Below are 64,621 nucleotides of genomic sequence, written 5' to 3' on the forward strand. Positions count from 1 at the left end.
CCTTCTCTTTATTTCAGGGCCATTTATTGAGCGCTTACTGTATACCAGGCATGCTTCCAAGTGGTCTCTGAGATGAATTCCTTTTATCCCTGCAACCCCGGGAGACAGGTATAAATGGGGGACCAGGCCCGTCCCAGTACAGACCCAAGGTTGTGCGGCCCAGTGGGTCGGCTCACCCACCACCCTCCTTGGCTAGTGTTCAGGATGTGGGTCCAGCTGCGGCCAGACAAGGGCCCGGGTGCCGCCTCCATGCAGACAGCAGAAAGTAGGGGAATGCTCCCATTCCATGGTTTTGTCCAGGAGTTTGCAGTCAGAAAAGCTAGATAGAAAGAAACTATGTCCAGGGTGCCTAGGGGTGGGTCAGTTGGATAGGTGACCGACTTCGGCTCAGGTCATGATCTCGCAGTTTGTGAATTCGAGCCCCACGTTGGGCTCTGTGCTGACAGCTCAGAGCTTGGAGCCTGCTTCAGATCCTGTCTCTCTCTCTCTCTCTCTCTCTCTGCCCCTCCCCTGCTCACGCGCTGTCTCTCAAAGATGAATAAACGTTAAAAAAATGTTTTTTAAGGAAGAAACTATTTCCATCTATGTATATTTATTTTTTCCATTTAATGGCTTCATAGGATTATTGCTTTAAGCAGCCTATTGGGGGCGGAGCGGGGGTGCAGAGCATCCTATATTCTGTGCCAAGCACAGAGCTGGTGCTCAGAATTCTTGGTGGGCGGGAAGGAGGGAAGAAGAGGGAAGGATCTGGCCTATGGCTTGCCCCCAGGACCCACACTGTCTTCTGTCAGCCTCGCTGTCACCATCACGTTTGCTTGGGCACCCACGATTTCCTTACCAGGAACACCTACAGCATGGCGGCTTTAGCGACTCAACGATCTCATGGGCGTAAAATGCTACTGTGCTCTTCCGACAGTGAATCAAGCTTTGATGTCAACCACAGCCCTGGCCGGCGCACCAGGCGGTGTCACTTTACAGAGGCCGCGACGGGAAAGTAGCCAGACTGAGGTCACGTAGCAAGAGGACTTTGCACCCCGGGGGGGCGGGGGGGCTGGGCAAACGGCCGCCAGAGCCAAGGACGGTGGTGGTGACCGTACCTCGTTTTCCCGTTTTCTCGGGGCGCCCCGAGTGCAAGTGACCACGGGCAGGTGGGGGGGCTCGGGCTGCCGTGGAGTAAGCCCCGCCCCTGGAAAACGTGGGATACCCAACCTCCCGGCTCAGCTCCGCCGTGACCCTCATGTGTGACTTATGAAGAGCATGGAAGGGGAGGAACAGACACGGGCCCTGCCTTCGATCTTGGGGGATCGACGCAGTAAACTAAGCTCGTTTTCAGCGGACCTGGTTTCCGGTCCCCCAGCTGCCAGTGCTACCTTCCCTTTCTGAGCCTTGTTCCTTTGTCCCCCCCGGAGGGGATACGTCTTTCCGGTTGTGTTGGGAGCCCACCCCCACGCCACTGGGGTTCAGAGACGCGAGAGCCAGGGTCTGCCCTCGGGGAGCTCATGTCCCAGCCAGGAGACAGCTGGGTAAAGAGATGAGTTACAGTACAGCCGGGCAGGCGCCGTGACAGAGAATGAGGATAAAGCGCCTTTGCAGGGGGGCGGGGGGGGGGGGGGGGGAGGGCGCCGGTGGACAGAGCAGCTGACGGCCGGCCGCGTGCGGAGGAGGTGGCTTCTAAGCTGGGCCCTGGAGGATGGACAGGGATTTGCTGACAAGAGAAGATGGGGAGGGCAGGGGCCGCAGCAGGCACGGAATCTCAAAGGCAGGACAGGCTCCTTGTGTCTGTGATGCTGAGTGGGATGGGCGGGCAAGGTTGTCTACGTGTGATTTGCGGGGGCAGCTGGGGCGCAGGGAGGTGAGGCTGAGAGGGTGACGAGGGGTGTGGCGGTGGCGGATGGGAGATATTGTACCGCAAGGGTCAAGGGCTTGAGTTCCGGAGTACCGTTGATCAGACTGTACCTACTGGCTTATTAGCTGTGTGACCTTGGGCAAGCTACCTAATCTCTCTGAGCCTTCAGTTTCCAAATCTGTAAAGTGAGTATGCGAAGGGTACCTGCCTGGCACAGAGTCTGCTAATTGCCTGCCCAATGTCCATTTTCTCCTTCTTCCTTGGTAACAGAACACTGGTTGTATTTGCAGTGGCAACAGGCCACATTTCCCAGCTTTCCATGCAGATGGGTGTGGTCTTGTAACTAACTTCTGGCCAACGAGATGCAAAGGAAACTGTTGGGTGGGATTTCTGCGACTCCTTAAGAGAGAGAGCTTTCCTCTCTTCTTCCTGCTTCCTGTTGGGAACGTGGACCAGATGGCTGGAGCTCTAGCAGCCATCTTGGACCATGAGTCAACTTTGAGGACTCATGCCAACATTGGCATGAAAGAGGTTGCATGCTCGGTGACTGTGGGGCCCCCACACCAGCTCTGGACTCCCTAGCTCTGAACTTCCTTTGCATCAGAGAAAAAGAGGACACTGAATGCGTTCAATCTCAGGGAGATTTCGAGAATTCCACGCAGTGATCCAGGCGAATGCCCATCCTAACTGGTAGCTGTCACCGCTATCTTTATCCTCATCGCTACATCAGCCTGCCTGCTGCTCCCATCCTGAGGGATTGCACCTATCCCGAAGGCCCTTTATCCCCCAGATCTCACTGCTCCCTCTTGCCACACCCCTCCTCCCACTGGTTATAAAGGCAGTTCAGGCTCTCCCCTGCCCACCCAACTCCTCAGCCCCTTACAGGAGGTTCAAACCAACTTCTCTTGCCTGGGACACCCGAGGCCTCTCCTTCTTCATCTGTAAAGATGCTGGAAACCTGTATCACCAGCCTGTTGGCCATCCCCAGCCCAGGATCGAGCCCCCGCCCCTGTACTCCTGCCTCACGACTCCTGCACACATCAGGCTCCAGATGGCACAGGGGTTAGGCGCCGAGGGCCTGGGGGGAGTAGAGCCCTCGTTTGAATCCTGTGGGCAGCTATTGCCCTCCCTGTGCCTCAGTTTTCTCATCTGCCCGGTGGGTGTGATAACGGTACCTCCCCGTGGTGGGGGGAGTGCAAGTGGTGCCCCCAACATCCAATCTCCCTTACTTCCCCGGACGACATACCGATCTAGGGGAGAAATGGGTTTCCTCTCAGTGACCGCAGGGGTGACAGCTCGTTTTACAGAGGAGGAAGCTGGGGCTCAAAGAGGAATGACGTGGGTCACCCACAAGTCAGTGGCTGAGCCGGGACTCGAACCCCAAATCCCAGCCCTTCGAGGCCTCCCCTTCCACCCTCCCACGCGCCCCTGCCCTGCCTCCCACCTCCAGGTACTTGACGGGGATCTTGTGCTTGGTGGCATGTGACTGGGCCAGGGGCTTCAGCTCCGCCTCGTGCTGGCCCTTCTTCTTGAGGATGCCCCCCAGGGCGGTGAGCACCGTGTTGCCATGCTTCTTCAGGTCCTCGGAGCCCTTCATTTCATCCTCTGTCTTCAGGTGCTTGAACTTTTCGAACTTCTCCAGGGTCTCCGGGTGGCCCTTGAAGAGGCTGCGGGCACAAGGGGGGCTGGAGTCAGACACAGGGGCTGGAGGTGGTGAGACACACGAGTTCCAGTCCCGGCTCTGCTATTTCCCAGCTGCGTGACGTCGGGCCATTCGCTTTACCTCTCTCTGTGCTTCTGCTTCCTCACCCAAGCGTAGGGGATAACCGGTGCCTACCTAGAGCAGCGCTGTGGGGGCTCGGTGGGCTGTGTAAAGGCTTGCCTTGCTTATTTCGGGTCAGTAGCATCTGCCTCTTCATTGCTACTCGAGAGGTAGGAAGGAAAGATGTGCCTGCCTCGCTCCCTGGCTCCACCCGATTTTCTCTGAGTCGCCTGGAGAGTAGGTGATTAAATCGCATCACGGGTACGAGGCAGAAGGGCCAAGTGGAAGCAGGTCTGCGTGACTCAAGACATCGACCGCGCAGGGGACCGTCTCTGCAAGCTTCCTGCCTACGGATCATCCTTTGGCTGCTTAAATACTTGCAGCTACAGGAGACTCACTACGTCCTGTGTTAGCTCTCAGGCTCAGGAAGTCCTTGCTTATTTTGCTCAGACGCCCTGTACCTCCCAGGCCCCTCAGATGGTGAGGCCCAGGGAGGGAGCCACCTGCCAAAGACCAGGTCTCCGCTCCTGCCAGGGAGCCAGGGAGCTTAGCCGCAGAGGGACTCTGCCCTGAGCCACACCTGTAGCCCTGGAGCTCGGTCTTTCCTGTTCTGGAAAGTTGGGTGTCGGTTAAAGGGAGCCATACCTGCCGCCTCGGTGGGAGGTGGCTGTCCCCGTTCCACTGTGGGCCAATGGAGCACAGAGGCAAGTGACATGGGTCGGTGGCAAAGCCCGAACCAGAGATCGGATGGTTCTATAAGTCATGCGCCCTCTCTCTCTCTCTCTCTCTCCCTGTCATACCCTGAAATGTTTGCAGGAGTGGCCCTGTCTCCCCAGCCTTCCTCTCCTCCTGTCTAATGGCTTCGGGTCCCTGCAAGGTTCCTCTTTTTGTAGCTTCCTGGCTCAGCCACTCACTTCTTCAGCCCTGCGGTGGACACACTCCGGTGTGTGAAAGCATCTCACAGCACACACCCATACTCACGTGCATGCACACACGTGTGCGCCAAGTAGCACAAACAGGGAGCACACCCTTCTCCCGGGAGCTCATCCCTCCTGCAGCCCCCAGAACACCCAGGGCGATCCACAACCATGCCCCACGTCCCCATCTCACCCCCCGTCCTGGCCCGGCCAAGCCTGTGTGGCCGGGACAGCTCATCCCTGGCACTTTTCACCCAAGGGTCCTATTATTATCTGGTGACAATGATCCTTGAACTCCTGCCTGGCAGAGGTGAGACCTAGCACCCACAGGTGAAGGTCGGAGGTCGGGACGCTGGAGGGAGCCTATCTGGGGCAGAAGAGGGCCAAGGACCTGGTACCCAAGGCAACCAGGGATCTCAGATATTTGGGGAGCCCCCCAGATGTCTGGGAGAAAGAACGCGGGGATGAGAATTACGAAAGCTGAGTTCTGGTCCCAGGTCCACCTCCAACGGGCTGTGTGACATTGAAAAAGTCACTCAGCTTCTCTGGGTCCTGGTCCAGCCATCCATAAACCAAAAGGGTTGGTCTGGCTGATATTTCAGCCTCCAGCTGTAAGGCTGGACCCCTGCCTCACCTTCCACTCTGTGCCAGTCAGCCCGCGGGCGAGCCCAGATTTACCTTCAACGGTGCAGGAAAACCAGGCCAATGAGTGCCCACCAGATCATTCTGGCATCACTCAGCCGCTTCCCTCCCTTGGCCCAAAGTCCTGCAGCTGGGAGCCCCAGGCAGCCACAGAAGGCCATACCTGGATCTGCCTAAGGGCAGCACCCCGGAAAATGGACAGACGAAGCCCGTCGGCCCGCGGAAAAGGATGGACAGACTTTCCCTCCTGTTTCAGGAGCCCTCAGTTGCCTTGCGTCTTCAGCTTCAATCCTACGTCCACCTGCTTCGCTTTTCGCAGGCCTGCAGGCAAGTCAGCGAGAAAGGAGGCCACCTCCCAGCTGTCCTCTGAACGGAGGCCCAATCGGACACCCAGATGGGAGATGGAGACTCCGACCTGCGGAATGCCTTCCCTGCTCTAGGCAGAAGAACCGGGCTGGGCAGGGCAACCCCGCTCTGATGTGCCAAGAGCAGAGCACTCCAGAGCAGCCGTGCTGGGTGCAAGCCGCCTGGATGTGAATTCCAGCTGTGCGACTTGGGGCAAGTTACTTAACCTCTCTGTTAAGTGTGGTGATCCTAATATCTACCTCATCGGGTGCTTGGGAGGCTGAGTTAATATACGGGAAGCGGCGAGCCCCGGGGGCTGGGGGTGTCTTTCGCGACTTGCAGCAAAGCCCTCAGTGTTTTGTTACCAGGCTCCGCTGAACAGAATATGCCGTCTTTTACAAGAGGAGTAGGAGGAGTGACCTTGCCAAGGTCAGGAAGAAAGCCCCGGCTCAGCCTCTGGAACAGAATCAAGTGGCCAGCTCCCACAGAGGCAGGTGCAGCTCTGGGGGTTAGCGCCCCCTCCCTTCCCTCTACACGCAGGGAGGCCCTCCTCCCCGGACCCCGCACAGTAAGAGGGCAGAACCCGTTGGCATGGTCTCTGCGTGTCCCACAGCCTAAGGCATGACAGGGCATTGGGCTTTCTGGGACCTTCCAGGGGCCAGGAGTCTCAGGCATCACATCCCATCCCCGGCCCCTGGCCCTTGGTAGGTGTCCCTGATCCACTCTGGAGAGGGAGGGAAGGTTTCCCCTGATGACACAATACCCCAAGTCTCCTTCAAGTCGCTGCCTTGGGGGCTAATGGCCCCCAGATCTCCTTGGAGAGACTTGTGCTTTGCAAACTGGTCTCCAGCCCCAACTCCCCTGCCTCCTCTCCAAAAGCGAGGGAGGAGCATGGGCTCAGGGAATGCCAGGGCATGAGAGCGGAGAGGGACCTCAGAGACCCTGGCAGACAATCGCTTCGTTCAACCGATAGGCAAGCAGGAGGAGTGAGTCACTCAGAGAGGAGGAGTGACTTATCCAAGGTCACACAGCACAGGTGCCTAAGGAGCTGATGTCAACTTGGGGGAAACTTTTGTCCCATCCAACAGGACCCGTGGCAGCCCCAGCGGCCTGCTGGCAGGGACAGGAGGAGAAAGACACAGGGAACATCCCCCATGATGCCAGTCGGAGTAAACAGAGAACGTGACCATCCTTCCCCAAGTGTTTCTAGCGTGGACGACTCAGGGCTCAGACTTCGGATCACGGATCCAGACATGGGAGCCGGATAGAAGTGCAGCCCAAGGAGACCAAAAAAGCATCTGAGTGGGAGAGGGAAACCTGGCTCGTGACGAAGGAGAAACTCGTCTGTAAATGAAAGCGTGAAGGACAATCCATTCACTCGTGGCCACCCCAGGGCCACTTTCTCCCAGGTGCAGAAATGTGGATTTATACCCCATTAGATATTTGACTTGCGCTGGCCCAGAGCATGAGAGAAGGCGCCTGGAGAAGAGGGGTCTCACACCGTCTGGGGTGGAAGGCAATGAGAAAATAAAATTCTGTTTACAAGCCACACACCATCCTTTATTTACAACGCTTGGAATTTTGTTTTCTTTTGTTTGTTCAGGAACCCCTGCAGTCAAGATGTGCTTGGAGACCACACTATTCAGAGCTCTCAAATTCAAGACTTCCTCAACATCAAAAGTCCCTAATGGGCCTCTGTCTTCTATTTTCTAATTATAATACTTCGCAGGTCCTTAAGCTAGCTCCATCCGTAACAACTACTAACATCTTCTAGAACCTGCTATGTTCCAGGAACAGCACCAGGCCCCTTACATGCATTATCTTATTTAACTCTCACTTCTACTCTAAAGGGTAGCACGGAACACCCCCGCCCATTGTATAGGAGAGGAAACTGAGCCTCAGAGAGGTTGTGTGCCTTCCCAAAGGTCACACAGCGGTTCGGAAGCCGAGCCAGCTCTAGAGCCTGTGGGTCTTTATCTTGAAGGCCATGTCTTATCTTGACTTAGCCAAGTCTTTATCTTGAAGGCCATGTCTCAGTCTTGACAGTTTATAGACCTCTACGGATTTGTGGCGCGGGGAGGTCCTGCCCCTCTCAGGTCTTGTTTGTCCTCGTCCATTTAGTGAAGCGTCTGGACGGGATCTCTCAGGGCCCTTGTTAACTATGACTGCCTACGATTCTAGGATTCCTCTTGGTGGGCACTAGGCATCCGGGGTTTGATCACCAGGCTTCTCCCACTGCTGGCACAGGCCCGGGATGGATCTCTTTTCCTTTCTGGACGCCAGTCCCTGACACTCACGAGCAAAGGAAAACCAAGTGAAGGTGTTAACAAAGTCGACCGACACAGCCAACTGGTCAACCCTGGGCAACGATTCCGCCTTGCAGGCACCACCCTTGATCTTTGGGGAGTGGGTGACAGAGGCAATGGGGTCTCTTCCTTTTACCTGATGAGGACCTCCTGCCCGTGGCCCGCGAGGTCGGTCTCCACCTTCCCCCAGACGTTCAGCACCAGCTGCCACTCTCCGTCGCTGAGCCCCATGGCGCAGTCTGAGGAAGACAGAAAGAGGGAGTCCGGGCCGACTCGGTGTCCTGGCTCTGACAGCCGGGGTTTGAGACCGCCCGGCCCCAAAGGGATTTTATACCTTCCCTGAAGCTCGACACAGATCACTTGACGGCTCGTTCACTCTCCCCTCCTCTCCCTCCTCCCTCCTTTTCATGAGGGGTCTAATCTTTTCCTTTCTGTAGCTCTCACATGGGAGCTATTTTGGGGCAGGTGCCATTGTGGGGAGGTAGGACAGCTCAGGCCACAGGGGCGCGGGGGTGTTTGTGTATGTGGCAAGAGCAGGGGAGGAGGCTGGGCCACTGTGTGGAGTCTCAGAGGCCAGCAGAAAGGGCACCACTAAGGCCGACGCCAGCAGCCTGAAACTCAACTCTCCCCGTTGTCAACCATCCCAAGGAAACTGTCATGTTTCCAAGCTCGGGCAGCGGCTCCTGGGCTGGCCCTGGGACTGTCCTGGTCCTTAGCAGTCTCCTTGTCCACAGTCTACCCATGTTGCCAGAGAGCCCCTACCCAGCCAGAAGCGGGGGGGTGGGGGTGGGGGTGGGGGTGAGAGAGGGGAGGGAGCAGAGGTGGTTCCTACTTATAGCTGGGCGTCTATCCACAGGCTCTTGGAGTCTGGGTTTTTCTACCCCACCCAGAAAACTGGCTTCGTGGCCCTCATGGCCTTTGCTCAAGTATTTCCTTCTGAGAAGTTTTGCTTGGCACACCCCCTCGAGGCCCCATTAGTGTCCTCCTCCTTCCATTTATTTGGGTGGGCGCCCCTGTCGTACGGCTCCCTTCATCGTGCTGTATTTCTTTCCATGCTGGCTCCGCCACGAGTGTGTTAGAGCAGCCGATACGTGTAGGGACATGCCGGGCCCTCCTCCGAGCACTTCACATTTGGTAACTTGTTTAACCCCCTGACAGCAGTATCTCTAGGACAGACATGGCATCATCCTCGTTTATTCAGGGGGGGGGGTTAGGGAAACCTGTCACGGTCATAGCTGATGGTAGAGCTGGGATTTGAACCCAGAAAGTCAGGCTCTTGGGTTCATGCCCCCGAATACCTTACTCACTTATGTTTTATTGACTTCTGTATCTCTTGGATCTCACACAGTGCCCTGTACCAAATCGTAGCTGAACAAATATTTGTTGAATAAATAGATGGTCTTGCAAGGGAGCCAAGGGAGGATGGTTGGCCTTCTTTGTATTTATCCATCATCCATCCATCATCTAGCCACCCACCCATCCATGCATCTCTCCATCGTCCACGTATGGGTTCATCCATCCGCCCATCCACCCACCCACTCCCCCATCCATCATCTGCCCATCCATCCATAATCCATCCATTCATCCATCCCTCACATAGTGACAGACTACCTCTGGTGTGATGGAAACTGTGCCACGTGCTCAGGACAACAAAACTAAATAAACACATCCCTGTGTTCAAGAAACTCACAGTCCCTTGGGGAGATATAAGGAGTGAGCTTACAGTACCATTGTTTTGGTGCTATGATCAACGTACCAGGCCCTTCCTTCCATCTACACAGGACTTTACGGTTCACAAAGCACCTCCTTGGGCAGCATGACATCTGATTTTCACAGTGGCCCCGCAAGGTAACGAGCATCACCCCATTTTATAGCTGTGGACGGTGAGGTTCCAAAAGAATAAGCAAGTGCCCTGGCTGTCCTGGGTCTGTAATAGACACATCCGTCACGACGACCCCACATAGACAGCTCTTTCTAAAAGCGACTGCTCTGTCCCAGTCCCTACATGACCATGTAGGGCCATGTGCTTCCCCCCCAACCCCACGGCCAATCACAGCCGACTGGACCGGGACTGGCACCCAACCCGAGGCAGCCAATGGCAGGGCTCTATCCAACAGCCTCCATCTGCTAGCTACCTGAATCAGATCCCCTGTTCGAAATACGAGCAGGGACGTTTGGCAAGAATTGTCTAAGCGGTAGGAAACGCGGTGTCGAAGAGAGTCAGTTTCATGGCCAGCACGGAGTAGGAACCCCAAGGTGGGGGCTCTTGAGTGTCACCTAGGGCCCAGAATTCATTCCGTTCCGATCCTGGCCCAATTACTGTGTGAGGGTCACCGCGAACTGCCACTTCCTGTCTGACCCCTCGCGGATCCTGTCAATGAACCCTGTTGACTCCTTTATCGAATCAATCAGCTGGTTCCTAAGCAGAGGCGCCTCTCTCCCTGACACGGTGCCCCAGGAGTCACACGGGAAGCTCCTGTTATCCCAGACCTCTGGGAGCCCAGCCACCTTTCACAGCGGAAGATGTGGTGGCAAAATGAGTAGCTAGAAATGTCACGGGGATTGGGGGGAGAGCTATCATTCACGCATTCGTTCGTTCGTTCGTTCGTTCATTCTCTTATTTGCTCAACGGCCTAGTACTAAGGGCTTACTCTGTGCCGGACCCAGGACAGAGGAAAGGCAATTCTGAGAGAATCTGCCAAGGGCTCGGACCCCCAGCAGCTTCGGCCCCTGCTGCCGGTCACTCGCTGGAGGCTGAGGCCAGCGCGGTGGCAGGGCAGGGCGGGGCGGCTTGGTACCCCGCCTGGCTGGAAGGGAGCAAAGGACCTGGCAAGGTTCCTCACCGGCCGCCCAGGGGCTGGTGAACAGCAGGGCGGGACCCAAATCTGAAGCCGCGGGTCCACCAACTCCAGCCCCTGCACTTGTCTGGGGACAGCCCGAGCATTTAAAAGCTCATCAAATCATTACCGATGCTCAAGTGTTTAATACTTAGCCGTCATCCCTTGGCAGGCACCCCCATTAACTGGCGTGCTCATGGAAACCTGTGGCTTTGAAGTCGATGGACCTTTTAAGTTTTACCATTTAAGCTAATAGGAAGGGGCCGACATCTGTTTGTACTTCTACATCTCTACAACAGAGCAGGCATTACCTAACAGTAGCTATGGCTACCTAGAGGCACCAGCTTTGTTTGGGGGCTGTAATTATCCCGGTGACAGCCTTCCAGTGGCCGGGGCAAGGAAGCTGGAGGTGCACGAAATAGGAAAACCAGGCCGCCTTTGCGGGCACAAGCCTCCTAGAGCCTTACACTCGCGTGTCATACACGGACACGCACACCCACACGCGTGCACACACCGAGGTGGGTTAGTTCGATCCCTCCACGCTGGACCCGCCCCCATCCTCTTTCCTGTCCTCTCATGTCACAGAAGCCTTTGGATGCAAAACTCCCGAGACATGTAGGATCATTCTCAAGTCTTCAACTTCTAGAGTCTGGAGATCCCAGAGGGAAACTCTGGGGCGCCAAAGTCTTCGGGTTTGGCCGCTCTGGAAATTTGGGCTTGAGAGGTCCAGGGTCATAGAAAGGCAGAGATAGACAAGTGTAGAGGCGTATAGGGCCATCGTGTCTGGAGGCTAACAGAAGACTTCGACAGCATCTTGTCCAAGTTCCCACTAAAGGCGGGGAATTCTCCCAGCGGATCATCCTCTAGCACCTGTTTGAATACTCCTAGGAGCAGCGAGCTCCTTACCTAAGACCTGCAAGAGTCTCCTTTATGATGATCCAAAATATGCCTTCTTGTCATGCTCGCTCCCTTGGGCACACTCTGCTGACTCTTTGGGGATAGAGAGGACCAGTAGAGTCTACTGAGAGGAGAGGGAGGCTGCATGCTCACTGAAGACTTTTCTTGTCCCTACTTGGACAAGGACTTGACCCGAGCACCGCCCCCCACCCCCCAACACACACACACACACACAAGGTAAGCCAGGAGCCAGTCTGGTGGAAAAAGACTGGTTTTGCGATCTTCAAGTCGGCAACTCCTGCCGAGCATATACACAAAGAGAATTCTCTAGCAAGGGGCTTCCAGCATCCTGCCCCCCCCCCCCCCAGGCTTGAGTCCCCAGGTGGCTGTGCAAAGAGCGGCTCTCTTCCAGGACCTGGGAGTTTGCCAGCCCTTGGGCAGCTAACAACTCCCCGAGCGAATCTGGGGGATTCCACTTTAAGACTTCATCGAGGGGGTGACTTTGGCCCCAAAGAGCCAGGGGTCCCTTCAACCTTGACCACCTCCCTTTCTCCTCCTAGGAGCCTCCCCTTTGGAAGCCAGCCTGGCCAGTGCCTCCCGCCCGCCCAGCCTAGTTTGCTGCTTCCTGCCAGAGTCTGCGATCCTGGTCCAGCGCCAGGCCCGACTCAGAGCAGACTCGACGGGGCGGCGGGACCCCCAAGCTTGCCCCAGACCCCACTCCGCCCAGCCTCCTGGCAGCCATAGAACTGACCACGTCTCCCCTTCTCCCCAGCTGTCGTCCAGGAGCCTGCAGCCAAGCGGCGGGCTGGGGGTGGGGAGAGGTGTCTTATAGCAGCTGGGGAGAGGCACAGGGAACTAAAAATACAGTTGACATGGCAAGGCTCCTCCTCTCCCTGGAGGCCCAGAGGGGCTTTATTGGAAGAGGGCTGGCAGGGACACAAGGATCCCCAAATCCCAATAACAGGTGTGGCCTGAGGACACCAGCCGTCCTTCCCCACCTCTCCGCTACTCAACCTCGGAGGAGGCGTGGGGTGGCTCCACCTTCCACCGGTCACCGGGTGCGGCGCGGCCCCGCCTCCGCAGACCCTCGCCCTTCCTTCGCGGCCCATCTCGAAGAAACAGCGCCCCCTGCAGGAATCCTCCCCCAACTCCAACCCTCCCTCGCAGGTGCGCCTTCTCTCCTGCCTCGGGGCTCCAGCTCGGGTGCAACCTTCTCTCTCTCCGCTTTGGGGTGCAGCTCCCCATTTCTACCCCGCGAGCTTCCTCGGGAGCAGACGTACCAAAACAACAGACACTCGCACCGCACTTCCTGCGCTCCAGGGGCACCGCCCCTCCCAGCGGCCATAAACCCCACCTCCCACGCGAGGAGGTGGAGGCACAGAGAGGTTATAAGGAGCCACCAAAGTCACACAGCTAGGAGATGCCAAGCACGAAGTTCGAAGCCGGGTAGTCCGGTTTCGGGGTTGGTGCTCCCCAGCTGGAACTGGTCCAACTTGTGGATCGTTCTTCTTCCCCCTCTCACCTTTCTGACAGCACACCTGGCAGAGAGCTGGGTCAGTAAGGTCTTTGAATGTTTGTATTATTGAACGGAGTCCATCCAGGGTCTTTTGGCTTGCCGGAGGTTAAGGCAAAGGCAGTCGGAAGGGCGACCGCCGGGTGGTCCTGCTGCCATCTAGTGGCAGCGAGGAGAAAAGCCTCCGCCTCTGGCTCTGCCGCTTCTACTGGGTCTTTGCGTTCGCCGCCCCCCCCCCCCCCATCCACCCTCCCCGCCAGCCAGGACGGGGTCTTTTCCCATCTCTATATTCGTGGCACCGACCAGGGACGGCTCTCCAAATTATTAAAAGGGGAATAAAGCGTGGTTTTTGCTCTCAACGGACTCCGGGTTGAGTGGAGGAAATCCCTGGGGGGATTTGGACCACACCAGAGACCCAAGCAAAGGGCTTTGGGAGGGTGGGAAGGCAGCCCGGGGTCTACACGGAGACCTGCGGGCAGAGGCCACAAGGGGACTGGACCTTAAAGTATGAGGGAGCGTGCTGTGGGGGCCCCAAAGCAGAGGTGACAAACTGTGTGCGCAAAACCCCAAGGGGTGCAGGGGATGCATGGGGAAAGGGGTGCAGGGAGGTGAGCCCACCTGGGAAGGCCCTTCTGCCTCAGAACCAGGACTGAAGACTTAGAATTGATTGTTGAAGTCCACAGACACGTGTGCTCACAGGGTGCCCGGCTCTGTGCTGGGTTCCAGAGAGACCAAGGTGAATGCCACATGGTGCCTGGACGTTAGGGGGTGACGGGAGGGACGGATGTGTAAACAAATGATGATAAGGGCAGTAACGTAACAGGGATGGTGCAACATAGGGGTAAAACACAGGGAATCAGACAGCTGGATGCGATGCCTGGCCCCAGCACGTATTACTTTTGTGATCCAGGGAAGATATCATAACTTTCCAGGTTTTTTTTTTAATGTTTATTTATTATTTTTTGGGAGGGGGTGAGTAGAGGAAGAGAGGGAGACACAGAATCCAACCAGGCTCCTGGCTCTGAGCTGTCAGCACGGAGGCCGACGCGGGGCTCGAACCCACAGACTGCGAGATCATGACCTGAGCTGAAGTCTGACACTCCGATTGAACCACCCAGGCATTCCCAGGGTTAGTTTTTGTTGTTGTTTTTTTTAATCTGTAAAATGGGAACTTTTTGGTTAATGTTTATTTATTTTTGAGAGAGAGACAGAGACAGAATGCGAGTGGTTTAGGGGTAGAGAGAGAGGGAGACACAGAATCAGAAGCAGGCTCCAGGCTCTGAGCTGTCAGCACAGAGCCCGACGCGGGGCTCGAACTCACGAACCGAAGTCGGACGCTCAACCGACTGGACCACCCAGGCGCCCCGGAATTTGGAGGATTATTAAGGGTTTGCTGGCAGCAGAGTGAGGAAAAGATATTCTAAGCACAAGGACCAAAACATTCGAGGACATGGCAGTTGGTGGGTTTGGACCAGGTTTGCTTGTGGGTGACAGAAATTCCAAAATAACATGGCTTCAACAAGAGAAGATTCATTTCTCTTTCATATGGAAGTCCAGGAGTAGTGGTTCAGGGCTGGTAAGGCACAGACCCAGGCGCAGCCTACTTTAGCGCTCTGCCATATTACACACATGGCCTCCACCTCCTGATCCGAGGTGGTTGCTTGAGCTCCAGCCATCACGTCATCATTCCAACCAGCAGGAAGTCAAAACGGGTAAACACAGTTGTGCCCCCGACCTTTCGGGACACTTTCTGAGGCTGTAATGAATACTTCCTCTCGTTGTACATTACACGACCACACCTTTCTACAAGGGAGGTCGGGAAACGTAGAGTTCATTTCTCTATGGCCATATCCCCAGACACAAATTGGGAGTTCTACCACTTAGGAGGAAAGGGAGAACGCAAATGGGGTGCACACTAGACATTTCCACCACAGGGTTCGTAAAGAGCATGATCTGTGCAGGCAAATAGAAGTACTTTGGGGTTTCTGTGGTGGGAAAAGAGAGCGAGGGAGGAAGGAATGGAAGATTCGACCAGAAAAGTAAACAGTGGCCAACCACGGGTGGCCTTGGGAGCCACAGGGGCTAAGATTTCTCCCCAGCGGCGAGCCTCTGGAGGGTTTTGAGCAGGGGAGGGCCAGTGGCTTTATGCTGCACTGGAAGCACCACACTAGTTACAGATGGGAATAAGGGCATGGAGGGGACAGGTCCGGAGACGCGTCCCCCAGCCTTGTATTCTGAAATGATGTTCACACGTGCGGCAACGCTGAAAGAATTTTCCAGCGAACGCTGTATACCCATCACCTATGTTCCACCACGGACACTTGACTAAACTAGTTTGACCACATACCTATCCATCAGTCTTCCTTACGGTCTGTGGCATTTCAAAGCAGGCTGCAAACATCTACCCGTCCCTCCCCCGTGAATCCTTGGGCAAGCAGGTCATTAATGAGAGTTCAAGAGATGTTTGCCTTCTTTTCCTCTGCTGTAAAATTTACATCCAATGAAGTGCACGTGCCCGAAGCATTCGAGTCCAGATACCCGTGTCGGGCGACCCCCTATCAGAATACAGAGGATCAGCATCACCCCAGAAAGTTCCCGCCGGCCCCTTCCCGGCTTCGCCCCACCCCCACCACCTCCCAGAGGCAGCTACTGTTCCCTGTTTGGGTTTTTTTTCAGGCACCGGAGGTCTGTGGGAGGGGCTCCGAGCTGAGGGCTGAGGGACGGGGAGGAGAGGGGACAGACGCTCCAGGGGAGGCTGAGGGAGGTCCGTGAGTGGTGGAGCCCTGGGCCGGCAGCGGGGAGTCCGTGTCTGGCTGAGTGACTGGGCAGGTGGTGGCGCCCTTTACTAAGGCGGGCGGGGCACCCAGGAGGACAGGGGAGAGAACAAGTCTCTTGGGACGGCAGCACCTGTAGCGTCTGGGTGACATGTGTCTAGCGGGCGTAGGGACACACATGCGTCCCCGAGGCTGGACTGTCCTCTGGTGGGTGACCCGGGGGAAGTGGTGGCCGTGTTTCTCCAGCTTCTGTATCCTCCCCAGCCAAGCCCCACTGCCCACAAGGCTCCTGCCATTGGGAAAGGCAGAGAGCCCCTCCTCCACTGTCCGGAAGGCAGTGTGGACAGGGCACGGGTGTGGTCACATCTGGCTGGCAGGTCAGGAGAGGAGCCTTCCCTTCCGAGGGAGAGCCCCTGGGCTGTGTCCCTTCCTCCCCTCTCCTTCCCTCCTCTCTCCCTAGCATCCTGCAGCCACACCGCCCAGCCTTTTCCTAAAACCTCCTCCCTTCCCCCTAAAAACAACCAGAGCCCAAGTCCTAGCTACCAGGACTCCTCCAGGGAAGAGGGCACCAGCCCTGCTGGGAGGGGACAGAGGAAGCAAAGACATGGACCCACACCCAGACCGCAGTTGGGTTTTGTCTTGTTTATCCACAATCGAACCCAACTAAGAGACGCAACGAGTAATTTCTCTCTCAAAAGCCCACTTAGTCTGCTGGAGATATTCCCGTTCTTCCCACTAGCATGACTTTGAGCTTTTCCTTGAGAATTAATTCCCTGACCTTATTCTGCTAAAAGAGAGCGCTTGCCACCCCCACCCCCCACCCCCATCTGGAGTCACCGCACGTGCTGAATCTACCTGGCGACTTGGAGAAGCTCCCGTTTACCCCATCAGACACAGAGCACGAGTGAGTTATCAACGTAGAGAAAGCAGCCGAGGGAAGAAGAGAAAGACCCAGGGGAACACCCCAGCCTTTAAGGATTGGGGAGGGAAAGAGGAGGGGAGAAGGAAATTTCCGAGGACGGGGGAGCCCTGGGAAATTCTGAGCAGCGGTGGGAGGCAGGGGGAGGCGGGCGGGGTCAAGTGTGCACGTGGAGGATGGACGAGAGGGAAGCCACGTGGTGGGAGATGAATATGAAGGACTTCTTACATACTAGGCGTGGGTGAGGCTTGCAGCACAAACGAGGGCACATTAGTGTATTCGTTAGAGCGCTAGCTGCTGTAACAAACAGCCCCTGACCTCAGCGGCTTATTGGTTTTAATCGTGGCTTCTTGGTTTTAGGTGTCCTTCACCTCCGTGAAGGTGGGGAGAGGGCTCTGCTCCACACAGCGATTCAGGGCCCCGGGCTCTGTCCCCAAGGACTCTGAAGGCCTCTGCTCCCTCTGTATCCAGCAGGCAAGCCAGACGAAAGAGAGGGGGAGAGTGAGAGGTTTGGGGGCCACGCCTGACACTGATGCTCATGGTTTCCGGCCACGCGGCCGTGCCGACTTCCACGGAGGCTGGGGGTGAGACGTCCCCATCTGCCCAGAGAAAGTGAGACAGGCTTGAACACACAGCACTGTGCTGCCACCGTCCCCCCCCCGTGAGAGTAAAAGGTTTTGTAATCTAGGGGGAAAATGAGAAAGAGGGGCTAGGAATAGAACATTCCTGGGGCGCTTGGGTGGCTCAGTCAGTTAAGCCGCTGACTTCAGCTCAGGTCAGGATCTTGAAGTTCATGGGTTCGAGCCCCGCGTCGGGCTCTGTGCTGACAGCTCAGAGCCTGGAGCCTGCTTCGGATTCTGTGTCTCCTTCTCTCTCTGCCCTTCCCCTGCTTGTGCTCTCTCTCAAAAACAAATATATGTCAAAAATTAAAAAAGGAAGAAAACATTCCTATAACTAATGTCTTAATCTCCCCAGAGCCCATAGTAAGTGTGCAATATCTGTCCTCCAGGTGAGTGTGGTCACATTGATAAACTACTTGGGAAGCAAGGAGGGGGTAGGGGAAGGGGGCTGGGGAGGGATAGCCACTCAGTCTGTGGTGACTATAGAGTGGGGGCTCGAAAGGTGGTCCAGAGAGTTAGGGAAGCAGGATCGTACTGGAATGCTCCGGAAACCCCGAGAAGACTAGTTGACAGGGCTAGAAGTTCTGTGAAGGGAATTGGTCGTGGATGAGGTTGGAATGAGGGCTTGGAACAGATGGGGCATGACCTTGAACTTTAAGAATTTTGGCAGCTCTGAGGAGTGGCCGTGGCTGGCTGTGGCCTGGGCTGGGGGTGGGGGGGCAGGCGGGGGAGGGAGGGAGCCATCTTGGATGAATCAGCAGGTCAGTTAAAATTAGGTGTGGTGGCCCAGCCCGGAGACGCCCGGAGGCCAACAGTCGCGCTGGCTCATGTGGCAGCCAGGGTTTATTTCTCCACGGAATCCTCAACCTTCCTACTTTGGACTTGGGGGGGCGGGGGGAGGCGCTTGGAGTTGGAGCTGGGCTCTGGTCTGTCTTGTGACCCCTGCTCTGGGCTGTTGGGTCAGTAACTCCGGGTCTCTGACCTTGGCAGCAGGAAGTCATGGGGCAGTTAGACCCGACTCCCGACTTCCCGGTCAGACTCTCAGACCACCTCGGTCTGGAGAGGTTTCCCTCCCTATTCACCTTGCTAACCCCTCCTTGTGGGGAGCCTTCCACAGCTGACCAGGTTACAGACGCTCTTACCTTACCTATGTGGCAATATTCGTGTTTGTAAACTGGATAATGGTTGTGAAATTTTTATTTTATTTTATTTTTATTTATTTATTTTTGAGAGAGAGAGAGAGAGAGAGAGCAGGGGAGGGACAGAGAGAGAGGGAGAGAGGGAATCCCAAGTAGACTCCTCGCTATCAGCACAGAGCCCGATGCGGGGCTCAAACCCACGAACTGTGAGAACGCGACCTGAGCCAAAACCAAGAGTCAGAGACTTAACCCACTGAGCCACCCAGGCGCCCCTGGTTGTGAAATTTTTAGGTCGTGTATTATTTGGCAGGCCCTATCCAAAGGCCCATCTCCCTTCTCCCATACACCCAGGAGCCACCTTCAAGAGGAGCAGCTGCTTAGGGGCAGGGGTGGGGATGGGGGAGGGTAGGGAACCTGAGATACTGAGCACTTATCAGGAAAGATTGAGATCCCATCTAAGGGATCTTAGTTGGCATCCCTTAGATGAGTTGGGACTCATCTAAGTTGCTCCCAGCTCCCCCCCACCCCCCCACAGCAATGAGAAGTGCTTATAAGCAAAAGACAAGGGTAGTTCAGATATCAAGGGGTGGATTCTTTTTTTTTTTTTAATTTTTTAAAATGTTTGTTTATGTTTGAGAGAGAGAGACAGAATGTGAGTGGGGCAGGGGCAGAGGGAGAGGGAGACACAGAATCTGCAACAGGCTCCAGACCCTGAGCTGTCAGCACAGAGCCAGACGCAGGGTCCAAACCCACAAACTGTGAGATCATGACCTGAGCCAAAGTCAGACGCTTAACTGACTGGGACTCCCAGGTGCCCCGGGGTAGATTCTGGAGCCAGACCACTGCGTTTGAACTCTGGCTTCGCTATTTGCTAGCTGTGTGACTTCAAGCAGGTTACCTAACCTCTCTGTGCCTTAGTTTCTTCCTCTGCCAACCAAATGGCAATCATAAAGGTACCTGCCTTCTAGGATGCGGTGAAATCTAAACTAGGTAAAAAAACCTAGAGTAAGCACTCAATACACTGTGGGCTACTGGACTCAATTATAGCGAATAGAGAAACAATGCTTTTAAAGAGATCTCCTTTTAGTGGTTAGAATTTTGACCCTGTTATGTCATTAGTGAATAACGTCCCTCTTCCCGGTGGACCGTGAAGCCCATGAGAGCCCGTGCCGTATCCGTCTTGTATTTCCATTGTCTGGTACAGGCCCAAGTTCATGCTGACAACAGCTATATTACCCCCTCTCACACAGCACATAAGGATCCTCATGACCCTTTTAAGCAGGAAGTTATTGATAAATATTTGTTGAAGAAGGGAATTCCTACCACTCAGGGCCGGGGAGGTGATGGATGGCAAAGTGCTTTGTAAACTGCAAAGTGCACAACTCGTGAGGATGGAAACTCTTACGACTTCTTCCCTGAAGGCCTAGGGTCTCATTCTACTTATGGCTTAGAACTTTCCCTGTGTTCTAGAACTTTCTAGAACCTTCCCTCCACTTGCCCCTCTGTCAAAATGTACCTGTCCTGAGTACTATTTTCCCTCGTGACTTGTCTCAGTGGCCACTAGCGGAATTCCATCACCCGCCACCAGGGACTTTATTTTCGCAAAGGCCAGTACAAGCTTGATAACTAACCCCAAAGACTCTTTCCTCCCATTCTACCCCGGACTGGCCTCCGCGACATTCCTCTGTCAGGTCTTGTGGCTTCATCTGCCCACATCCGTCCCCTGCTGTGCAGAGTCCATCCTTCTCAAATGGCACTTCCTCCAGGAAGGCCTCCCTGCAGAGCCCCCACCACATCACAGAAGAGCAACAGGCCAGTGTCACACCCAGCCAGAGAGCACATTCCCCCTTCCTCCACCTATTTGTTCGATTCGGGCCCTCAACATGCTGGATGAGGCCCACCCACGTCAGGGAGGGCAATCTGCTTTAGCTAGTCTATGAATTCAAATGTTCATCTCATCTGGAAATACCCTCACAGATGTACCCCCAAGATAATAATGTGTAACCAAATTCTGGGTACCCTGTGGCCCTGTCAGCTGATACATAAAATGAACCATCACACCTACCACATGGTTCTAGGTGATGGAAACTAGAAAAATAAAAAGAAAAGTTAAAAAAAAAAAAAGTAGGGGCGCCTGGGTGGCTCAGTCAGTTGAGTGTCCAACTCTTGATTTTGGCTCAGGTCATGATCCTAGGGCCTTGGGGCTGAGCCCCACATTGGGCTCTGTGCTTAGTGCAGAACCTGCTTAAGATTTTCTCTCTCTCTCTCTCTCTCTCTGCCCCTCCCCAAGTTAAGAGCTCGAATGTTCTCTCTCTCTCTCTCAAAAAAAAAAAAATTTTAAAGGCAAAGAAAAGACAAAAGGCCTACCTTTGTTGGAGCTCACGTGATAGTGGGGAAAGGCATAAGTAGAAAGACAATAAATAAAGAAAATAATATAAATAGCACATTAAATGATGATAAACGCTATGGAGGAAAAAAAAGCAATAAAACAGAGAAAAGTCATAGCGTTGAGTGGGGGAATACATTTAAAATTTTATTTTTAAAATTAACTTAAACTTATTTGATAAAGAGCTAAAGAGGTGAAGGAGAGACTTTGGAAATATCTGGAGGACAAAATATACCAACAGAGGGCAGGAACCGTAAGTACAAAGGCCCTGAGGTGGGTGTGTGTTTGATTTACTCAAAGGACGGTAACAGTGACCTCAGCCAAATATTCCGGTTCGTGCGCAGAGTAGTTTGAGTTGGATTTCTGTCACCTGCAATAAAAAGATGTCTACTAATACAGCTTCCCTGATCCCCTCCAAGTAACAAACGCTGTCCTGGCTCCTCCCGCCCGTGATCTGTCCCTCTTCCCACACTTACTATCAGTGCTCCTGGCCTCACACAGCTGCCTTTATTCGAATTTGTGTGCTCTTCGGAAATACTACCAAACACTTACCGTTTGCCAGACGGTGTATGTCACATCCTGGTGTGAAGATTAACGCCTTTTTAAGGATGCGGTCAGGAAAGTCCAGAGAGGATAAGTCGTTTTTCCTAGCGCCACACTCCCAGGAAAAGCAGGCCCTGGGCTAGGCCTTGCCATCGGCACCCCTTGCTCTGACCTGGGCATTCTGGCTACCATGGCCAACCATGACCCCTGAGACCTTGGCAGTCCAGAGCCCCCTTCACAGAGCTGCCACAGCCCCTAATAAGGATGCTGCCCTATGGCCCTTCATCCCAGGTCCCCACCCCAACTGGGAGCTTTGAGTCCCCTGGAGGTGGCCCTGCCAGGGCCGACATCCCACCCACCCTCCGCTACCCCCAGGCCGGGAGCCCCACCGGTCTGGGCAGCCTAGATTCTGTTCCATCACGCTGGAGCTTGACATGCAGTAATTTGGTGTGGCTTTTGACTTCTCAACTCATCTGTGAGCTTCTCAGGGTGGGAGCCAAGTTTCCGTCTCTTATCTCCCTCTCCTAACCCCCCGGGGGACTTCCTGGCCGGATCAGTACTGTCAGAGAGGGCCCGTTGGATTCCTGGGGCCCCCGTAACAATGACCACAACACGGTGGCTTCGAACAACAGAAACGGGCTCTCCCAGAGTTCCGGAGGTCACGGGTCTGAAGTCAAGGTCTCAGCAGGCTGGCTGCCTCCGGAGGCTCCGAGGGAGAATCTGTCCCCAGCTGCCAGCGGCCTCCACCTTGGTTTGTGGCTGCACCACTCTGATACTGGCCTGTGTCCTCTTGCCACCTTCTCCTCGTGTCTCTGTGTCTTCTCCTTTTCTTTCCTTTTATTATTTAAAAAATTTTTTAATGTTTATGAACTTTTGAGAGATAGAGACAGAGCTCAAGCAGGTGAGGGGCAGACAGAGGGAGACACAGAATCTGAAACAGGCTCCAGGCTCCGAGCTGTCAGCACAGAGCCCGACCTGGGGCTCGAACTCACGGACCGTGAGCTCACGACCTGAGCCAAAGTCGGACGCTCAACCGACCGAGCCACCCAGGTGCCCCATCTTCTTCTCCTTTCCTTTTCAGGACACTGTGGTTGGGTTTGGGGCCCACCTGAAATCCATCATGATCTCCTCTGGAGATCCCTCACTTCATTACGTTGGCAAAGACCCTATTTCCAAATAAGGTCGCGGTCACAGGTACTGGGGTTAGGACTCGGACTTCTCTTTTAGGGATCACGGTCAACCCACCGCAGAGGGAGAAACGCAGGCCCAGAGGAGACGGGGTTTGCTCGGGATCCCACAGTGCACTGGGGCCACCAAGAGAGGGCCTGTTCTCCTGACGCTGGGCCGAGCCCTGGCCCCGCCCACATTCTGTCTCGGGGTCCAAAGATGCCCCGGGAAAATCTTCAGTGAAAAACCATCTGGAGACTGTCTGGGCTTTGGGAGAGCCTGCCCTTTCCTGTGCAGAATGGCCCAGACTGCGATCATGGGAGGGAGTTTCCTTTCCTGGTTGGCTCTGTGCCTGGGGCCTGGGCTGGCGGGCAAGCCCTGGGGAAGAGTCCACGTCTGGCCCGCTCATGGGGTCCCTGCCCCCCTCCCCTTCTCTGTGGAGGCCAGAGGCCACCCTGGTCACAATGAGGAGGAGGGCAAGAGGAATGAGTTCCCTCGACCTTGGGGTTGCTTTCTTTTTTTTTTTTTATGTTTGTTTATTTTTAAATACTATTTTATTTTATTTTTTTAATGTTTATTTTTGACAGAGAGAGAGAGAGAGAGAGAGAGAGCGTGCGAGCAGGGGAGGGGCAGACAGAGAGGGAGACACAGGATCCAAAGCAGGCTTTGGCTCTGAGCTGAGAAGTCGAACGCTTAACCGAAGTTGGACGCTTAACGGACTGAGCCACCCAGGCGCCCCAATGTTTGTTTATCTTTGAGAGAGAGAAAGAGAGAGTACAAGCAAGGGAGGGGCAGAGAGAGAGGGCAGAGGATCTGAAGCAGGTTGTGTCCTGACTGCAGAGAGCCTGATGCGGGGCTCGAACGCACGAACCTTGAGATCCATCACCTGAGCCGAAGTCGGATGCTTAACTGACTGAGGCACCCAGGCGCCCTAGGGTCACGTTCTTTCCAGGAGACGACTCTGCTCTCTTTGCAGAGCAAAGAGAATGAATCCCGGGGCGCCTGGGTGGCTCAGTCGGTTAAGCGTCCCACTTCAGCTCAGGTCATGATCTCGCGGTCCATGAGTTCGAGCCCCGCGTCGGGCTCTGTGCTGACAGCTCGGAGCCTGGAGCCTGCCTCGGATTCTGTGTCTCCCTCTTTCTCTGCCCGTCCCCTGCTCATGCTCTGTCTCTCTCTCTCTCAAAAACAAACATTAAAAAATGTTTTCTTTAATTAAAAAAAATAATAAAGCGATGAATCCTTCTAAATCCTTGGGCCTTAGGATTCTGGCTTCAGAGCCCACATGGCCTTGCTCAGGCCCAAGTGTCCATTTGCCGAACATGTGGCCTCGGGCAAGTCACGGACTTCTGTTTTCATGCTCTTAGTGGTAAAACAAGGAAAACAGGAGACTGACCCTACGCCTGGGTGACTCAAGAGTTGGTTAAGTGTCCAACCCTTGATTTCGGCTCAGGCCATGATCTCCGGGACATGGGAACTTCCCCCTCTCTCCGGGAAGACCTCTGAGCCCCTTTGCAAATCCACCCACCCCCTAGCCAGCAGCCCTTGTGCTCTGCACAGCCCGGGACGAGAAGTGAGTTTGGGTTGTTCTGTGTCGAGCCGAACTCTTGCCTTCTTTCCCAGGCGATTTGAGAATCTAGAACGAGAATCTAGAACCTTAAACACTGAGCGGTGTGGGACGTCCCGGCAGCCCGGGTTAGCCTTCGCCAGGCACAGCCGTGGGCCTCACAGAGCCAGCATTTCCTGAGAACCACGTGGGAGATCCAGACCCATGGTCAGGAGGAGTGGGGGGCGGGGTGGGGGGGGGAGCACAGTCCTGATGCACAGCAGGGGGGAACAGCTAAATTAAGCCTCCTGCCTCACACCTGGCCAGTCCTTTCCCTCTGGCCCCTCCCAGTCCCACATTTCCTCTGTCATGAGCCCATGAGCTCAGATTTGCTCCTCCCAAGGACTGAGTCTGGTCCTTTGCCCCGCCTACCCCAACCTCTCTGGAGTGTTCTGGCGAATGACATTTTCCTCATCTCACCAGATTGGAGCCACAAGAGCTGTGAGCTGTGGAATTTAGGTTTTGTTGGGCCAACGCAGTTCAAGGAGCTAGTGAGGCGCCTGGGCAGCTCAGTCCGTTAAGCGTCCGACTCTTGATTTCATGATCTCACGGTTCGTGGGTTCGAGCCCCACATCGGGCTCTGCGCCGGCAGCATGGAGCCCGCTTGGGATTCTCTCTCCCTCTCTCTCTGCCCCTCCCCCACTCATGCTCTCTCTGTCTCTCTCAAAATAAAGAAATAAACTTAAAAAAAAAAAAAAGGTTCATGGGGCAAGGAGCTAATCGCTTTGAAAGGCAGATAACAAAAGGTGCAGGCCCTGTACTGGGGTCACCTAGTGGCGGGTGTAAAAATGGGCCACTCAGCAGACACCGCAGGAGTCTCATCTCTGAGTCTGGGTCCCGGGCAAAAGCACACCCTGTCCTCGACGAGGCCCACCTCATGCGAGAGCCAGGGAGGGACCAACCTACATTTTGTGTGGATGGCCTTCTTGGGTGCAGGGGTGGGGGGCTGAAAAATCAAACCCAAGGGGTTGGGGAGAGAACATCGTCAAAAATAATCGACGTTTTTTCGGTTCCTAGGATCTCAGAATCATGGAATGTTAGATTCCAAGGATCGCAGAATCACAGCCAAGGAAAGGACTGTAGCCCACGCAGTGGGATTTCCTCGTTTTTCAGATGTGGGCAGGGATCTGGAGGTTTCAGGGCCAGCCCGCCACATTTCATGCTCATTCCTGAAGGAAGGGATTCCACATATTCCTGTGGGAAACACTCCCCGTGACGTCACAGAGGACCCCTCCCCATACGTCAACCTCCAATCCCCCTGGCCAGCCCAGCCCGCCAGAGCCGACTTGCCCACCCACACAGGGGAAGAGGCATGCCCACAGCCAGTGCACGAAGGGACCAGACCTGGGTCCCCTGGCCCCCAGCCAGGCTCAGGCGGCCTCTGGATTTTCATCTTTGGCCACAGCAGAACTTCCTGGAGTCACCCCCCAGCAGTTCCTTGGATACGTAAATAAAGCCTCTGGGTAAGATGTCACCACCCCCAGCCAATCAAGAAGTCAGGTTTTAATGCCAGAGGGACTGCCCTTTTCCAAGCAACTTGGCAAGACTGCCCACTGGCTGCCTCTTCGGAAGCCCAAGTCTGGAGAGGTCGGCAGACATCTGAAATGGTTAAGATCTGTTGGAGCAGAACTGGGGGCTCAGCCAGGGCTCTGCAGACCCACAGGATGCCCAGATCCCACCCCCCACCTTGGAAGATCACCTGGTTGGCAAACTGATGCTTTGCAAAATGCTGCCCGGGCGGTCCCTGGGCCAAATCAGCAACAGCTGGCTCATTGGCACCTGACCCGTTTATAGAGGACAGTCATCGGTTGACTTGTCCAGAAGAACACCCCCTCGGTTTGGGCCTTGTTTCTTCCTCTCTCCAGTCTCACGCTTGCAACGAGGACTTCCAGAAACAGCACACTGCTTTTGCTATGGGGGAGGGGACGTGACGTGGGGCGGGGAACAGAGAGCTGCATTCCCCTGGCCACAAGGGACCAGTGGGACGTGGGACACAAGGAATCTTCTCACTGGATCTGGAGGGGAAACCCTCTTACATCTACAGTCCCGGGACCAGAAGGACGTGAGTTGGAATAGAGCTGGAGGCTCTGGAAAAAACCCTCCTATACTGGGACTGAATGAAGCCAGTACCCCCTAAAGAAACACAGAGCCGAGGGAAAGGAGAGAGAGAGAGAGAGAGACCTATGACCATGAGGAGGTCCCTAATCTCAGGACCTGAAGGTGAACCTGAAATCTGTAGATTTCCCTTTGAATCCAGAAGTTAGATCAATAGCTCTCAAACATTCTGTCTATGACCCATTTCACATTGCAATCCAGAATACACACACACACACACACACACACATACACTCAAGTACGTGATGGTATGTACATAATTTTCATGAAACAATACTTACCCCCTGATTATGTGGGACACACTCTGATACTTCCCATTCTATTCCATGTCATTTGCTTTTCCTACCAGCTGAGACCCACTGAATTGATTTCGTGACACACTACCGAGTTGTGATCTGCGGTAGAGAAACCACCAAGCCGGATCAATATCCTTCCAATAAATCCATGTCTTGCCAATGCTGGTTCAAGTCGGGTCTGCCACTTGCAACCCCAGAAAATGCTACTTAAATTCACCCTTTGGGACGCCTGGGTGGCTCCGTCAGTTAAGCATGCGGCTTCGGCTCGGGACATGATCTCATGGTTCATGAGTTCGAGCCCAGCACGGGCTCTCTGCTTTTCAGCACAGAGCCTGCTTTTAGCTCTTCTGATCCCCTCTCCCTCTGCCCCTCCCCGCGGACGCGCGATTTCTCTCTCGGTCAAAAATAAACAGTAAAAAAACAAAGAATTCACCCCTTGCGTGCCCTTGGCCTCGATTCCAGCTCTGCCCACCCGCATGCCTGGCCAGGCAACCGCTGGGAGTGCCTTCTGCAACCTTGCTTACATACTCATCCACAGAAGGGCACTGTGGGCTTCTGGGATGTGCTTTAGTGGCAGGGGAGCCGTGACCTAGGCAGACCTCGGTTCTAACCCAAGCCCTAGCACTTAGTGGGATCAGACACCGTGCCCTTGGGTAAGGTGCCCAGGCCTTGGCACCTGAGACATGAGCCTCAGTCCTGGCAGCTGTAAACTGGGCTTGGATTCCCTGCCTCTTTTTTTTTTTTTTTTTTTTTTTTTAAATTTTTTTTTTCAACGTTTATTTATTTTTGGGACAGAGAGAGACAGAGCATGAGCAGGGGAGGGGCAGAGAGAGAGGGAGACACAGAATCGGAAACAGGCTCCAGGCTCTGAGCCATCAGCTCAGAGCCCGACGCGGGGCTCGAACTCCCGGACCGCGAGATCGTGACCTGGCTGAAGTCGGACGCTTAACCGACTGCGCCACCCAGGCGCCCCTTGGATTCCCTGCCTCTTAGAAGGACCGTGTGGACAGAATGAGTTTGTGTGTGAAACTCTCTGTGATATGGTGATTTCTTTTTTTAAAGTTTATTGCTTTGGAGAGAGAGAGGGCACACACGAGTGGGGGAGGGGCAAAGAGAGAGAGAGAAAGAGAGAGAGAGGGAGAAAATCCCAAGCTGTCAGCACAGAGCCCCATGCGGGCTTGAACTCAGGAACTGTGAGATCGTGACCTGGGCTGAAATCCAGAGTCGGACGCTTAACCGACTGAGCCGCCCAGGTGCCTCTGTTATATTGTGATTTCTAATAAGAAACCTATTTTTGGTTTTCAACCCCATTCTGGGCATAGAGCTCCTAAAACCCTTGGACTCTCTTAAGTGATCAGAGTGATAAAGGTATCTTTTGTTAATAAGGTGACTTTTGGAATGTCCCTACATCACCTGAAAACGGAGTGGGGGCAGGGGGGAGGGGAGGGCTGGTTGTCAGTGGCACCGGCTGTGTGACTGGGGGGGAGGGAAAGGGGCTGGAGATTTGAGTTTGATCACCGATGGCCAATGATTTAATGAATTGATTCACTTCATTAATTTAATTAACTGCACAGGGTTCAGCTTCCTGGTGAGTGAACACGTGGAGCAGCGAGGTCACTGCCCGTACCCTTTCCCCAGACCTTGTCTGGTGCCCCCCTTCCATCTGGCTGTTCCTCTGTTAATCCTTTTGTGGTAAACTGGGGATCTAGTCCTGTGAGCCCCTCTGGCCAATTAATTGAGCCCACGGAGGTGGTCTTGGGGACCTCCGGTCTATAGCCACTAGGTCACGAGCACAGATGACAGCCGGGACTTGCAGGGGGCGTGTGAAGGTGGGGGAGGGGCACCCTTGCAGGACGGAGCCCCTAACCTGCGGGATCTGATGCCGTCTCTGGGTAGGCAGTGTCGGAACAGAATGAGGTTGTAGTCAGTCACCCATCTGGTGTCAGAGACTCATTTGCTGGGGCGGGGGAAATGTGTACCTGGGAGTCAAGGGCGGAATTCTGGGCTCCCGGCACATGACTCAGATGCAATGCTCTACACTTGGCAGTTTCCATCCCTTTAACCCCACAACCACAAAAATCTTGGTTTTTAATTCAGGGTAGGACAAGGAAGGGGAGTGTGCCCTCAAGAGTCTCTCAAATGTCCCATGAAAGGTGAGTCGTGTGTGTGTGTGTGTGTGTGTGTCAATGGTAACAGTGACAAGAGTCCTGGATGAGTCTTCCCATTGTCCAGGTGAACTCACTAGAGCCTCACAGGAACCCCGGAAGTGGGGCTGGAGGATTATGAGGACAAGCAGCACCGACTGGGCTCAGTGTCCCTCACTCCCCTGTGACCGCTGCCTCCCTGCTTCTCTCCCTGGAGCTGCTTGCTGTGCCGGGATGGAACTTTCACTGCATTTGGCAAACTGTGCTCCCCCCGGGGGCAGGCGTGGGAGGAGGGAAGAGATCCCGGAATTCAGGAATTTCAGGGTCGGAGCGTTCCCCAAGGCTCCCTCTCCCCAGTGCTTGACTGTCAGCACCTGAGCAAGGACTCCCCGAGATGCCTTTCGGGCTGTGAGCACCCGAGCCGTGGTTTGGGATTTTTATAACGGTGGCCCTAAAGCGCCCTGCTCCCAGGGGCCCAGCCGGATTTAGGTGTGCTGACATCCCTACCGACCGCTGCCCTCGGGCCGCAGGAGCCCGTGAGCAGCTTGGCTGTCTTCCATGTGCAATCCCGGCGGCCTCCCCGGCAGCTCTGGGAGGGAAGAGAGAGCACCTGTCCGCAGCTCGGGCCCCACCTAACAAGGGACCACTGAGCCGACAACAGCGAGCTCTGCAGGAGAGCTACACAAAATCTACCGTTTTAGTTACTTCCAAGGGCACAGCTCAGCGGCAGGAAGTACATCCACGTTGTCACGCAGCCGTCACCCCGCCCACCCCAGAGCGCGTTTCCTCTTGCAACACTGAAGGAAACTGTGTCCCCACTAATCACTACCTCTCTACCCCTCCTTCCCCCAGCCCGACAACCATCATCCTACTTTCTGTCTGTATGAATTTGACTCCTCGAGGGACCTCATATTAAGTGGAATCATAGAGCGTCTGTCCTTTCGTGTCGGGCTTATTTCATGTTTCCAAGGCTCTTCCGTGTTGTAAGGTGTGTTAGAGTTTCCTTCCCTTTTTCAAGGTTGAATAATAGTCCGTCCTATACATTGAAAGCCAGCTCAAGGCAAGGGGATAAAGGAATGGGTAAATCAGGAGAAAAGTTGCAAATCCTGGCCATGACCTTGAGCTAATTCTTACAAAGCCCTTGGAACAGTACCTGGTACATAGCAAGTGCTCAGTAAATCCTAGCTAGAATGATTACTGCTATTATTGTTACTAATATTTTTTTGAAGCTGGTGATAATATAATATTAGCATAATTATAGTATTAAAATGAGTTTCGGAAAGAGATCACAACCAAAAATTGTCACTCCCTGCTTGCCGTATCAGCATGATTTTTCAGGATTTTTTTCCGTCCCTCTCCTCCTCGTTCCCTTTATTAGCTACTAAGGGTGGTTAAATTCACCACCGAGGCCATAGATTCGAGAATGTCAACAAGGGTTGTGATGGAATGAGAGAAGGCCAGAGACCCTGGCTTCAGAGCCCTGTGGCTCCATTGGGTGGATCTGTGGCTGCAGACGTAGTCCCCGGTGGTGACTTCGGGTACGACTCCTGGGCAGGAGTGGGGACAGCCAGGACTTTATCTGGGTCACCGCGTCTCATAAGGAAGGCATTCTTCAGTCCTGTACCTGGAAGGAGGGTGTGTGGGGGGAGAGCAGTGCGGAGGACGGGATGGACCAAACACCTGTTGCTTTTGCCTGCCCAGCATCCTTTCTTGGCCTTTTCTAGGAAGAGCGCCCCCTTCCTGCGGGTGACTGCCTCTTGACCCCCTGTGGTTGTAGTGAGCCCACTAACCAACAAGCCTCACCTCCGTGCCTACCCGCCTGTTACAGCCCGAGTGTCTGTGTCCCCCCACATTCCCATATTGGAATCCTGCACCCCACGTGATGGTATTCAGAGGTGGGGCCTCGGGGAGGTGATGAGGCCATGAGGGTGGGGCCTTCAGAAACAGGATTAGTGCCCTTTTATTTGCTTATTTATTTTTTAAAAGCACATATTTTATTTTTTTTTAAGTTTATTTACTTTGGGGGGGTGGGGAGAGCACACAGGAGGGGCAGAGAGGGAGAGAGAGAGAGAGAGAGAGAGAGAATCCCAAGTAGGCTCCGGGCTGTCAGTGTGGAGCCCGATGCAGGGCTCGAACTCACAAACCGTTAGATCGTGACCTGAGCCGAAACCAAGAGTCGGCGGCTTAACCGACTGAGCCACCCAGATGCGCCAGGATTAGTGCCCTTTTAAAAGAGACCCCACGGCTCCCTGGCCCCTTCCACATGTGAGCACACAAGGAGAAGTCAGCAGGCTGCAGCCACGTAGCGGGTCCTCACCCGAATCCCCCCATCTTGGCACCTTGAGCCCAGACTTCCGGCCTCCACAACTGTGAGAAATGAATGCCTGTGGTTTCAAAGCCCTCCAGTCTGCAGTTTCTTTGTTATGGCACCCCCCAAAAGGACTAAGATGCACCCCAAAACACAGGTGCGCCTGTGACCTCCACGAGGCCAACCCGATTCTCCCGAGGGATCACAAATCCTGACGGGACAAGAAAGGACGGTGACTGAGTTAAGGGATGGAACCAGCCTCCCGAGTCACGCCAAGCTCCTGACGCACTGCGGGCCGCCTGCTTCCGGACCTTTCCCCGGGCCTGGCGGTTCTGCCGCACCTTTGAAGCTGGAACTGCCTCGGGGGGTGTTCCAGAAAATTCTTAAGTGAAATTTAGCCTGAATCAATCTCTAGCGCTTGTGTTCAAAAAATTTAATAAAACCACAGCTCCAGGCAGCCGGGTGTTTGGCAGTCAGCTCCCGAATTCTTCGGCTCCAGGGGTTGTGGCCAGGCCCCTGGGGGAGGGAGGGCCACCTGGAGGGTCTGATTTCCAGTGGCACTCCTACCGCCTTCAATTAGGTTACAAAAGGGAGACACTGTTGGTTTGTCTGGTAACACAGAAATTCTCTAAGCCTTTGACGAGAGCAAAGGGGATATTTTTGAAATATTTCCCAATGCCCCCTTTATCTGTGTGACGTCCCCCTCCCCGGCCCCCTTCAATCTCAATCTCTCAGGGAATAAGAGAAAAGGACAAGAAGTCCTCAGGGCAGAGAGAAGCAGACGTGACCTTGGGGAAGTGCCTACAGAGAATGGAGGAGGGAGAAGCCTCCCAGGGTTGGGAGGGAAACAGGCAGAGAGAGCAAAGAGTCAGGGGTTAGCTTCCCAGGATGGCCGGACTCTGGCAGAAGCAGAAGCGGCTGGAAAACTCCCTGCCCCCTGGGGGCAGGAGGCAGCCAGAGGGGGCAGAGAGGACTGGGGCAGGAGCAGGAGCCAGAGAAGAGCCTGTGGTGTTTTGGGGTCGAGGCCACCGGCCCCCGCTGCCCCCAGGCCTCCCCATCCAGCCCTGCCCCCACCCCCTCTGCAGCTCCCCTGGGGCCTGAGCAAGGCCTACAACGCAACACGGGACCCGGGCCCAGGGCGTGGGGACCTCACAGAGACGTAGGAGTCTATTCCCCGGCCGTGTGGGCGCGATGCAGGTGCGGCTGGAACCAGAACACCTCAGAGCCCAGGTGCCCCGTCCCAGCCAGCAGAGATCCGCGAGGTGGTCTTCCACGGCCGCCGCCCAGTGGGACGGTGGGACACAGGCGGCCTCTGTGCAGGCCAGTCAGACCCCCGAGGGACACACAGGCATCCCCAGCCCCGTGCCTTCTCGGGGAGGAGGCACAAACTTTCGTAAGCAGCGTCTCCCGCGCGTGACAGGCTTTCTTGCCCGCCCCCCGCCAGTGTCTCCTGGGACTTTTGCTTCACCAGGGCTGCTGTGGTAAACAGCACCCTAGTGCGGTGGCCGGCCTGGCCCCTGAGGTTCCCGGGACCGAGGAGAGGCCTGGGCATCTGGGTCTGTTGCCAGAGAAAGCAGCAGGGAGGCCAGGTGGCCGCTGCCCTGGTTGGCCAGTCCTACCTCAGGGACAGCGTCTGTTCAGAGTGCCCCCTCATCCCACCCTGCTCAGAGGGCCCCAGGGGACACGGGCAGGGTGCCAGCAACCCAGAGTCTGCCAGCAACAGCCCCCGGTGTGGCCTCTGGAAGGCTGCGAGAGGACCTGGGGCTTTTGGCCACATCGCCACGAATGAACCACGCGGCCCCCGATGGCAGCCTGCCCACACTTGGAGACACAGAGCTCAGCCCGAGACTGCCATACAGGCCACGGCCACAGACACGGGGTCTAGAGCCCGTCTGCTGTTTCCTAGCTGTGTGACCCTTCTAAGGGCTCAGTTTCCTCATCTGCAAAGTGGGAGAGTCACGGCCACAATCCCGTATCTCCAAACCACCGGGGCCAGCTGTGTTGCAGAGTCTCCCACTTTTTCTGGAGTCTTGCAAGTTTTTCAAGACCCCGGCCACCCCGTCTAGCCACACGCTGCTAATATTTCCGCGGGAAAACGACGAATCCGCCAACGAGGTGGGACGCGTAAGAACCATCACCTTGCACCGGGTCGGGTTCCTCCACCACACGAGTTCGGAAAACACGCCTCAGTCTTCAGAGAACTCTGCATCTCACGGTTGCAGGGACGAGGCCTCAGACCTTGGGTGTCACCCACCTAGGAGCGTGGAAAAGGGATGTGACAGCACCCGAGGCAGCCACCGTTGACGCACTTGCCGCGTGCTCCGTCCACGCTGGGCGCCGCGTGACTTGCTCCTCACGACAGCTCTGTGCCACAAGAACTGTTTTAATACCCATTTCACAGCTGGGGGATCGAAGCCCAGGACAGAGGAGGCACCCGCTCCCCGTGGTCGGCTGGACCGGGGTCCTGGTGTTCATAGCCACGCCCGTTGTGCCCGCTTCACAGCTAGGACAGGGGGCGGGGGGCGGAGGGGTGGCGCTCAGGCCTCTGCCCTCGATTCTGCCCCCCGGCTCGGCTTCATTGCACATCTATTAGAGAAGACAGCAACAAGGAAGGGGAAAGTGCAAGCCACTTCTCAGCAAGCCCTGGTCGTCCCAGGAGAATTGCCTCAGTCGTTGGCATTTCTGTGCCTGTAGAACCCGGACCCAGTTTTTCCGATCGCTCAGAGTTGGCCAGCAGAGGCTCGGGCTTCCCCTTGGTCAGCAGAACCCGCTGGAGACCCTGCACTTCGTGTTGTCCCCCTGTGGCCCCCCGGCCGGACCAGAGGCCCCGCAGAGGTGAGGACGGAGCGGGGGAGGTGGGGAACTCCTCTCCCTGGGCACCCCAGCCCACGGTGAGACAGCAGCACTGCTCACCGCCCTGAAGGGCAATGTGCCCCAGCGATGGGCTGCAGGCACTTGGTCTAGGAAAACGAGCTCCCGCCAGGGCCACCGGGGTCCAAATCCCCATCCCGCCAGATACCTGACCACCGGAAAGATCTGAAGTTCAACGTCTTTTGTGGTAAATCAGGGTAGGGATCTCTCCTTCTGGGCTGTTTGAAGGTTTCGACGAAAACGGGATTAAGAGGGTGACGGGACTGACCAAGTTGCATCTCCCCTCCGCTGGCTGGGGACCCCACGGCCCTAGACGAGAGGTCCCGGCCCCCAGAGCCTAGGGGGCCTCACCGGCGACAGGCGTTTCCCTGGAGAGGATGTCATCTTTGGAGAAAAAAAAGACGCTGAGGGATGTGTCCCAATCTGCAAAGAGAACCTGCAGCGTTCATTCCCTGGATTGTAGGTTTATTGCGGGGGGAGGCTCGGGGAAGGGGGGAGGGGAGATGGTGATGAAGATTAAGGGGAGTATCTCAAAGCTGTGTGTTCAGAGTGAGCTGCCTTTTCCTTAGCCTGGGTGTTGGGGGAAGTTGGTTTGCAGGGAAGGGGCCACTGGAGAACAGGATGGAGCTAAAGGCTCCCCAGGCAGGCGAAGAAAGACTATCGGCGATACAAGCTCGCAAACGGAAATAAGTTCTGGAACGCTCTTGGCAATCCTTTCCTCTCTCAATGTGAACACCCTCTCACACCCATCGAGGGGATGTCCGTAGGGGGAAGGGGGTGGGATCTGATGGGACCCAAGAGCTCCCTGTGTCGCCTTCACCCTTCATCCCATAGGACTCACGGAAAATGGCGACAGGGCGCTGGCAGAGGGTGGGGCCCCAGACGGGAGTTTCTCAACCTCAGCCCCACTGACATCTCGGACTATGTCATTCCTAACTGTGGGCCTGGCCTGTGCATTGCAGGCTGTTTAGCGACCTCGCTGGCCTCCAGCCAGCCTCCCCCAGAGTTGTGACAGTTAAAACAATGTCTCCAGACATTGCCGACAACCCCTGGGGAGAAAACTCACCCTTGACTGAGATCCACGGCTCCAGGCTCATACTGCAGGCCCGGCTGGGATCACACTGCCCTCTCCTATTTACCAAATGTATGGCATTGGTCTCTCTGTGCCTCAGTTTCCTCATGTGGAAAATCGGGATAATATTAGCCTCCATGTCACAGAATCACCGAGAGGTGTATCAAGTAGGGAAATGCAGGTCACAAATAAGCACGAAAATGTGCTTCATGTTCTAGGCCATGGTGCCCTGGAGACAAACTTCCAGAATCTAGCTTTGTAAGTCAGAGAGGAGAAAACATGTGTTCTATTTATTTTTTAAATTATTTTTTTAAAGTTTATTTCTTTATCTTGAGAGAGACAGCATAAGCCGGGGAGGGGAAGAGAGAGAGGAGGGGAGAGGATCCCAAGCAGACCCCAAGCGGTCAGGGCGATGCCTGACTCGGGGCTTGAAGCCGGGAGCCCTGAGACCATGACCTGAGTCAAATCCAAGAGTTGGACACTTCAGGGACTGAGCCACCCAGGCGCCCCAAGGAGAGACTCTTTATCTTTGATGCATTAACTCTACCTCCAGGACTATCCCAAAGAAATAACCAAATGGGTGGGCCAACATTTAGGTAAGGATCAAAAATTATTCATAAAGCAAAAATTATTTATGAAAACAAAACCAAAGCTCAAACTGAAGACAACCCACAGATTCAACAGTAGGGGACTTATCAGATGCACAATGACACATCCGTCTGATGGAATGTCACACAGACTTTAAACAGCTTGTTGGAAATTATTTGCTAATACAGGGAGCCACCGTAATGCAATGTTAAGTGACAAAAATTCACACAAAACTGTATGAACGTCATGAGTCTAAATTTTGGTTTGCTTATTTTCTTTTTTATTTGAGAGAGAGAGAGAGTGAGCAGGGAAGAGGAGCAGAGGGCCTGAGAGAGAGAGAGAGAGAGAGAGAGAGAGAGAGTCTTAAGCAGGGTCGGTGCTCAGCACAGAGCCCAACTCGGGACTCGATCCCACAACCCTGGGATCATGACCTGAGCCAAAATCAAGAGTTGGACACTCAACAGACTGAGCCACCCAGGTGCCCCTTGTTTTACTTATAAAATAAAATGTCCAGGGGCGCCTGGGTGGCTCAGTCAGTTAAGCGTCTGACTTTGGCTCAGGTCATGATCTCACAGTTTGTGGGTTCGAGCCCCGCATCGGGCTCTGAGCTGACACCTCAGGGCTTGGAACCTGCTTCAGATTCTGTGTCTCCCTCTCTCTCTGCTCCTCCCCTGCTCATGCTCTGTCTGTCTCTCTCTCTCTCAAAGATGAATAAACATTAAAAAAAATTTTTTTTAATAAAATAAAATGTCCACAGTGGTCATTTCTGTGTGCTGAGAATACAGAAGAATTTTATTCTTTATCCCTAAATTTTCTACAGTAAATCTGTGCTTATTTAAATAATTAGGGGGGAAAAGATTACAAGAATGTTTGTGCCTTCAAACTATGTATGGGAGGACTTTTGTTTCTAAGTTCTTTCAGAAGCAGAAAGGAGGGAAGAGAGGGGCACCTGGGCGGCTCAGTCGGTTAAGCATCTAACTCTTGGTTTCACCTCGGGTCATGACCTTGAGGTTTGGGAGTTCGAACCCCGCATCAGGCTCCATGCTGACAGCGCAGAACCTGCTTGGGATTCTTCCTCTCTCCCTCTGTCTCTGCCCTTCCCCTGCTCGTGCTCTCTCTCTCAAAAGAAACGAATAAACTTAAAAAAAAAAAAAGAGAGAGAGAGAAAAGAAGGGAGAGAAAGATGACCATGAGAGAGAAGGCGTATCTTGAAGATATCATTTCTGACATAGCTCTGGGGCCAAGTACCAAATATAGCGGGAGAAATGAAAGGACGTGTCCCTTTCCTAAGGCTGCCACAGACTGGGTGGCCTGAAACAACAGAAATGTATTCTCTTGTAACCCTGGAGGCTGGACTCTGAAATCAGGGCGTCAGCAAGGCCAAGCTCCCCCTGTAGGCTCCCGGGGAAGAATCAACCCCTTGCTCACCTCCTGCAGCCTCTGGTGACTCGGGCAATCCTTGCCTGGCGACAGCTTGACTCCCATCTCTGCTTCTGTCACCACGCCACCTCTTCTGCGTCCTCTCCTCTTCTCGGAAGGATGATTTAGCTCCCCCCCACCCCGCCCCCATCTAGGATGAATTCGTCTCCAGATCCTTTAACTGATTACATCTGCAGAGACACAGCTGTCAAATAAGGTCATATCGGAGGTTCCGGATAGACATGAATTTGAGGGGCACAGCTCTTCAACCTGCTACAGGGGGCAGTCTTGAAAAACAAATTAAGGTATCACAGGCAGATGTATGGCACAAATGATCGCTATGGAAAGTATAAAAGGGCGTAGCGTGAAAAGCGAGCTTCCCGGGGCGCCTGGGTGGCTCAGTGGGTTGAGCGTCTGACTTCAGCTCAGGTCGTGATCTCACGGTTCCTGGGTTCGAGTCTGTGCTGACAGCGCGGGGCCTGCTTCTGATTCTCTGTCTCCTTCTCTCTCTGCCCCTCCCTTGATCGTGGGCTCTCTCCCTCTCTCTCTCTCTAACATAAATAAGCATTAAAAACAACAAAAAAAGCAAGCTTCCCTCTCTCATCCCTGACCTCCAATCCAATCAATGTTACTGGCTTCTTGTCTCTACAAACACATGTGTCTTTCTCCTACACAAGTTCAAGTATAGTATACAGTGTTCCACACCCTGCCTTTGTATTTACCAGTATATGCTGGGGATCCTTCCCTCTGTTCACATGGATTTTCCTCATTTGGTTTAATGACTACATACCGTTTCATCGGTAGATAAACCCTAGTTTACTCAGCTGATCCATTTGGGGTGGTTTTTGATTTTCCTTTTTCCTTTTCTTTCCTTTTCTTTCTTTCCTTTAAGTTTTTTATGTTACAAATAATGCTCCGATGCTTCCTATTTGTATCTGCATGCTATGCCCGGCTCTTTTTTTTTAATAGACTTTTTTTTTTTTAGAGCAGTTTTAAATTCACAGCAAAATGGAGGGGAGCCTAAAGAGATCCCCCTTATGCCCCCTGGCTCCCCGCACACGCAGAGCCTCCCCCACTATTAACATCCCAGACCAGAGTGGTCCACTCCTTGCAGATGGTGAGCCTACGCTGACATATCGTTATCACCCAGAGTCCATAGTTGGCATCGGGGTTCACTCTTGGCGTACATTTTACGGGTTTGGGCAAATGGATAATGACACGTGTCTACCGCTATAGTATCTGACAGAATAGTCTCCCTGACCTAAAAATCCTCTGTGCTGCACCCATTCATTTCTCCCTCTCCCCAGCCCCTGGCAACCACTGATCTTTTTACAGTCTCCAGAGTTACGCCTTTTTCCAGAATGTCAAGTCATATGGTGGGAATCACACAGAATGTAGCCTTTTCAGACTGGCTCCTTCTGCTTAGTAACATGCATTTAAGGCTCCCCTATGTCTTTTCATGGCTCGATAGCTCATTTCTTTTAGTGCTGAATAATACGCCTTTATCTGACGGGACCACACTTTGTTTATTCACTACCGAAGGGCATCTTGGTGGTCTCCAAGCTTTGGCAATTATGAATGAAGTTGCTATAAATATCTGTGTGCATGTCTTTGTGTGGACCTAAGTCTTCAACTCCTCTGGGTAAATATCCAGGAGCGTGATTGCTGGATCGTATGATCAGAGTATGTTGAGCTTTGTGAGAATTTCCCAGAGGTCTTTCAAAGCGTCTTGGCATTCCCGTGCGCAATCAGCGATGGTTGATATGGTGGTTGATATGAACCGCCGAACTTAATCAGAGCCCCCCAGCTTTACCCCCACTCGTTTGTGTGCGTATTTAGTTCTATGCAATTTTTTTCACACATGTGGATTTGTGTGGTCAACACCACAATTGAGATACAGAACACGTCTGTGACACGGATCCCTTGTGCCCACCCCCCCACCCCTTTATAGATACAGCCACCTCCTGGGCCTGCTCTGACTGTCCATTTTAACTTTTTCTGGCTCGCTATGTTTCAGACAGATCTCTTGTAAACAGTGTATATAGCTGGGCTTTGCTTTCTAAGCCAATATAAGGGTGTTCTCATCTTGAGAGAGGGTTTTTATCCTGTTTGTGGTTACACCATCTTAATCACGAAAAATTACTGCTCCTCACTGTTTATTGGGGTTGACATTGTCCTAGCTATTTCACAGATAAGGAAAAGGAAACAGAGCAGTGAGTTGATTTTCTTGAAATCACAGAACTGGTAAGTGACAGAGGGGGACTTCCCTCTGTCTGCCCTACTGTCTCTATACTAACTATAGGTGAGTTTCCTCTTCTGGAAGGTTAAAACCATGTCTCTTCCCAGCCGGACGCCCTGCCCTTCTGAGTATGGAGAAGAGCAGAGACACCGCTTGGACCTTCACCACAATGGAGGCCCCTCACATCTGCCAAGGTAAGCTTTTCTCCATCCCAGCCATTTTCCTGAGAGGGGAGAACAGAATCCAGTGATGTCTTTGTAAGAGAAAGACGAAAAACGGAGTGATCCAGAACATTGAAAAGCACAAGGATACACAAAGACGTGGCTCCCAAAATGCCAAAGTGCTTGTTCTCCTTGTGCTTCACTCGCTGCTGCTTCTCCTTTTCGTGCTGCTTTCTTGTCTTCTTTCCGGGTCTAAGTGTTGGGGTACTCTGGGGTTCGGCCTGGGACCATCCCTGGCCTCTGCTGGTACTCTCCCCCTAAGGTTCTTATGCCATTTCATGGCTTCGAGGGCTTTCTACACAGATGGTTCCCACATTTCATCCCCCAGCCGGAACAGGAATCATATATCCACTGCCCACTCAAGCATCGCTTGGATGTCTCACGGGCACCTCAGACTTAACCCACCCCCAAAGTGAGTCTGAAACGTTCACCGCAACAGTCCTGCAGGCCCCAGACCTGACTCACCCTGAAGTCATCTGGGACTCTGTTCTCCCACATCCCACATCCCCCGATGAATCCTGTGGCTGCTTACAAATATAATCCTTGCCATCACTTCTATCAACCTGGTCCCTTGCAGCTGTCCCCTCTCACTCTGACTATTGCAACAGCTTCTAACTGGCCTCCTTGCTTCCTCTTTTGCAAGTCTAGAGTCTATTTTCCAGCCTGAGTGATCATTTTTAACATGTAAGTGAGATGAGGACCACTACTGGCTCCTACAGTGTCCTGGGGCTTATGAGAAAAAGCTCACCCACTTAACAAGTGTAGATACAGCTCTGAGGACGCCTGGCTCCACAAATGGATAGCAACTTCATGCAATCAATCAATCAAGCAAGCAAGCAATCAAAGTGCTCCTTTCTCCCGATAGACACAGCACCTCCCCCCATCCCTGGCCCCCAAGGGCTCACACCTTGGCAAGTCGATTCTGGGATGGATTTTAGATCCCAGCTGCATGCTCAGGCAGGACCTTTTACAGTTCTCATAATACTAATATAATATCAATATGTCTGTTGGAATCTAACTTGTAAAAAGGGCCTTATAAATTGTTCTCTTGTGAAATGATCTTTTCATCATTATAATCAATTCGGTCACAACAGCCAATGGCTGGAAACAATCCAAACATACCAATCAGTGGAAGAATAGATCAATAAATTGCAGTGTACTTATACAATGAAATACTCCATAGCAATCATTTTAAAAACATTTTTTTATGTTTATTTTTTTTTCAACGTTTATTTATTTTGGGGACAGAGAGAGACAGAGCATGAACGGGGGAGGGGCAGAGAGAGAGGGAGACACAGAATCGGAAACAGGCTCCAGGCTCTGAGCCATCAGCCCAGAGCCTGACGCGGGGCTCGAACTCCGGGACCGCGAGATCGTGACCTGGCTGAAGTCGGACGCTTAACCGACTGCGCCACCCAGGCGCCCCTTTTTATGTTTATTTTTGAGAGAGAGAGAGAGAGAGAGAGCGAGCATATGAGTAGAGGAAGGGGAGAGAGAGAGGGAGGCACAGAATCTGAAGCAGGCTCCAGGCTCTGAGTTGTCAGCACACTGCTGGATGCAGGGCTTGAACTCACAAACCGTGAGATCATGACCTGAGTCAAAGTCAGACGCTTAGCTGACTGAGCCACCCCGGTGCCCCACAGCCATCATTTTTAAAATCAGTGATACCCACCACATGAGTGCATTTCATACACATCTTGAGTGAAGGAAGCTAAAGAAGATAGTCCATTCATGTGAAATTGAAGAGTAGGCAAACTGACCCATGGTTCTAGAAGTCAGAAACCGCTGTCCTGTATCTTGATCTGGGTGGTTATTCCTCGGGAGCGTATATAAGTGAAAGTTTACTGAGCTGCGGACTTTACTTTGTCTACTTCCTGTATATAAGCTGCCCCTCTATATAAAATGTACAAACAATAGTTTGCAAATATTTGGTACGTTGTGAGTTTTTCATTATTTCGATTTTATGTAGTCTAAAATCCCTCCACAAACCTTGAACTTCACAAGGATCAGGGCACTGGCAGTAACCTTGCTTTCCATGTGCCCAACCAGAAGGCTGTCTGACTGGTGAGGACACCTCTCATTCTCCCATGGGCAGAATGAGCACGGCTTTGGTGGCCCAGGAGCTGGTGGATGACCAGGCGAGGAAAGTCTTCGAGGCTGGCATTGGTTTGCAGAGGTAACTGGGAGAGCTTTGTCCCCGGGGAAGGCTGCTTTTGCCAAAACGTCTTGGGCATCCTCTTGATACGTGACGAGGAGAAAAAAGGGACTATGCTAAATATTTTGGACAGAAGAAGTGAGATCCCGTCAGGTGCATGACCCCGGGCGATAGGCCTCAAAGGGCAGAAACTGCCCCCCTCGCAGAGGGCAGGCCCGTGAAAGCTCACACATCACAAAAAAAGCCCCTTCGTGGCCCTGCATTGATGAACTCGGGCCCGATTATCCGTTCATCGGCGGAAGCCCCCAGCAGCTTGCAGCCCAAGGTAGAAAATCAGCATATGTCCACTGAGTGAGTTAGGGCATCTACACTGCGTGGTGCCTCCTCCGGTGGGACCGCAAGTCTACACCCGTCAGTGGGCACCGCCGTCTCGTGACTTTGTAGTGAGCACAGCGTGGGGGTGTCAACTCTGCCCCTGCTCGCCCTTTCTCCTCTTTGTCCCTATTCACTTGAGGAAACACAGCGAGCAGGCAGGGCTGCGTTGTGGGATCCGTAAAGCTTAAGGTTCCTTGGCAGGGCCTGCCTCCTTGCCTGCATCCCTCCCCTTTTCCACGGCCAGCACCCCCCGCCCCGCAACCTTCTGCTCCGTGACCTGATTTATGGCTGCTGGTTAACTGATCATTGGGCCTAAATTTTCTAGTTTATTAGCGCTAAGGGGTTTCCTTGGGAGTCTATTTAGTTTTTAACCTTTCCCATTAAGAAATTGGTGTGTGTGTGTGTGTGTGTGTGAAGAGAGAGAGATTCAACAGTATAAGCATATATACTTCAGTGAGGAGTTCCTGACGTCAGCTGACAGAGGAGAAAGAAACAACCGGCAGGATACAAGGTTCTTGGAGCTCCGCCCCCACCTCATGCGCTCCTCAGGGCAAGTCCCCCTTCCCTCTCTGGGCTTCTGTTGCCTCTGCTGAAAAGTAAAGGAGGCAGCTTGGGTCTTGGCTGGGGTCCCTTCCAGGTCTGATTGCCTCCTCTGGGCCAGGGAACCTGTGTCGTCACCAGACCTCCTACGCCCTCCCTGGTGGAGCGATGGCTCTTGGAGTCCGTTTGCTCTTGCCCGATACCGCTCTCCCATAAGGTCAGACTCTGCTGGGGTGATACTTTGTACCGTGAGATACTGGGGAGGAGAAGCCTGGGTCCCTGACGTCTTCCATGAAGGACCAATCCCGTCTGTTTGAGTGGCCAAGTGAAGCTGGCCACGTGCCGAGGAGAACCTCCAGAACGTTGGTGATAACTCACCTCAGTCCTCTTGGTGTCCAACTCCTGGTGGAAGCAAAGGTCACCACAGCAGCTAAACTCAAAGTCACAGACGTGTAGGCTGCGTTGTACAATATGGCGCCTCCTTCCTCTGACTCGCCTCTGCGTATAGAGACTCTCAACCTGGTCTTCTCTTTCTCCTGCGTTTCCCACACCGGTCCCTCCATTAGTCCCACGTTGCTCATCTTGACTCAGATCTTACCATTCCCCCACTGCCCTCTCCTGGGTGACAGTGTCTCTGAACAAGGCTGAAAATGTCCCTCAGGACATTTGTCCCTCCAGAAGCCCCTCTTACGTGCTTCTTCTCTTTACGGAAGGCGCAGCTCCCAACAGCGTTCTGGGACTCTCCACAGTTGGGTCAGAGGTAACAGAGGTGTCAGGGAGAGGCAGGAAGGACTCAGAGTCAGGAGTGGCGAGAGCATCCAGAAACTGCATTGGGCCTAAGAGTGTGACTTTGCCACCTGGGAGACTGAAGCCAAATCTTTATTTCACTCATCCACAGGGACCAGGATGACATTCTTTTGTGTGAAGGTATGCAGCAAGGAGAGGAGGGTCTGTCAGCTGAAGAGATAACATTTTTGGAAGAGTTCCCCATCGTGAAGGAGGAGCTAGAAGCAGGCATCAGAAAGCTCCACGCCCTTGCAGACCACATCGACACAACCCACAGAACACTCACCAAAACCAACATGGCGGCCAACTCCATGGCGGTGGTCTCAGGAGCCATGAGCATCCTGGCTCTAGTCCTTGCTCCAGCAACAGCAGGAGGAAGTCTGATGTTCTCCGCTGCTGGTAAAGGTCTGGGGACAGCAGCTGGGGTCACCAGCATCTTGATCAACATTTTGGGACACTTTCGAAATCAAGAAGCCCGAGCTCAGGCCAGCAGCCTAGTGCCCACCAGTGGCCACGAGGTCGGGGAGCCCGGGGGCAGAAGGCGTCTTACCTCATGGCTGTTGGAAAGATGGCTTATGATTATGGAAGTGCCATCAAGGATATTAAGAAGGACATCCGCGCTCTTCAGATAGCTAGAGCCCACCCGCGTCTGGCCACTGCTGCTAAGCGTCTCCTGACCACTGGCCGAGTCTCGGCCCGAAGGAGCAGGCAGGTGCAAAGGGCCTTTAAAGGCACGACGCTGCTGATGACGACAAACATTCGCTTGCTGGGGAGTGCGATGGCGGGCTTATCCCTCGGCCAGGACTTGACCGCCCTCCTGAAGGACTGGAAGCGACTGAAGGAAGGAGCAAGGACGAAGTCTGCGGAAGAGCTGAGGGCCCAGACCTGGGAGCTGGAAAGGACGCTGACAGAACTCACCCAGCTCTATGAGAGCCTGAAGCGGAGGGTGAGGCTGACATCTCCCTCTTGGGTGGAGCTGGGGGAGGGAGGCGGGAAGCTTGAACTGGGACTTATGGGCACCAAGGCTTATGGGAAAGGTGTTGAAGGAGCCGGGGCGTGCGCGTGTGTGTGTGTGTGTGTATGTGTGTGTGTGTAGTTTGCTTGGATGTTCCTGAGGACGTGGGGCAGACAGTGGCCCCGAAGGTCCAAATGACGTCGGGGGCATCTTGACGATAATGGCACCTGTCCTGGACAGCCCTGGTCATGCCTTCTGTTTCTTTCTCAGTGCTCTAAGAGGGTCTTCCCGGTTGAACAGAAGAGGGCACTGAGCCACACGGAGTGTTGTGGACTGGCATGTGTCCCCTGAACTTTCGTGATTGAAGTCCCAATGCGACTCGGTAGAGGTCCCAAAGAGGGCCTTTGGGAAGTGATTGGGGCTGATTCAGGTCTCAGGAAGGGGTGATTCCATACGACTGTGTCCTAAGCGGAGGAAGGAACACAAGAGGGCTCTCTCTCTCTGCTTGCGCGCGCACAGAGGAAAGGCTATGGGAGCCATCAGCAAGCCCGGAGGGACATCTCACCAGGAACCCAATGGGCCAGAGCCTCCAGAACAAGGAGAAAATACATTCCTGTTATCCAAGGCGCCGGCCTGTGGTGTTCTGCTAGGACAGCCCCAGCTGGCTAGGACGGGGAGCTTCTGAGGCTCGCCAAGTTCTCAGCTGGGTGGTGACAGAGTCAGGATACACAGCCAGGAAGCCTGACCGCAGAAGCCCCCGGAGCTGCCCGCCAGGCTGAGCCGGAGCCCTCTGTAGCTTTCCTGTGACTGCTGTTTTCCTTTCTTTACAGAAACTCTTCCAAGAGGAAAGACCCAGGAGCTCATCTTCGGGAGGAGGCACGGGGTCTCTGCCCCAGCCCCCAGCCAGGCGTGGGGTAGCAGGACCCCAGGGGACACAAGAGGACGAGGGCAGGCTGAGCCGCCGGGCCTCTGAGCAGAATTAAAAGGGGCAGGGCGGAGGCGGGCTGGTTGGCAGAAGGGATGCCTGGAAACTGAGCAACCGGGAGGTCCACCTGGGTCCTGAGGGCGCTGTCGGCTGGTGAGGGTGGCCAGGGCCATCTGTCCTGCCTCTCCTTTGCCACCCGGCTTCTTCATTGTCCCCCACTCTTCCTTGGGGAGCCACCTCATTCCCACTGCTTTGTCAGCACCCCGTTCGCTCATGTGCACACAGGCTCTCTGCTAAGCGGGGACCGTAAGACAAGGAAGGTCCCTCAGGTGAAGGTCACCTTGGGCTCACCTTGGGCTCCCCGGCTGCCTTGCTCTGCTCTCTTCCTCCCCCTGCCCTGCCTTAAAACCCTGGGTTTGCACACACAGGGATGTCACCGGAACCTGCCGGACCAGATTCCATCAGGAGCCCTCCCTTTCTCCCCAAGTGCTCTGCTCAACTTAGGGCCTCTCCAGGCTTCCCCATTCACCTGTCTCTTCTTCTTTTCTTCTTTTTTATGTTTTAGCTGCTATTTTGAAAGCAGTGCATGGACATGAGGTACTTTTTTTAAAGTTCAGGAAAGTAAAAACCAGGCATTGGAAACAATGCATCAACCAAGGGTGACCACTGTTGGCGGCCGGGTGTGGAATTTCCTTCCCGTGGTTACTTGCTTTGGGTGTTAAAGTGTAGCGGCCATTAGACTGCGTGCGGGCGGGGGGCGGGGCTTCCTCCAGGCTGCCTTTACAGAAGTTTTTTTTTCTGCAAACCAATGAGTGGTCTTGCTCTCATTCTCAATTCCTTTATTTGCCTACAGATCTAGCACTTTGCATTTTGCTGTTTTCACTTAACGATATTTTCCTGCCCTTCTATATTTCACTTGGTTTTTATAGACTTTTTTCGTGTGTTGCACAATATTCTCTTGATTATATGTAGTCTTTTATTTTATTTTTTTTTAATTTTTTTTAACGTTTATTTACTTTTGAGACAGAGAGAGACAGAGCATGAACAGGGGAGGAGCAGAGAGAGAGGGAGACACAGAATCTGAAACAGGCTCCAGGCTCTGAGCTGTCAACACAGAGCCGACGTGGGGCTCGAACTCACAAACCGTGAGATCATGACCTGAGCCGAAGTCGGATGCTTAACCGACCAAGCCACTCAGGCGCCCCATATGTAGTCTTTTAAATTAGACATGTTAGTCATCACTTTCTGTTTCAAGTGGCCAAAACCAATGCAAACTGGCCTACCCAAAAAAGGGGAATTTATTGACTCATGTACTTAAAAAGCTGAGGGGTACAGTGGACTTCAGGTGTGTCTGGATCCAGAGGGTAAAAATGATGTCATCAGGTTCCCATTTCTTTCTTTTTTTTTTTTTTAAATTTTTTTTTCAACGTGTTTTTTTTTTTTTTTTGTTTTTTTTAATTTTGGGACAGAGAGAGACAGAGCATGAACGGGGGAGGGGCAGAGAGAGAGGGAGACACAGAATCGGAAGCAGGCTCCAGGCTCTGAGTCATCAGCCCAGAGCCCGACGCGGGGCTCGAACTCACAGACCTCGAGATAGTGACCTGGCTGAAGTCGGACGCTTAACCGACTGCGCCACCCAGGCGCCCCTCTTTTTTTTTTTAATATGGAAATTTATTGTCACATTGGTTTCCATACAACACCCAGGGCTCCTCCCAACAGGTGCCCTCCTCAACGCCCATCATCAGGCTCCCGTTTGTTGGCCAGGCTTCCACCAGGTTGAGGGAAGAGGGCCCACCCCTCCCGGCACCCCCAAACCCCCCAGTGGCCCCCTTCCTTCCAGTTGGGGGCGTCCAAGGGGAAAGGGGCGGAGCAAAGGTGCAGGGACCACTCTGATTGGTCAGGACTGGGTCCCGTGCCTTTGCCCGTGCTGGTTTCTGTAAGAGTTTCTGGTAAAACAGTATGGTTGCTGAAAAGAGCCGGAAGAAGGAAAGCAGCAAGGGGTCCGGTAGCTGCCCTCCTCTTTCAGGGACATTTGGACTGACGGCGATTTTTAAAACTTATACATAGTGGTAAAGTGAACATCTGTGTGCCAAAAACTTGTTGCGTTATTGTTGAGATTTTTTTTTTTCTCGAAATTGTGTCCCTGAATGGGGGTAAAAAGAAGGACAGTATGAAGGGAAAGGAGGAGACGGCCTCCAGCCCCCCATCACGGTAGGGAAACAGATCATGGGAAGTTAAGGAAAGACTTAAAAGAGTGGAGGGGAAAGAGCCACCGTCGCCGTTTCAGACCACAGCCTGCCCGTCTGGTTGTCTACACCTCTCACCGTCCAAGCGGTGAAACGGTTGCCATCCCATGCCTGGGCCACTGTGCTACCTGCTTCTGTTGTCCTCGTGTCCTTGTTTTAAGTTCTTGGTGAGCATAGCGATGACAGAAAAGCCCTCTAAAGGCCTGGTTTGTGCACCCACCCCCACCTGCTCTGTGAATGAGCCCCTGAAGGAAAACCATCTCATCCTTGAGATATCAGTGCTCCTTTCTCTCTTTTTTAAAAATTGTATTTTTTTTTTTTAATTTTAGAGAGAGGGCACCAGCGGTGGCGGGGGGGGGGGGGGGTGGGTTGCGGAGAGCTGAAGGGCAGAGGGCAAGGGAGAGAGAATCTTAAGCAGGCTCTGTGCTCGGCACAAAGCCAGACCTGGGTCTCCATCCACAACCCTGGGATCATGACCTGAGCCGAAATCAAGAGTCAGACACTTAACCAACTGAGCCGGGCCACCCAGGTGCCTCCCTGCATTCCTCTCTGATAAAACTTGTGATTCCTGCCTGAATGCAAATCCATAATCTTTTGAGCTTTTACAAGACATAAGAAAGTATAGAACCCTGTAAAAACTGTTCATTCTCCGGAGCACTTTCTTCCCTGTGATGAGCGTGTTTCCCCGGCAGCTGTCCTCACTTGGGCTCGAATAAAACTCTCTTTCTTACTTCTAGAGATTCCACAAAGGTTGCTCATTGTGCGTCAACAATCAGTAAATAGACAGCTTTCTCCACATTTAATACTGTTGGCTTAGTGTATGTGTCCTTAAAGTTCCAAATAAACGCTATCAGTAATGATACCAGGCACAGAACAGGTAGTCACTAAGCCTGGGGTTTTGTTTCTTCTGTGGAATGTCTGGAAGAAAACGAGAAAGAGTGAGTTAGCATGGAGGTCGGAGACCCACCTCTGACACTTACCCGCCGGGTTCCATTCCTGGATTTTGGTGCCTCAGCCACGACCCACATGTAACCCGAATGAAATCCGGGGCTCCATTTGGGCGTGGATTTGTGGTCTCGGGGAAAATGTCCTTGACAGAAAGTCCAATCCTTATGAAGGCTGTTGAGCCAACACTGGGAGGTGGGAGGTGGAGGGTGGGGGGCAGAGAGGCCATCCTTCCCTCCCCATCCACCCCTCAGCCTCAGCCTCTCCTCCCAGAGGGTAGGGGCTCCCAGACAGACTCTTCGCTGCACCTGTCTCTGCACCCCACTCCCTGACTTGGAGCCCCAGCGACCCTTCTCTCTCCTCCCGGCAGTGCCTTCCATCCTGGGCTCTCTCCGCATCACCGTCTGTTTCTCTGATGTCTAATCTTACACCACCCGGAATCCTGGAGAAGGGGTGCCTTCACCTCATTGTGCCTCCCCGTTAGTTAAGGCTTTGTGCTCCTGGCCAAGAGATGCCCTTTAACCATCCGTGTCCTTCAGGGCAACCCCACCCCACCACTGGCCTCGCTCTTCCGGCTTGAGTGGGGTTCTCATGGGTGCCCCATGCCTGACTCCACCACGGCCAGTCAGGAATTCTGAGAAGCCTATCGGTTCTGAGATGTAACCTCTCTTTTAGTAAGCGAGGGAGTCGCACACGTTGGCGTCCTCCCATGAGTGTGGAGAAGCAGCTGTCAGGTGCCCCGGGATGCCACAATCTAACATACACAAGTTCCAGGCTTTTCCAAAGCGTTGGGCCTTCCAGAGGGGCCAGTGAATTTGTCCTGCCCAGGCTGAGGTCTGTGACAGCAGCAAACACGTGGTCAACAGTCCTGCTGGTGACCTGCTCCCTCCCCCCTACTAGAAGGAAATTAGGAATCTCAGTCATTAAGCTAAACCCCAAGTCAGCTGGGGAAGGGGGAGGGGCTTCAATTAGGTTTCAGAAACCTCACTCATCCAGACCCATCAGCACCTGACTACCTGTGAGTGGCCTCAAGGGGCCTTCATGTGTCACCCCAGCTCACCCAGGTCCATCTTCACCTATGAACTTCAGGCGGCCCTTGAACTTGTGAAGAAAATGCAAAATATTGTCATCTATAAATCACAGTCCTGTGGGTCTAAAATCTCACTTTTTTTTTAAATTTTTTTTCAACGTTTATTTATTTTCGGGACAGAGAGAGACAGAGCATGAACGGGGGAGGGGCAGAGAGAGAGGGAGACACAGAATCAGAAACAGGCTCCAGGCTCTGAGCCATCAGCCCAGAGCCTGACTCGGGGCTCGAACTCACAGACCTCGAGATCGTGACCTGGCTGAAGTTGGACGCTTAACCGACTGCGCCACCCAGGCGCCCCTAAAATCTCACTTTTAACTGCAAGCAAACCAAATGGGCATGTGTTCTAGTCAAGGCACATGTTACGCTCAAAGAAATAGCTGTCTGGGGGAAAGTATGTCAGAAACAACTTGAACCTATTCCTGGTCCCTTGAGAAAATGAAAAAGGCGTGTGTTTGTGGGAGAGAGGGGGGAAGGGAGAGATAGCCTGAATTCATTGGTATAATTCACCTAGACAAAATCACAGTGGAAAACTAGCCTTCCTTTCTTTGATAGGCAAGATCACGTAGACCAGCCCTGTTCAATATGGTAGCCACTGGTCACGTGACCACTCAGCACGTAAGATGTGCTGTATGTATACAACACCCACTGGATTTCAAAGGCATAGTGTAAAAAAATATATATATATATATATATAATATCCAATTAATAATTTTAAGTGATCACATGTTGAAATGGTAACATTTTGGGAAGATTACATTAAATTAAATGTATTCTTGAAATCAGTTTCACCCGATTTTTTAAATGTGACTGCAGAAAATTTACAGCTACATGGGTGCGGCTTGCACGATGGTTCTACTGGACGGCGCTGATGTAGACGGTGAAATAAAAAAGACGAACATAATTTGAATGGCGAGTTGGGATGTGTGGGGGCTAATAAACAGCACCACTCTTCTCCCTCCCAAGTTTAGAGCCAATGAAGAAAGAGACTTGGTTCGGGCAGGTGGAGATGAAAGCATCGTCTTGATTAAAGTTGTTGGAGGAAACGGCTTTGGAGGAAATGGGTTGGATGCCCAATACGGCTTGTTGCCACTTCACTCCTCAATTAGATGGTCTCACCCCCTTTCCACGCATGGTACTGGACGACCTCGGGCCAGCCCTGTAAGCTTAGGAAGGCCAGTGGACCTCAAATCCATGGCATTTCCTTCCAGCCAACTTGCCCACCATATAACTTGCTCATCCTTCCTTGTAGTTGGTGAGCAAGATGGAGGAATTACTTGGATGGAATTCCTCCGTACGGAAACGGAGTAAGTGTTCCTTCTACACTTCCTAATCTTCTTTTAAATAAGCATCGGATTTATCTGTCAAGTCCACGGTCAGCAGGTGGCAATCAACCATGCAGCAGAACGGCCCTGCTCTCAGCTTCACCCTTCTGTCCCCTCTATACCAACCACTTCTGTCTGAATCATCCCGGGTCAGCTTTGTGCAGTATAAAGTTTGCTGCCGAGAGGTTTTGAAATGGGTCAGATCAGGGACGCCTGGGTGGCTTAGTCGGTTAAGTGGCCGACTTTAGCCCAGGTCATGACCTCACGGTTCATGAGTTTGAGCCCTGCATCGGGGTCTGTGCTGACAGCTCAGAGCCTGGAGCCTGCTTCGGATTCTGTGTCTCCCTCTCTCTGCCCCTCCCCTGCTTGCACTCTGTCTCTGTCTCAAAAATAAAAATAAGCATTAAAAAAGTTTTTAAAAGAAATGGGTCAGATCAAAACAGTAGTAAATGAACTCTAAGGTCTCACTATGACCAGAATTTCTCCCATTCTGCATCCCAAATGATATCCATGTCCAGCGTAGCTCTTCAGAGATTTTGCAGTGAGGTCAAGATTTAGCAGAAAGATAGTCCAACGGTAAATAGCGAGCAGCGAGAACCCCCACATTGCTTCTAAGCCCCTTTCCATTGCAAATTTCCAGGAAAAAAAAATATGAAAGTGTGATCTCCTTGCAAATTAAAGTTTGAAAGAGTTAGTCTGAAATCAAATTGTGTTGCCCTCATGAGATAAAAGTTCAAAGAGATAAAAATCTTTTAAAGTCCAAAAGAATCAAAGTCCAAAACCAAATTCTCTTCTAGAGCCCAAGGCATTTTTTAAAGTAAAAAAAAAAAAAATCCTCCCCAGTGTCTTATTTCGGTCATTTTCAGTTAAAGGGGTTCTTTGATTTAAGTTTTTAAACTTAGGAATAATTCCAAACATCCAGAAGAGTTCAAGAAGACTCCGAAGAACGCTCACACACCTACGCCCAGATTCTAAGCTTTCTCGGTAGAGGGCGCACTGCAGACTTCTCCTCGGGGCTCTGGTGTGCGCTCCTTTCCTGGTTCCCGTGGAGCTCAACCACCAGGTGGAAGCCAGGGGGGATGGATCCCAGTGAGTTCATCATCACCCCCAGAGGCAGCTTTCTGGTGGGTTCCAAGGCTGCCCCACCCAGCTTCCCAGCTGACACTTTCCCCAAAGGTGGCTTCTGTCCAGGTGGATTCCCAGGGAGGTCAGCAGCACCCCCACCACCTTGAGAGTTTTTGTCGGCACCCCAGTGGGGAGGTGCCTGCGTACAGCCTTGGTCTGCAGCACCCCAGCAAATGTGGTTGCCTCCATTCTTTTTAAAAATTATTAGTTACCAAATCTACCACCCTGCTCTGGGTGCAGCCACAGTCTGGGTCTCTGAATTCTAAAACCTTGGGGGACCTCCTAGGATGAAGACATTCATCGCGGTGAAACGTGGCTTGGAACCAGTAGACAAGTCTGAGGAATTCAGGATGGGTACCATGGAGGGATGGTCCCGAGGGTGGATCAAAATAATATTTTAACGAAAGAGAGACAGAATTTGGGGTCGCTGAAGGAACACAGCCTCCCCAGGCGTGACACTAAATTTTTTTTTTAAACTGGGTAAATGGCAATTCTCTCTCTTTTCTTAAAATTGCAGTACAATATACATAGCATAGAATTTTCCATTTAAACCATTTCTATGTGTACAGTTCAATGGCATTAAGTACATTCACACTGTTGGGGCACCTGGGTGGCTCTGTTGGTTAAGCGTCTGGCTCTTGGTCTCGGCTCAGGTCATGATCTCATGGGTTCATGGGTTCGAGCCCTGCATCGGGCTCTGCACTGACAGTGCATTGCAGAGCTTGCTTGGGATTCTGTCTCTCCCTCTCTCTGCCCCTACCCTGCTTGCACTCTGTCTCACTCTCTCTAAATAAATAAATAAACTTTAAAAAAAAAAAGTACATTCACACTGTTGTGCAACAATCACCACCGTCCCTATCCGGAACATTTTTGTAATCGGTAACCAAAACCGTCGCCCTTAATCGCTAACTCTTAACCCCTCCCCCAGAGGCCCTGGTTACCAGTGCTGGGGTTTCCATCTCTCTGCATGTGACTACTCTAGGTAACTTACTGAAGCGCAATCATACGATACCTGTTGCTTTGTGGCTGGCTAATTTCACTTAGTATAATGTCCTCAAAGTCCATCCATGTCATAGCACGTGTTGGACTTCCTTTTTGAGGCTGAATAACACTTGGTCATGTGTATACAGCGTGTTTTGGGTAGCCACGCATCCACCTGTGGTCATCTGGGTTGTTTCCACTTCTTGGCTATGAAATGCTGCCGTGAACACGGGGGTGCAATGCCAGTTGGAGTCCCTGCTTTCAGTTCTCTTGAGCCAATCCCCAGAAGTGGGACTGCCCGAACAAATGGGAAGTCTATAATTTTTTGAGAAACCGCCATACTATTCACTGTAGCAGCTGCATTATTTTACAGTCCTGCCCACCGTGACCACGGGCTCCCATTTCTCTACACCCTCGCCAACATTTGTCATTTTCTAGTGTTTTTCCAGTAGCGGCGGTGCTAATGGCCGTGAGGTGGTCTCTCGCGGTGGTTTTGACGTGCGTTTCCCTGATGACTGGCGATGTCGAGCATCTTTTCATGTGCTTATTGGCCGTTTGTATGTCTTCTTTGGAGAAATGTGTATTCAAATTCATTGCCCAGTGAACTTTTAACATCATGAATTTGTAATGGTTGACATCGATTTGGAGCTGCTGTGTGCGGCCTGGCTGAGAAACTACCTGATAGCAGGGAAAAAATAGTCTCCTAGTCCCATCTATCAGTGTCGAAAAGAGCTGCAAACAGAGTTTCTCTTCCTTGTGATTGATCCATTTCCTGAGCTGCACTGTTTACTGAGGCCAAAGGGTCTGGCATCAACCAAGACCTCTTCCTGAGGAAAGAAAGAAAGAAAGAAAGAGAAAGGGAAAGAAAGAAAAAGCAAGCAAGCAGCCTTTCGTGAGGACAGGCCACCTGCCTCTGTGAGCTGCCAAGTTCATAACCACACATGACCTACAAAACCAAAGCCAAAGACCTAAATTTAGGCTTTAGCAACCCCATGTGTTATTTTGCCCCTTACACTCTTAGTATCCTTCTTCAAGTCTGGGGCCACTGCAGCAACCCAGAGCTAGACACAAGCAAGAAGGAGGCAGATGGACATGGAAACATTACCTTCGTTACCAGCGAAGCTGTTGGAGAATGAGGCGAGCCTTCTCTGCAAGGCATGTGGGCTTGTGAGGATTTCACCGCACAAGTGGTCGGCTCCCTTCCCGGGGTGCAGGCGTGCTGGGACAACTGACAGTGTCCTCTGTGGGCTTACCTCCCTGACACGTGCAGCTTGGACAGAAGGAACACAGGACGTGTTCTCTCGCGAGCAGGCAAGCCCCCAGGAGAGTTTTGAGCAAAGGGCTGAGCTATGCATGAACCGCCTTCTGCAAAAATTAACAGCTAGGTTCTTCCTCCTCCTCCGGAGAGGGTGAAGAGGGTCCGGGGTGTTCCTCCAATGGAGCTCCCTCCACATGGGCAAAGGGAAAAAAAGAAGCATTTCCTCCTACATAATGCAATGAAAAAATTTGATATGCATCCAAAATTTTGTTCCTAACAGAGAATGGAGTTTCTCAAATGCTCAGGAAACATTTGTAAAAATACATCAAGTACTTGTCTACAAAGAAAACCACAATAAACTAGGGGGGGAAAAAAGAAATTATGTATGGCTCTATGACCATAGTGCAATAAAGCTGTAACCTAGCAAGGATAGTGAATTTTTACTGAATTAAATCAATTAAATTTAATTAATTAAATTTTAATTCCAGTTAGTTACCATAGAGGGTAATATTAGTTTCAGGTGTACAATATAGTGATTCAACACTTCTATACATCACCTGGTGCTCATCATGACAGGTGCATCCCCATCACCTGTTTCACACACACACACACACACACCCCTCCCTCATTTTCTTTCTTTCTTTTTTTTTCTGAAATGACACAGGGGTGGGGCTCATTTTCTATTTTTAATTGGGTTTTAAAAATATTAAGCTTAGGGGCACCTGGGTGGCTCAGCCGGTTGAGCACCCAACTCTTGATCTCAGCTCGGGTCTTGATCTCATGGTCGTGTGTTCGAGCCCCACATTGGGCTCAGCCCTGTGTGTGGAGCCTACTTAAAAAAAGAAAAAAAGTAAGTGTATAGCTTAATAAAATTTTTTAAATATTTATTTTGAGAGAGAGAGAGCAAGCCCAGGGGAGGGTCAGAGAGAGAGGGAGAGAGAGAATCCCAAGTAGCCTCCATACTGTCATTGCAAAGCCCAATGCGGGGCTTGAACTCAAGAACCAAGAGATCTTGAGCCAAAATCAAGAGTGGGATCCTTAACCGACTGAGCCACGCAGGCACCCCTCCCCCCAGCTTAATAAACTTTTACCTACGTATATTCCCTGTAACTACCAACTGATCAAGATGCCGAATATTTCCGGCACCCCTGAGGGCTCCCTTCATCTCTGAGTCAATACTCACTGTATCAGTTGTCTGTGGCTGCCGTAACAAATTCATAATAAATTACCACAAACTCAGCAGCTTAAAACAACACCCAGTGTTGTCTCACGGTTGTAAGGGTGAAAAGTCCAGGGAGCTTGACCGGGTTCTCTGCTTAGGGTCTCACAAGGCCAAAGTCAGGGTGTGTGGGACCTTCTCGGAAGGCTCCCGGGGCAGAGTCCACTTCCAGGCTCATTCACTGTGTTGACAGAATTCATTGTCTTCTTGTGGTTTCCACTGAGGCTCAAGCCCTTCTCGCAACTCTGAATCTGTCTGACCTCCTCGTGCCTCCAGACAGAGAAACTTCTGGTTCTAAGGGCTTCTGTGATGAGATCAGTCCCATCAGGATCCTCTCTCTCTTGCCCGCGCTCTTAGGGTCAACTTTCGTTACATCCGCAAAGGCCCTTTGGCCATGTGACATAACATAGTTTCTGGGGATTAAGATGGGACATTTGAGGGGGGGCTATAATTCTGGCTACCACATCCCCTATTCTGATTTCCATCCCCATTGGTTAGCTTTACCTGCTCGTGAAATTCATCCAAATGAAACCACACAGTATGTAGTCTTTTGCACCCACGGGTCCGTCTGTGGGATGGCGCGTAGCCATAATTCGTTATTTTTTATTGCAGTGATTATCAGTCCATTATATGAATATATCACAACACCTTTATCCATTCGAATAATGACAGACACGTTTGGGGCTGTTGTAAATAAGGCTCGTTATGTACATCCTTGGTCACGTGTACTTTGGAAGACCTGTGTACTCATTTCACTTAGAAATCTACTCAGTAGTAGGATTGCTGGTTGAGGGCACGTGCATGTTTATATTTATAAATATGTCTGAACAGTCTTCCAAAGCGATGATGTCAATGCTCTTTCCCATCAAGAATGTGTTAGAGTTCCGGTTGCTTCACACCCTCGTCGTCTCTTGACCTGGTCACTTCTAAAAAATGTTAACCATTTTGCTAGGCCTGGAGTGATACCTGTGTGATCGTGGCTTTCACGTACATTTCTTTGACTACCAATGATGTTGAGCTGATGGACGCACGGGCTTATTGACCACTTGAATGTCCTTTTTTGTGAAGTGCTGGTCCAAGCCTTTTACCCATTTTTATTAGGCTACTTTTCTTATGGATTTGTAGGAGTTCTTTTGCATTTTATACATAAAAGTCTTTTGTTAGATATAGTTATCACAAATATCTTTTCTCAGGTTGTGTCTTGACTTTTACTTCCTTAGTGGTGTATGTGTGTATATATATATATATTTTTTTTAATGTTTATTGATTATTATGAGAGAGAGAGAGCGTGGGAGCAGGGGGAGGGGCAGAGAGAGAGAGAGAATCCCGAGCTACCAGCTACCAGCACGATGCAGGGCTCGATCTCATGAACTGTGAGACCATGACCTGACCTGAAATCAAGAGTCAGACGCCCAACCAACTGAGACATCCAGGCGCCTATATACATATACATATAAAAAATCATAATATAATATATAGAATATATATTAAATTTAGCTTTCCTCTTGTAAAATAGACATAACATGAAGCCGTCTCACCCATGTTTAAGTGTACATCACCATCACAGCAATCACCATCGTCCATCTCCCAAACTTTTCCACCTTGCAAAACTGAAACTCTGTGCTGAGTAAACATTCCTTTATCTCTCCAGCCCCTGACAATTACCAACCTCCTCTCTACCGCTGGGAATTTGACTACTCCAGGTTCCTCATATGAGTGGAATCCTATGGAATTTGCCTTTTGTAATTGGCTAATTTTACTCAGCTAAATGTCTTCAAGGCTCATCCATGTGGTAGCGTGTGCCAGAACTTCCTTCCTTCTTAAGGCTGAATAATATTGTGTGTACGCGCCATGTTTTGTTTACTTGTCCGCAGACAGGCGGATTGCTTCCACTTTTGGGCTGTTGTGAATAATGTTGCCGTGAATTTGGGTGTACGCTTACCAGTGTATTTTAAGGTTCAGAAGTTCTTTTTTTTCGATCTTCACAATAATTATTTTTGTTATTTGACGAGCAGGGTTATTGCTTTATACTAACCTTCAGTTCGCATCAAAATCCTGTACACACTATAGGTGATCCACAGAACTGGCTGGTTCAGAAAGAACGCATACGACTAATGACCAACAACATGTTTAAGCATTTTCTCTATGACAGATACTTTTTTTTTTTGCTGCCATTTTTGTTTGCTTGTTTTTATTTTTAAATCAATTAATTAATTGTTTAATTTACATTCAAGTTAGTGAGCATATAGTGCAACAATGATTTCAGGAGTCGATTCCTTAATGCTCCTCACCCATTGAGCCCATTCCCCCTCCCACAACCCCTCCAGTAACCTTCAATTTGTTCTCTATATTTGAGTCTCTTCTGTTTTGTCCCCCTCTCGATTTTTATATTATTTTTGCTTCCCTTCCCTTATGTTCATCTGTTTAGTATCTTAAATTCCTCGTGAGCGAAGTCACATGATATTTGTCTTTCTCTGACTAATTTTGCTTAGCACAATACCCTCTAGTTCTATCCACATAGTTGCAAATGGCAAGATTTCATTCTTTTTGATTGCCGAGTAATCCTCCATTGTATATCTATACCACATCTTCTTTATCCATTCATCCATTGATGTACATTTGGGCTCTTTCCATACTTTGGCTATTGTCAATAGTGCTGCTATAAACATTGGGGTGCATGTGCCCCTTCAAAACAGCACACTTGTATCCCTTGGGTAAATACTTAGTAGTGCAATTACTGGGTCGTAGGGTAGTTCTTTTTTTAATTTTTTGAGGAACCTCCATACTGTTTTCCAGAGTGGCTGCACCAGCTTGCACTCCTACCAGAAGGGCAAAAGAGATCCTCTTTCTCCACATCCTCGCCAACATCTGTTGTTGCCTGAGTTGTTGTTAGCCATCCTGGCAGGTGTGAGGTGGTATCTCACTGTGGTTTTGATTTGTATTTCCCTGATGATGAGTGATGTTGAGAATTTTTTTCATGTGTCAGTTGGCCATCTGGATGTCTTCTTTGGAGAAGTGTCTATTCATGTCTTTTGCCCATTTCTTCACTGGATTATTCGTTTTTTGGGTGTTGAGTTTGATAAGTTCTTTATAGATTTTGGATACTAACCCTTTATCTGATATGTCATTTGCAAATATCTTCTCCCCTTCCATTGGTTGCCTTTTAGTTTTGCTGATCATTTCCTTCGCTGTGCAGAAGCTTTTTATTTTGATGAGGTCCCCATAGTTCATTTTTGTTTTTGTTTCCCTTGCCTCTGGAGATGTGTTGAGTAAGAAGTTGCTGCAGCCAAGATCAGAGAGGTTTTTGCCTGCTTTCTCCTCGAGGATTTTGATGGCTCCCTGTCTTACATTTAGGCCTTTCATACATTTTGAGTTTATTTTTGTGGATGGTGTAAGAAAGTGGTCCAGGTTCATTCTTCTGCATGTTGCTGTCCAGTTTTCCCAACACCACCTGCTGAAGAGACTGTCTTTATTCCATTGGATATTCTTTCCTGCTTTGTCAAAGATTAGGTGGCCATACGTTTGTGGGTCCATTTCTGGGTTTTCTCTTCTGTTCCATTGATCTGAGTGTCTGTTTTTGTGCCAGTACCATACTGTCTTGATGATTACAGCTTTGTAATACAGCTTGAAGTCCGGGATTGTGATGCCTCCTCCTTCGGTTTTCTTTTTCAAGATTGCTTCGGCTATTCAGGGTCTTTTCTCGTCCAATACAAAGTTTAGGATTGTTTGTTCTAGCTCTGTGAAGAATGCTGGTGTCATTTTGATAGGGATTGCGATGTTCAGAGGTTCTTAATGTTAGTCAACTCCAAGTTATAACTTTTTTCTGTTATTATCTGTGGCTTTTATATCACATGTAATATTTGCATGTCCCAAGGTCATGAACCTAGCCTCTTACGATTTTTCTACAAGTTTTATTGTTTTACTTTTAACATTGAAGTCCCTAATTCTTTGGGAATGATGTGAGGAAAGAATCAAGTTTCACTTTTTTTTTTCCATATGGATGTCCAGTCGATCATCACCATTGGTTGGAAAAATCGTCCTCCCCACTGCATTTCAGTTTGCCTTTATTGCAAAAGAGAGATGGTACCCATCCAAGGTCAGGTGAAGAGACCAGTGGAACTTACACAGTTTGTTCCTGGAGTCCCGTTTTGTTCCTTTGGGCTAGTTGTATAGCCTTGTGCAATACCACACCATTTTCTCTATTATGGCTTTGCTATAAACTGTGATCTTGGTAGTGTGAGTCTTCCAACTTGCCCTTTTTCAAGATGATCTTTATTATTCTATTGCATTTCCATGTAAATTTCATTTAAAAAATTTTTTTTAAGTTTATTTATCTGGAGAGAGAGTGGGCACAAGTGGGGGAGGGGAAGAGAGAGAGGGACAGAGAGAATCCCAAGCAGGCTCCACACTGTCAGCACAGAGCCCATTCCGGGGCTCAATCCCACGAAACGTGAGGTCATGACCTGAGCCGAAATCAAGAGTCGGTCGCTTAATCGACTAAGCCACCCAAGTGCCCCTCCACGTAAATTTTAGAATTAGCTTGCCAATTTCAACAAAACACCTGCTGGGATTTTTATTAGGATTACATTGAATCTATAGATCAATTTAAAAAGAATTGACTTCTTAACAATACTGTTTCAATCCTTGATATCCCCCCGTTTATTTAGGTCTTTTCATTTATTTCAGCAATGCTTTGTAATTTCAGCGTAGAGGCCTTGACATTTTTGTTGCCTGCCTCCTCAGGTATTTGGTGCATCCCAATGTTATTGCAAATTGTTTATTTCATTCATTATTGTTTGTTTCTTAGTATAAAGAAATAGAATTGATTTCTGTATATTGACCTTATATCCAGTAACTTTACTAAATTCAGTTTTAATTCTAATGGTTTACCTGTAGATACTTAAAAAAATGGTTTTTTTAATGTTTATTTATTTTTGAGAGAGAGAGAGAGAGAGACAGAGCGAGCAGGGGAGGGGCAGAGAGAGAGGGAGACACAGAATCCGAAGCAGGCTCCAGGCTCCGAGCTGTCAGCACAGAGTGTGACACAGGCCTTGAACTCACAAACGGTGAGATCATGACCTGAGCCAAAGTCAGACGCTCAACCGACTGAGCCACCCAGGTGCCCCTACCCATAGATTCTTTTGGATTTTCTGCATATACATCGATGTTGTGGTGTGATACGATGATGTGTTATCTGATCACATCAACTCATCTGCAGAGAGTGTGAATTATTTGCCACAACCAGAAACTTACCCCTGGGTCTGACCTGGAGGTGATCCATGTATTTTCAGCTCACATTTCATTGGCCTGAGCTACCCACATGACCTCTCCAGCTGTCGGGGGGTTGGAAGTACAGGGAACAGGTGAAGTATTTACTGAGCATTGCTTTTATTAGAATGATGGCCTCAAGGTCCTGAGAGAGAATAAGCGTCAACCGAGGATTTGATCCTCTGTGAAAATATCTTTTAAAAATGAGGACTTAAGAAATTTTTAAAAAGCCAGGGGGCGGGGGGGGGGGGGGCGGCGCCTGTGTGGCTCAGTCAGTTAAGCGTCTGACTTTGGCTCAGGTCACGATCTCACAGTTTGTGGGTTCAAGCCCCGCACTGGGCTCTGTGATGATGGCTCGGAGCCTGGAGCCTGCTTCGGATTCTGTGTCTCCCTCTGTCGGTGCCCTTCCCCTTCTCACACCCTGTCTCTCTCTCTCTCTCAAAAATAAATAAACATTAAAAAAATTTTTTTTTTTAAAAAGAGGACTTAAGGAGATATTCTGAAACAAAAACAGACTCTTCCCACAGCCCGGATGATTCATCACCACTGACTGGTTCTCCTACGGAGCAGGCCCAAAACCAGAGAGGGACTGTGGTCTGTTCCTCCCACCCCAGGAAACAGAGTGAGGCAACATGGGGGGAGTGAGGCACTTGGGAACTTGGGAACTCTCTGCTTTCTTAATTCCTAAAGATGATGAAGGCAAATGAATGAGACCAGAGCTGGACATTTTTGTTTGTTTGTTGAGGAAACTTATGTTTTGTCTTTTTATCTTGAGCAGGACCGAGTTCTCTGATTTCTAAGAGACCAGGAGTGATCACACTGGGATGGTGGGGGAGGAGAGAAAGAATGGTGGGGGGAGGAGGAGATGGGGAGAGAGAGAGAAAAGGAGGGGAGAGGAGGAGGGGGAGAGAGAGAGAGAGAGAGAGAGAGAAGGAAGAGGGGGAGGGGGAGGGAGGGGGAGGGAGAAGGAGGGAGAAGAAGAGGGAGAGGAAACAGATTGCAAATACCCTTCAGAGGGTATTTGCAAAACACATTTGGCCAGCCGGCCCTTGAGCCACACACTCGCCTTCTCAGCCTCCCTAGAAACCACAGTGAAGACAGATGCTCTACTCGGGATGGGAACTGGAAGCGGATTTGGAGCTGGCCACAGCAACTGCTGTGTCCTGATCTAGCTTCTGAAAAGAGGGAACTTTTGCTTGTATGAGGGACAAGAGCAGCGTATGAAAGAAAAACACGTAACGTGTTGTCCGTGCATTTGTTTATTGAAGGGTGTGCGCGCGTTGACATCGGGCACCCGGAGGATGTGACTGCAGTGGACAGTTGTTATTCTTTTTGCCTCTTAGACAGTTTGGGGGAGTTCCCTGCGTGGTCACTCTTGGCAAGGAGAGCCTGGCGTCCGCTGCGGAAATCAGACACTGGTTCCAGCCTCTCTTGGTGCAGAGTCTCCCAAACAGAGGTCCCCGCACCAGACTTCGAATTCTAAGATCCACCCAGGATGCGTTCCGGCGATGACAGCCGCCAGTGGGCAGGGTCCCAGCGAGGCTGCCCCCACTGATGCCATTGGTGCTACAGCCGGAGGGGCTCCTCGCCAGCCCAGTCGGCAGGTGATCCTGGGACTGTCGTCTCAGATACAGGGCACCCAGACCGGTTTCCTCCCGCTAGTCCTGAGACAGCTCACGCTCTTCAATACATTACTTCCCCGATTCAGCTGGTTGGGGTTTGAGGCGCCCGCGTAGCTCAGTCGTTTGAGTGTCTGCTTCTTGATTTCTGCTCGGGTCATGATCCCAAGGTTGTGGGGTCGAGCCCCACACCGAGCTCTGCACTGACCATGGAGCTGCTTGAGATTCTCTCTCTCTCTCTCTCTCTCTCTCTCTCTCTCTCTCTCTCTTTCACTGTCCCTCTCCCCCCCACACACTCTCCTTCTCTCTTAAAAAAAAATAAGGGGCACCCAGGTGGCTCAGTCAATCATTCGACTTTGGCTCAGGTCATGATCTCACAATCCGTGGGTTTGAGCCCTGCGTCAGGCTCTGTGCTGACAGCTCAGAGCCTGGAGCCTGCTTCGGATTCTGTGTCTCCCTCTCTCTCTGCCCCTCCCCCCCTCATGCTCTGTCTCTGTCTCTCAAAAATAAACATTAGAAAAATAAATAAAATAAAGTAAAATAAAATTAACTGATTGGGGTTCATTTAAGTTGTTAGCAGCTGGGGGTGGGGGTGGCTCCTGGGTGGCTTAGTCAGCTGAGCGGCCGACTTCGGCTCAGGTCATGCTCTCGTGTTTCGGGAGTTTGAGCCCTGCGTCGGGCTCTGTGCCGACAGCTCAGAGCCTGGAACCTGCTTCAGATTCTGTGTCTCCCTCTCTCTCTCTGCCCCTCCCCTGCTCATGCTCTGTCTCTCCCTGTCTTTCAAAAATAAATAAACATAAAAAAAAATTTTTTTTTAAATTTTTTTTTCAATGTTTATTTATTTTTGGGACAGAGAGAGACAGAGCATGAACAGGGGAGGGGCAGAGAGAGAGGGAGACACAGAATCGGAAACAGGCTCCAGGCTCTGAGCCATCAGCCCAGAGCCCGACGCGGGGCTCGAACTCCCGGACCGCGAGATCGTGACCTGGCTGAAGTCGGACGCTTAACCGACTGCGCCACCCAGGCGCCCCAAAAAAAAAAAATTTTTTTTAAAGTTGTTAGCAGCTGGGAATCAAACGTGCTGCGAATACATTCTTCAGCCCCTCATTTGCCATTGAACTTGGCTAGTTTTAAAATCTGACATAGTCAACTAATTTTCCTTTCAGGTACCTGGAGTTCATGCCGTGCTAAGAGAGGCCTTTATCAATCCAGTATTATGAAAAATATTCTTCTGGTGTTTTACACTTTTATGCTTTATGTTAAAGTCTGATTTTGCTGTTGGTTTCCGATAACCTTTGGTTTGATAGTTTTTCCTTGTATTTCCAGCTTAATATGAGATTTTACTTGGGGTTTATTACATGACTTCATTTATTTTTAAATGCTTATTTAATTTTGAGACAGAGAGAACGTGAGTGGGGAGGGGCAGAGAGAGAGGGGCACAGAGGATCCAAAGTGGGCTCCAGGCTGACAGCAGAGAGCTGGATGCGGGGTTCGAACTCACGAACCACGAGCTCCTGATCTGAGCCGACACTGATGCTCAACCGACTGAGTCACCCAGGCGCTCCTGGAGTTTATGACACGACTTTAAATATTTGCTCTGTAGCGGCTCCTGGCCAGGGGACCCCACCTGGACGGGGAGGGGGGCAGGGAAGCTCTGGGAGGAAGGGGAGGGGCTGCTGCACCTCTGAGCCACCCCAGCGGCACAGGGGGCTCTGAGTCAGAGAACTCCGAGGGCAGCAGCCGCTGGGGTCTCATAACGCCAAGGTCCCGTGTCGTCACAGCTACCCGGTGAGGCTTTCGCGGGGCCTAGACAGCAGGCAGGCCCCAACTGGTGAAAAATCCGCTTGTCCAGGCTATTTTAAAAATCACTGGCTGTGTAAAAATTCGAATTTGGTGCCAGTGGGCTTTGGAGTCAACAGGTCTCGGCCTGCAGTGGGGAAATGACAAGCCGGGGCCAATGCACAGAGGCCACCCCTGGCCCAGTCATGTAACAGGAGATTGGACACAGCCCAGGCCTGAAGTTTGTAATAAAAGGAGTGAAGGCTACTCCTTACTTGGCCAGGCACCGTGCGGCAGACACAGGGGCCCCCCCGTGTCTGAGGAGGAAGAAAGTCCGGGAAAACTGGCCGGTCCCAGCGTCGTACCGACGAACCGTCAAAGATGATTAAGGATGACGGGCCGCGCGGAGTTTCGCGTCCTGTGAACGAGGGGGGGCCGAAGGCTCCACGCAGCGCACCTTCCTTCTGTGGAAGCCCAGGGGGGAGAGGCAGGGCCGGGAAGAAAGGCCTTAAAAGGCAATAATAATTAAAAAAAAACAGACGGG

The 64,621-nt window shown here is 51.9% G+C and overlaps 3 protein-coding genes across 3 annotated transcripts in view; 2 read left to right on the forward strand and 1 right to left on the reverse strand.

Moving 5' to 3' along the window:
• The window catches only part of MB (myoglobin), an 8,906-nt gene extending 776 nt beyond the window's left edge, over positions 1-8,130 (reverse strand). The window contains exons 1-2 of the mRNA XM_043563622.1: positions 7,955-8,130; positions 3,291-3,513 (exon numbers count right to left, since the gene is read on the reverse strand). Of these exons, the coding sequence (XP_043419557.1) occupies positions 3,291-3,513; positions 7,955-8,049 (318 nt within the window). The 5' untranslated portion in view covers positions 8,050-8,130. The remainder of the gene's footprint in view (positions 1-3,290; positions 3,514-7,954) is intronic.
• Positions 8,131-37,548: 29,418 nt separating this feature from the next.
• APOL6 (apolipoprotein L6) lies at positions 37,549-46,209 on the forward strand. The gene is given in 5 exon segments (XM_043563623.1): positions 37,549-39,462; positions 41,539-41,665; positions 43,458-43,861; positions 43,864-44,291; positions 45,131-46,209. Coding segments are annotated over 5 exon segments (1,176 nt in total). The 5' UTR covers positions 37,549-39,398; the 3' UTR covers positions 45,284-46,209.
• Positions 46,210-62,187: 15,978 nt separating this feature from the next.
• The window catches only part of APOL5 (apolipoprotein L5), a 28,892-nt gene continuing 26,458 nt past the window's right edge, over positions 62,188-64,621 (forward strand). The window contains 1 exon segment of the mRNA XM_043564301.1: positions 62,188-62,326. Within this exon segment, the coding sequence (XP_043420236.1) occupies positions 62,188-62,326 (139 nt within the window).

Source organism: Prionailurus bengalensis, chromosome B4 (genome assembly GCF_016509475.1).
Source record: "Prionailurus bengalensis isolate Pbe53 chromosome B4, Fcat_Pben_1.1_paternal_pri, whole genome shotgun sequence".
NCBI lineage: Eukaryota > Metazoa > Chordata > Mammalia > Carnivora > Felidae > Prionailurus > Prionailurus bengalensis.